Genomic DNA, 52,137 nt, shown 5'->3' with positions numbered 1-52,137 from the left:
GGGGTGGCAGTGATGATCACTCTCAAGGTAGAGGCAGAGGACGGGATCAGCAATCTGCCAAATCCAAAATAGAGTGTTTTCGATGTCATAAATTTAGTCATTATCGTTCTAAATGTTACACTAAGCTGCCTAATGACAAAGAAAAGGAAGAGACTTCAAATTTTATTAAGAAAAAGGAGGCAGAAACACTGATGATGGCTGTTCAAGACGAAAAGGAACCCGAGTCAGAAATCTGGTACGTGGATACAGGATGTAGTAGCCACATGAGTGGAAGTAAGTCTTCCTTTTCTTATTTAAATGAAGATTTTCATTCTACTGTAAGTTTTGGTGATAGTTCTACTGTGAAAGCGATGGGAAAAGGTGATATTAAGATAAGAACCAAGAATAGTCTTGTGGAAACAATCTCTAATGTGTTGTATGTTCCTGACCTGAAAAGTAACTTATTGGGTGTTGGTCAATTACAAGAAAAGGGAAATGTTATCACTATAAAAAGGGTCTTTGTGAAATTTATGATCCTGTTAGAGGTGCTATTGCAGTTGTTCAAATGAGTTCAAATAGATTGTTTCCATTAAAGATTGAAAGTATTCAATCTTGTTTGATGGGTGAAATAAAAGATCCTTCATGGTTGTGGCATTTTCGTTATGGTCACTTGAGCTTTGGTGGATTGAAGACCCTTCAACAGAAGAACATGGTCAAAGGCCTTCCAGAAATTACTGCCCCTTCCCAAGCCTGTGAAGAATTTGTTGTTAGAAAACAACATCGTTCTCAATTTCCCAGAGGAAAGTCATGGAGAGCAAAGGATGTTTTAGAGCAAGTACACTCGGACATTTGTGGACCAATAAACCCATCTTCTAATGGAGGTAAAAGATATTTTATTACCTTTATTGATGATTTTTCAAGAAAAACTTTGGTTTATTTTTTATAGGAAAAATCAGAAGCTTTATCTACATTTAAAAACTTCAAAGCTCATGTGGAAAATGAAGTAGGAATGACCATTAAGAGCCTTCATACAGATCGTGGTGGTGAATATTGCTCAAAAGAATTTGAAGTTTTTTGTTCAGAACATGGCATTCGAAGAGAGTTTACAACTGCGTATACACCACAATAAAATGGTGTATCGGAGAGGAAAAATAGAACCATTCTCAACATGGTGAGAAGCTTATTGGCAAGAGGAAGAGTTCCAAAGACTTTTTGGCCAGAAGCAGTAAACTGGAGCATTTATGTTTTGAACAGAAGTCCAACTTTTGCTATTTATGACACCAGAAGAGGCTTGGAGTAAGAGAAAATCAGCTGTGAATCACTTTAGAATCTTTGGATGCATCACTTATGCTCATGTCCTGGATGAGAAAAGGAAGAAACTTGATGACAAGGCTGAAAAATGTGTCTTTCTTGGTGTGAGTGAAGCATCCAAGGCATATAAATTATTCAATCCACTAACAAAGAAAATTGTGACCAGCCGGGATGTTATTTTTTATGAAACGAACACTTGGGATTGGAATAGGGAGCAACCTACCCAAGTCCTTTATGACAACAATGATGAGCAGGAAGAAATTTTGGTACCTTGTATGCATGAAAATTCATCAAGTACAACCCCAACAGCCACTGAAACTTCACAAATAGATACTGAAGTCAATGAAGAAGAAGCTCAAACTCTTCGTCGTGTTAGAAGAAGGCCTGCTTGGATGGAAGATTATGAGGTAACTGGAATTCAAGAACCAACTACTCACTTTGCTTTATTTTCAGATTGTGATCCTACAACTTTTGACAGTGCTGTTAAAAAAGCAAAATGGCGAAAAGCGATGGATGATGAAATTGATGCCATTGAAGGAAATGATACGTGGGAACTACCTGACCTTCCAAAAGGACACAAAACCATTGGTGTAAAGTGGGTCTACAAAACAAAACTGAAAGAAAATGGTAAAATTGACAAGTACAAGGCACGCTTGGTTGCTGAGGGATACAAGCAGCAATATGGGATTGACTATACAGAAGTTTTTTCTCCCGTTGCAAGACATGACACAATTAGATTGGTGGTTGCTTTGGCAGCACAAAATTCTTGGCCTATTTTTCAACTAGATATCAAATCAGCATTCTTGCATGGGTATTTGAAGGAGCATGCATTTATCAAACAACCCCCTGGTTATGTCAAGATTGGAAATGAGCATAAAGTTTACAAATTGAAGAAAGCTCTTTATGGGCTAAAACAAGCCCCACGGGCTTGGTATAGTCGCATTGAATCTTATTTTCTTAAAGTTGGTTTTAGAAAATGTCCTTACGAGCATACACTTTTTGTGAAGATTGAAGATAAAGGGAAAATGCTCATTATTTGTTTGTATGTTGATGACCTTATTTTTACTGGAAATTGTGATGCCATGTTTGAAGAATTTAAGAAATCTATGATGAACGAGTTTGAAATGTCTGATCTTGATATGACACATTACTTTCTTGGAATAGAAGTGGTGCAATCATGTGATGGGATATTTATTTCTCAGAAGAAATATGTGGGAGAAATTCTAGACAGGTTTGAGATGAAAGATTGTAATCCTGTAAAAACTCCATTTGAGGTTGGCTTGAAACTGCACCAAGATCATGAAGGGAAAAGGTTGGCAGGACACTTTACAAACAAATTGTGGGCTGTTTGATGTATCTAACTGCAACAAGACCAGACATAATGTATTCTGTAAGCATAATCAGTAGATATATGGAGAAACCTACAGAATTGCATTTGTTGGCAGCCAAAAGAATCCTTCGTTACTTGCAAGGAACTAGGGACTTTGGGTTGTTTTACAAAAGGGGTGCAAAGTCTAATTTGCTGGGATTTACTGACAGCGATTATGCAGGAGACCAAGATGATAGGAAGAGTATTTCGGGTTACATTTTTATGTTTGGGACATGTGCTATTTCATGGTCATCCAAGAAGCAATCGCTTGTCACCTTGTCAAGCACAGAAGTTGAATTTGTTGCTGCAACATCTTGTGCTTGTCAAGCGATTTGGTTATGTCCATCCTAATCTGATTGTAGCCGGAGTAGGCGTCCAAGAAGCTTAGCAACTCATGCCCTGAGGTCACGTCTACCAGGCGGTTTATTCTAGGCAAAGGGAAGCAATCCTTCGGGCAAGCTCTGTTCAAGTCAGTGTAATCGACGCACATGCGCCACTTGCCATTGGCCTTCTTCACCAGCAAGGGGTTGCTGATTCAGCTCGGGTAATGGACCTCCCCAATGAAGTCTACGGCAAGGAGCTTCTCGACCTCCTCGTCGACTAACCTCCACCGCTCCGGGCAAGGTTGCGATTTCTTTGTCTAACTAGCCTGACTAAAGGGTCCACATTAAGTTTATGAGTTATCACACTAGGGTCAATTCCAGGCATTTCTGTCATGGACCAGGAGAAAACATCTAAATTACTGAGTAAGAAACTTACTAGTTGTGTTTGGAGTGGTTCGCTTATCAGGGCACCGATCTAGAGAGTCTAGGTTGGCTCGGTCTAGAAAACGGGTATGTGGGTTGTCTCTTCCATCAGGGCAGCTCGCTCCTCGGTGTAGTCTGCTGGTTGCTCCAGTTCAACGTCTTCTGCCAACTTTGCTTTTCCCTTGAGGGTAGCCATGTAGCACCTATGGGATTCGAGCTGATCGCCACGTATGACCCCTATCCTGTAGTCTGTCGAAAACTTCATCGCAAGATTGTAAGTTGATACTATCGCACGTAAAGCATGCATAATGGGCCGACCTATAATCGCATTGTAGGGGGACGGAGTCGCAACCACCAGGAAAGTATATTCAAACTACACAATGTTCGGCGAACCCTATTAGGCCTGACTTCTTCTTTGTTGAACCCTATTAGGGGAGTATCCGCCAGTTTCAGATCGCTCTACTGTAGTTGTAACTTGTCAAAGGTCCCTTCGAAGAGGATATTGACCAAACTGCCTAAGTCCACCAAGATCCACTTCACCTCGAAGTCATTGATGATCAACTTTACGATAAGGGCATCGTCATGAGGGTACTGAATCCCACGAGTATCATCCTCAGTGAAATAAATGGGTTCTTCTATCCGAGATCGCTTTGGTGGATTCTCTTCCTCGTGCTCCGGTTCTAGGACCAAAGTCTTCCCCGCTGTTGTTGTACACCCCGCTACAATGGATCCATCGATGATCATATTGATCACCCCGTGGATCGATCTTTCTTCTAGTAGCGGGCAAGGTGGCTGTTCGTTCTACCTACTAGTTTCTAGGGCATCTTTCTTCTGATCTCCCTGTCAGTCCCCCTGCCCTTTCTCCTCGCGCAAAATGTAGTTTTTCAAGTAGTCGCGATGGATGAATTACTCGATCTCGTCACGGAGGTTTTTGTAATTCTCTATACTGTAACCATGGTCCCAGTGAAAGTGGCAATAAACATTTGGGTTCCTGGTCTTTGGGTCTCCCCGTAGCCTGGGTGGCCATCTGACAATGGACGAGTCCTTAATGGCCATTAAGATCTCTCTTCGCTTTGCGTTAAGGGGAGTGTAGTTGGTTCTCTCCATTGGCAGAGTCCTGGAACGCCAACCCGACCTGTAACTTCAAAAGGGGGACCTACTCCTCGAGCGCGACGACTTGCTTCTTCGCCTCGAGGACTTGCTCTTTTTCCTTTTCTATTTATTGTTGCTCATTCCTTCTTCTTCTCTCTTTCTCTTTTCACCTTGCTAGTTTTCTGTCTTCGCCTCGACCTGTAACTAATCAACTAGTCTAAGGAACTCGGTGATGCTCTTTGACTTACTTGCTACGACATGCCACTTGAGTTCCTTGTGAGTAATTCCCTTCCAAGCTACGGTAAGGCGTACCGTTGGATCAAGGTCTGGCAATCAGTTCACATTGAAGCACTTGATGTAGCTCTGAATTGATTCTCCTTCCCTCTGCACCACGTTCAGAAGGCTCTCTTGCGACTTCGGGCACTTCTTACTGGTAATGAAGTGGGTCATAAACATATCTATGAACTGCGCCCAGCTCCTGATCAGACCCAGCACGAGGTTCCTATACCAGGTCTGAACCATGCCCCTGAATGTGGTGGAAAAATCTATGCACATACAAGCCTCGTTGACACCTGCAAGTTGCATCTGGGACTGGAAGGCGTCTATGTGATCATTGGGGTCGAAAGACCCATCGTACTTGTCCAGTGGTGGTACCTTGAAATCTTTTGGCATTGGGGCCTCTAGAAGCTCAGGTGATAGGGGGGATGACCATCTCAACAGAGCAGGCGCCATTCTTGTGGCCACCAAGCTTACCTCTTCTATTTCTTTGCTTCGATCTACTAGGTGGTTGGGCTTTGTGTTGCCATCCTCAGTGTTGTCAGGTATCTCGATTTTACTCCGACTGATGGGGCGAGGTGGATAGGGGATCCTTCTCGCCGCTTACGTGACCAATGTTGGCTATTGCAAGGTGCCGAGGGGTCTCCTCTCGAGCCCATACCTCGGGCCCCGAGATGACGATCAACATTCTCCTGTTGCGAAAGCTACCGACTATGCCTCTCGGGTTGGCTGAGTTCGGGCCTATCCTTCAAGTTCCCCCTTTGTGAGACTAGGGGAGTACGCCATTCATCTACTCTACCCCATGGTGAGGTTCATCCCTAGGGAGGGACCGGTACCTGTAAAGTTCTCTCACCACAGAGAGGAGACTGACGGACACTCTAATGAGCCCAATGCTGGTTCTGGTTCAGAGTTTGTCCTTGATGTTGATTTGTTAGCTGGTTCGGCTACAGCGGTGGGAACTGCTGCTAGTACTGCTAGTAGAAGCAATATTGCTGAAACTGGTGAATTTGTTGCATCTAGATCTGCATCATCCGGACGCTCTGAACGAGGTCATTAAACTGGGATTGCCTGACCCTAGGGGGAATCACAGAGGGCTCTGAGAATGTGGTGTTCACTTAGGGGAGTGGAAGACTCACCTGTTGGGTGGTGTGCGGCACAAACAGTGATGGAACCCCCGAGACTATCAGGGGAATGATGAACTGGCCAATGGTCATCGAGGGACCTTAGGGGATGGTCATTTGCTACTCTTGTCCCCCAGTGATGTTCATGTCGCTCTTTCCGGTATTGCTGGAAGATGGCATTGAGATTGATATTGAAGTTGAGATCGAGACTAGGATTGGGATGACATTTTGATCGTTTTCCACAGACGACGCCAATTGATGGTGCGGGATCTAGATGCTCCTAGCTGTAGGACAGCTTGAACGCCTATCGCCAAGTAGGTCGCTCGAACTGCAAAGAAAATGAGGGATTAGAGAACCCGAGGTGGCTAACCCGACGAGGTCGCTCCGATGCTTAAGTCAATACTTAATAATATGTGAGCTGAGAGTTTGAGAACAAGGAGGGCTACAATGCACTTAATCGTGCGTACCTGGGTCCTAGGGGGTTGATTCCCTTATATAGTTTAGTTGTCGTGGGTCTCATGAAACAACTTCGAGATCCTCGGTCCGCGTAGATGAGATCCATTTCCACTTTAGAAGGAGAGTAACGTACCAGTCAATGAAGTCTAGCATTACTATCCAATCCGGGTGGGGAGAGGATAAGGCCTTCCATTATGCGGCATGATCCTGGGAGATTTGGAGTTGTGTCACTTCAATACTCGGGCTCTGAAGTGGCTTTTGGTGCCAAGGTGTCCGAACACCCAGGCTCCCGAACTACTGAATAGGCTCCCCTTGCTGAGTTGTCATCTTGCTGGCAGGTCGTGTCCACGTGTCCTTTACTTACTAAGTCGGGCAAATCACCCCTCATCACCTAGGAAATGTCTGAGTTCACCCAAGTCTTTGATCTCAAATTCAATGATACCTACTTCTTGGGTATCATCACTAGTAATCACAATGTCATCAACATAAACAATCAGAAAGGTCACCAAGGAATCTCTCATCTTAACAAATAAAGTATGATCAAACTAAGTCTATATGTAACCAAAAGTAACAAGGGCAGCCCTAAATCTCTCAAACCAAGCTCTAGGAGACTATTCAAGGCCATAAAGTGACTTCTTTAATTTATACACCTTCCCTTGCATTTCCTTCTCATACACCCCTAGAGGTAGAGACATATAAGCTTCTTCATGTAAATCTCCATTCAAAATGGCATTTTTAACATCAAATTGATGAAGTGGTCAATCAAAAGTAAAAGCCAGAGATAACAAAACTCAAATTGAAGTCACCTTATCCATAGGGGCAAAGGTCTCTAGGTAAAGGCAATGAGTTGGGGAATAACAAACCTAGATATTTTATATGTAGAAATAAAGGCAATAGAGGAATAATAAGTTGGGGAAAGAAGGTTATAGGTCATGTATTTGGAGATGCAATGAGTTGTACACTTCTGTTTGCCTTTTCAAAGGGCAATAGAAAAATCAAAGTTTGGAAAGATATTAGAAGGGGTAAAGGAGGGCTGACTTGTTACCACAATAGTAATGAGAAGTGGAAGAGGCTCATCTGAAAGAAGGAAAATAAACAACTTTCTCATACCTGAGTCTTTGTCTTTGGTAACACTTTTGGGGAATAGGAGAAGAGAACATGGGAGGATGAATAGGAGGAGGAGGAGGGGGAGCTAGAACACATGAAAGAGACCGAACAAAAGTATACCACTCAACAAAGGACTCAAGAGAAACTAGGAGAGGAATAACTGGGGACATAGAAAACAATTTCTCTGAATGCTCCCCTTCAATAAAAGTGTCAAAGAAAGGGAGACTCTACAAGTGTAACATCCCTAGAAACAAATCAAGTGCCACGAACTGGATCAAAATAATAATATCCCTTCTATGTGGAGGCATATCCTACGAATACACACTTGTGTGCTTTTTGCACAAATTTATGTCCTTGGTGACTGTGAACATGAACATAACAAGTGCACCCAACAACTCAAAGAGGAAGAGAAAAGAAATCATCATCAGGAAAGAGAATGTTAAATGGGGTTTCAAGACCTAAAACCCAAGAAGGCATAGGGTTTATCAAATGTGTAGTTGTAAGGATAACATCTCAACAAATCTTAATAAGAACATGAGAAAAAAAATTGAGGCTTCTAACAAACTCAACCACATGATGGTTCTTCCTTTTCGCCATTTCATTCTGTTGTAGAGTGTAGGAACAAGAACTTTGATGAATTACCCCAAAAGTATTAAATTAGGATGAAAGAGTCTTCTCAAAATATTCCTTAGCATTATTAGAGTGGAATATTTTGATCTAAGTACCAAATTGAGTAAGAACAAGTTCATGAAATTTATGCACAATTGTTGGTACTTCATGCAGGAATCTCATAAGGTAAATCCAAGTATAGCAAGAGAAATCATCAATGAAAATGATAAAATACTTATAACCCCCACATCAGATATATGATATGGCCCCACATATTAGAATGCACAATATGAAAAGAATAAAGTGATCTTTTATTACTCATTGAATAAGAATGTCTATAATGTTGTGCAAATTCACATGACTCAAATTGAAGATTAGACAAAGATATTCCCTTAAACATTTATGAAAACAAATAATTCAAAGTAAGAAAGACAAATGACCAAAATGTAAATGACATAACATGACTCTATCAATAAACTGAATAAATAAACTCTAAAGCTACTCCATGATGTGGTCTAAGACTTCCATCAGGTGTATCCAACAAGAATATTCCATTTGCCTCATGGTCACTCCCAATCATCCTCAAAGATTGTAAGTCCAGAAAAGCATAATGAGTAGGAAAGAAAGTTATGCTACAAATCATAGATTTAGTGAAGGTACTAATAGATAAAAGATTGGTGTTAAGTTTTGAGACATGAACAATAGAGGATAAAACAAGGGAGTTAGAGCTTTGATATCACCATTGCTAGAGATGATAACAAGAGACCCATCAGCATGGGATATCTTCTCTCTATTAGAAAGGAGTTGATATGAACGAAAAGGTTAGGTATGTTGGTCATATGGTCTAATGCACCATAACCAATAATCCAAGGGACTTTACGATTACCTAAAATAATAACATGATTTATAGAAGCGCGACTACTTGAGTGAGCAAACACGGATTAAGAGGTATTACTTGAGGTGTTGGATGCAACAACTGTAGTCTCCAAGTGATTAATTAGTCTCTCATACCTTTCAAATTCTACATTTAATTACTTCTGTTAGATGCTCCATAGCGAACTTTCGCTCATTGTCTCTATTTTCGCCTTTAGGTACAGTCACAACAATTACATTCTTAGGATTCCCAGTCTGACCATTCTTCTTAGAATTATTGTTGTTGTTATTGTTCCAAAACCTTTCTAGGAGAAGATTTGGATGTAGTTTCCAACAAGTGTTCTTGGTATGTTTTGGTTTCTTGTAGTATTCACATATCACCTTTTTCTATCAATAGTCTCCTTTGGCTTTATCCCAACATGTACAAAATGCCCTGGAGGTGGTTCCTATGAATGTACTTGCCGCCTACTCTCTTCACTACTCACCATAGAATATGCCTAGGAAAGGGTTACTTCATCTCTAGCTAGAATATTCGGCCTTATAATATCAAACTCAGGGTGGGGTCCCATAAGAAACTCAAACACCCTATTTCTTTCTACTAGTTTCTTGAATGTCTTTGCATCCTTGGTGCTCTTCCATACAATTGTCTCTTTTACATCAATCTCCTGCCATAGTGATTTTAATATAAAGTAGCATAACAACTACTCTTTTCTCCTGTCTTAAATTGTTAACATCATTCTTTAGCTTATAGGCTCTTACAACATTCAATTTCTAAGAATATGTTTCTGTAATACTGTCCAAAATCTCCTTAATATAAGTCATTCAAAAATAATGCTGACTTATATGAGGCTACATAGAGTTGACTAACCATCAAATCATTGTGCAATTCTCCTATATTTGTTTTTCATATGTAGGATTAGTCTCTGTCAGTTTTTTCTTACTACTTGTAAGAATACTCCAGTTTATCTCTACTCCAAACATAAATCCTTATGGGTTGTGCCCAACATAAGTAATTTGTTTCATATAGCTTAGTTGTTGTCACTCCAGCAAGAATGGAATCTACCAAACCAAGCCAAACACCTAGCTCTGCTTCATCTCACTTTCAGATTGCTCCATTGACAAAACAAAAATCCAAAAACAAGTTTTTTGCTTTTATGGACCTAATTGGGGTTAGTCCAATACCTATAGGTCCCAAAATTAGGGTTTCACTATACCTAACTAAATGAAAGAAAAGGGAGAAGAGTAATCGCACCTAATAGAGCTTCCCAAACTCTTTCCAACTTCAACCACCCACTTTTAGAGACCAAAACATACCCCCAAGCTCTAAGCGCCACACTTGAACTATTTCTTTAACCTTTAACTATGAACTTTCTAGTTGGCTAGGGTTTGGGGCAAAAAATTAGCAGCCTCACTTTCTTTGCAATCTACAATCAGCAATTCATCTCTCCATACACTCTTCTAATTGAAGGGTGTATAGGAAATAAAGGAAAAAAAAAAAGAAAATAAAGGAAGAGGTGCTTCGGTACCAAGATGTGATTCAATTCAACAAACTTGCAAATAATCTCATTTTTCAGTAAAGAAAAGAGAAGATAGAAGAGGAACAACAAGAAAATAAAAGATGGAGAAGGAGAAAGAAGTCCCATGTCTCCTCTCCTTTCTCTCTAAACTTTTATAAATCCTACTTGATTAGAGATAGTTACAATTCTGCCCTTAAGTGGGTGGCCAGCTCATAATGATACTTAAAAGAAACAAAAAAGGATTAGTATGCTCATAAGAATTAGACCCATTATCAGCCAAGCACAAGTAAGAAACAATAAAACAAAATATAAATCACTTGAGCCCATTCAGCCCAGTCTCTCTACAGAGAAGATCTCTTAATAGTTAAAAGGAGTGATTACCAAAAAGTCATTGGGCTACAAAGACCAGCTCCAAAAAGCCCAATGCATCTACTCGACTATTGGACTTTCAAAAGATCTTCTTGAAAAGACTTTCCAAACAACACCTAAACAGAAAAGCACTAGAAACAATCAAAAAAGCCCATCTAGCCTTCGGGGGTGGGGGGGAGTAAACCACCAAACAAAAGAGGACCCCTGTAGCCATTTTACTTTTTGAGCAATAATATGGGGTGGTTTAGTAACAGTTATAGCTTATATACAAAATTCAGTCACAAATGATTGCAAACTAATTCTATCTATATAGTTTGCATAAGACTAATGCACAACATCCTCTTTTCTCTTCACCACAACCAACACATCATGCGCATTTGAGACCAACACAATTTCTTTCCATCTTTGTTGAACATCAAAACCTAGAGCCGCCTCCACAGTACTAAATTCAGCTTCCACAACATCCTGCAAAATACTAGATTTGTCCCCTTTAGGGGGTGTTCTACAACATGAATGTTTTTGTTTTCATTTGTTTTTGAAATCACCATATGAGCAAAAAACAAATTGATTTTGTTTCGAAAAACAATACATGCCTTTCAAACCAACAAAATATTGACTTTTAAGACAAAAACATATTTTCTAGTATATAAATTATATGATTTATGAAACATGATGTTGAATAATCAAATGAAAATATGTTTTTAAAAACAGATTCAAAAACATGTTTTTTGTTTCAGTTTTGAAAACAAAAAACACACAACCAAGAGCACCTTTCTTATGTTTTTGTTTTAAGAAACAATCTATTTCCAAACAAGATGATTTTGATTTATTTTTGGAATCAGCAACAAGAAAAACAATTCATGATGTAGAATGCCCTTTCGTTATAACCATTTTTTTCCTTATAAAAGCAACAAATAGCAAAAACACATTGCTTACACTTGAATAGACAACCATCACAGACAATATAAGCACCCTCAAAGTTATCTATGCTTGCACTTTGATTACACGAAAAACCTAAGGAAGAGAAAAGGCTCATATTATCCAAGCAAATATTATTCAAAACACAATTGGATTTGTGCAAAATCTAGTCCACACTTCTATCTACGTTTGAGAAGATTTATCATTTCTAGTCATCCATAGGAAATACCATACTACCGCTAACCGAAATAACATTCATACTCAAATCTTGGAAATTTATTGTTTCAAACAACTCAGAAGCTCAAACATGTCACCGCAATCATTCTCATCTAACACGAGGGCCCAATGACCAACCACGGTTCATTTAGAAAATTTTAGGGAAAATGACATTAAAATTTTTAATCAATCACGGTAAAAATGCCACATTATTTATTTACTTTTCATTAATTCACATTTTATAGTGTGCTTTCATGTTTCACAAGGTATTTGTGTACTTATCATTGAATATTTTAATAACATTAAAGATATCGTTATGACATATAGCTTTATCACTAGTTTTTTTTTTTTTTATGATTATGTTATGTTGCAACAATTTCCACATAATGCACATTAGATTTTGTCTTGATACATTGGCAAGATTAATCAATGGTACCAATCTACCATGGTGTTTCAAGCTGGGGAGAGAAGAATGCTATGCCATAAAACAGGGAAATGTTGTCTTGAGATTGATAATAATGGTTTCCACAAAAAAAAAAAAAAAGAAAAAGAAAAAGAAAAAAAAGACTAACAATAATGGTGAGCCAATCCAGTCAATGTCAAATAGATTGTAAGGCATCCTTTCTATTGAGGAGATGTGGATTCAAATTTCCAATAACCAGATTCTTCACGTCATGTCAGTAGGCCTTATGTACTGACTTTCATTAATTCCACTAAAGGCTAACTAGGTCTAGTTCACAACACCTCACCTTTAAGGGTTAAAGCCACATCAAATGATTTAATCTATACTACTTATAAAAGAGTGAATGCCCCTTCTTTCTAGAATTTTCATTGGTTGCTTTTTACCCTTTTGTCTAAGAATACAACCGGTATAATGAAGGCATATGTCTTTTATTCTCACTTTAGAAACTGTCCACTTATAACCATTCAAAAACTGTCAGGGTGTTGGAACTATAAATTATAACTTTTCATAAACTGCCCACTTAATACCTTAATTAATTTTGGGATAAATGAATTATAGAAAGTGACTATAAATATAAATAGTTTTGTCCTAGAGATACTGCCATTTGCAAATGCACATACATGTTTACTAGTCCTAATAGGTTAGGGTTGAGTCAACTTTGATCAAGTTTCAAATCTGGTTTAGGTTGAGTTTTTTGTCATTTACTAAGGCACCCTACAGGTTTAATAAAACCTACCCTATAGTTTACAACTTACAAAAGTAGCCCTTATAGTTTGCAACCAATTTACTTAATGGATCTTCTGTTAAGAATCCTTTGTTTTTCTATCCAAAAATGGTAAGGTGATCATATAAACAAACTGGAAAAATGCTTAAGGGCCTGAGTCCACACTTTTTTATTCTAAAAGTACCCCTAAAACTTCATATCAAACATCTAGAAAGAAACAAGGTTTGATTTTCAGATCTATCAAAAAATGTTTGGCTTCAACAGAATGAAAAAGAGACAACAATGGCATTCAAGGTTCTTTGTCAACAATGGCATGTCTTCCTTCTTCAAACAAACAACAAACTTTACCAAATATAGTTGTTGTCCCATGTTTTACTCAGGACAAGAATGACATTTCAATTTTTTGTTTTCCAAGGGATGTTATAGTCAAAACTGTTATTTTCCACTTCCATAGTTTCATCTAATGGAAAATTGGTTGCAAAATATAGGGGTGTTATAGTAAATGACCTTTTTTATGAGGAGGTTTAGGCATACAAAAATCCTGCCCATTGAAATATATATATAAAGCGTAAATCGTTCTGGTTGAAACCAACTCGGACCTAATGATATAATTTATGCATCTTAAAAGATCCATGGCATGATTATACTACTAACCATACTTAGGACTGTCAATGAGACATTGAGACCTGAACATCCGCAGCCCAATCCGACATTTGATCCATTGGCTCAGCAAGATGGAGCTAATACACCAAGTGACCAAACCAATTTGAATTTTGGCGGAAGCCATTGGCTGATTGGCACAATTGGATCCATGTCATCATTTTTACGTTGCAGGTTAATCCTGACTCTCAAGGAACCGTTTGACCTAAAATTGGGAGATCCCCATTTTTCATAAAAAGTATCTTTAGCTCTCTGTAATAGTAAACCTCCTCCCCATGATCACGTTCTTTTGAGAGAGAGAGAGTAAAAGAAGAAAAAGATGATATCGAGACATCAAAGATCTCATTTAATTAATTAAAGAGTACAAAACCATCCCGATGAGTTAAAACTCAAGAACTCCCCAAAATTCTAATTTCCACATCCTAAAAAATCTCCCCTAATTCATTATAAAAATAAATAAATGGTCCAATTGCCTATAAGTTCCTAAGTTTCAATACAAGAGAAAAAAAAATATATCTAAAGATAAATAACCTCAGTACCCTTTCTAAAACCTGGAAGCAGTAATCAACTCTTACACGATTTGGATACACTTGTGGTTGTGGCAAACACTCCATTTACGCATTAGAGTTGGTCAACTCCTTGGACAGGGTAGATGATAAGATTATATTCTGAGGCTGCAAATACAAAAGAGAAAAATAAAGCATTGAAAAATATTAGTCACATCCTCTTATAAAAATAAAATGTTCTTTGCTTTGTGAGAGAGCAAATAAATGCATCACTGACAAATAGATAGCATTTCTCTAAAACAGTACCAGAAGAGGAAAACAAAGATACCGCCAAGGAAGTCAATTATCAGCTCACAGTGGAATATCCTACCATTTACCATCAAACAGGCTGCATTTGTTTTGAGTGCAAAGTGGAACAGGTCTAAAATTTGCATCTGGTTCACTTTTTACTTTGTTACATATGCACATTTACACCTCTAGAACTAGGGATGCAACTTTGGCAGGACCAACTCAACCAAAAATTTTACACGGGCTGGGATTGGGCCCAAAACCTCAGGCTTTATTTTTGGGGATGGGCCAGACCTAGCCCTTGGGTGGTGTAAGCCCAGACCAAGCCCAAACCAATCCCACCCTGACCTTGACCCAAGTCACCCGACATGAATCTAGCCCAACCACACACACACACACACACACACCATTTCAAAAAAGACCATACACAAACATATTCATATATGCATTCAATGCCTTGGGCCCAATAGGCCCATCTAACCAACCCTGAGCCCAGCTGGGGCAATAACCCAAACCTGCCTGAATCTATCAAGTTTTAGTTTGGGCTGGGTCTTGGTTGGGCAGATTGGGCATGGGTTGATCTTAAACTCGGCCCAACCCACCCAAGTTGCACCCGTAACTGGGGCAGCATCATTTACATCGTTATGGTTGCAAGTGAGTCAAAATATACATTACCTTCCACCAACCTATATTCTATCTCATATAGGGTGTAGACCACATCATTTTACTCCTCTCTGAACAAAACCGAGTAAAATCTAAACAAAAATGTGCTCTCCCCTCATTTGTGCTTCCATTCATTTTAATCATATAGGTCTGTTGGACTATTGCACATAGCCAGCATTTTCAGTATTTAATGTGACTTCTGAGAGTCCGGATTTGCTGACCACAACACATTGCTGGCCACGTTCATCCGGCCATGCATTGGCAATATCGGTGATATAAAGTACAAGAAATGTTCCCAATGTGCAGCTGGGTGAACATGGCCAGCAAGGTGTCATGGTCAGCAGATCTGAACTCAACTAAGTGCTCAATTCAAAGTTTGTTTAGCCCCCCATTCTTTGGTTGGCCAAACAAAAGGGGAAGGATAATGTGGAGATGTGTGAGGGCTGCTGTTTGCTGGACTCTTTGGGAGGAAAGGAACACCAGAATTTTCTCTGAAGTTGAAAAAATTAAAGAATGCCTTATTTGAAGTAGTAACAATGAGGGTGGTACATTGGCGGAAATCGTTAGACCTGTTTGTTGATATTTCTACGGATATGTTGCTGAATAGCTGGCTGTAGGTGGCTAATTCTGTTCCTGCTCGCTCTTTAGTTTGTCCTGCGTAGTCACCACCAGGAAGTGGACTTATAAAGCTTAAACCTTGATGAAAGTTGTGAGGGAAATCTAGGTCCATCAGGTGTAGGAGGGGTTTTCAGAGATGAGGATGGGAAGGTGCTCGCTTTGTATTCAGGTTCCATTGGGTTTGGAGACTCTCAAAGCTAAGGTCTATGCAGTACCAGAGGGTATAAGGAAGTCTAAGGAACTGAATATACAAAACTTGGTCATTGAAGGGGACTCAAAGCTGGTCTTAAGTTGGTTACAAGAAGATAATGGACTTTGGAAATATGCTAATGAGAGGAAAGAGATTAAGTGGTTAACTAGAGGACTGGAAATCAAGCTTCAGTGGGTCAAGAGAACAGAAAATGCATTTTCTGATGCTTTGGCAAAGCAGGGGGTGGGAAGGGATCAAATGTTTTGGGCTGTTCTGTAACTTTTTCTTTTTTGTTATCTTCCTGGAGAGAATTAAGCCTGTTTCTCTCTCTTTGGAGCACTGTAACTAAATTCTTTTAATCTAATGAATTCCAGTTATTGATAAAAAAAACTAAGTGCTCAATTTATGAAATGAACTGGATGATCCAGCTTGATGGATATATCACCTATGGTTGGTAAAAGAGAGAAGAAACAAGAGTGACTATAGGAATCTCCAATCTATATTTCATTTTTGGCAACCTTGCTAAGGTCATTTGGGATCTGGTGCTTGGTTCCAACTACTAATTTTTAAAGGAATTATTTATTTTAATTTAGAAAAAATAATTATTAAGATAATTCCATACCGCAGACAATTCCTCTTCATGCTTTGGTATGAATGCAGTGTCAACTTTGCCATTTCTGAAGTCCTGCAATACAAATGTAACACAAACGAGTCGGATGTAAACACAGCATTTCAGGCCCATCAAATAATACATGCACAGATGAAAAGCATTTTCAAACCTCAATATCAAGGATTAGTTTATGATAGTCAATGGTTGTAGGAACCCCTGCATGAGGAATTAAAATCACATCAAATTGTGGACAAACTGAAGAACAAACAAAGAAGGAGCGAGGTTGGCAGTGTTCAGATATTGAAGAAAAAACGATTGCAAGAAAACACTGGTACATAAAGCTCTTAATATCAATTTTGGCATATATAGATAGATAGATAGATAGATATAGATAAAGATATATACGGGAACAGGTATGCTAGTTGGACCATCTAGTGGAGTAAATAACACAGAATTCTTCTACATGGCAACTTATTTTGGGGCTCAAAAACAGAAATTAGAGTGGGTTTTCCAGTCAGGTTGTTCAGTTCATGATTCAAAGTATCGATAAACCTCTGTGTACCAACATAGTTGTATAGGTACTTTGACCAATACGATACGGTTATCGGGTCCCAAAGACAAATACTATGTGCCCTGTATCGGTCATATCATGTTGATACTTTGAACCCTGGTTCAGTGAGATTTCCTGAATGGCCCAATGATCTTCCACGTGGCAAATTAGTCACTCTGTTGGTCAAAAGCCAACATATACAATTTATTTTATGTGATTAGGTAGAGAGTGTGTGTTTCCATAAAAAAAAAAAAAGAAATATATGAAACATACTTCAAGCAACTTTGAGTTGCAACCCAAGAGTATATACTGCCCACAAGTTCTTGACAAATGTGTATTCCAAACTAAATTTTACCTCAAAAAGCCTTGTATTTCTTTCTGACCATGTAGTCCACACCACTGCCAAAGAAATTAATCACATACAATCCCCCCCCTCCTACCAAGTGCCTTCACCTGCCAACTCCACAAGAAATCTTCCAATTTTTCTGGGACACATCTATGTACTTGGAAGATACCCAACATATGTGCCCCACACCCCTCTTGCAAAATTACAACGCAAAAATAAATTTGAACACTTGTGCCCACAAAGTGTTAACCACCACCATGCCTCTCTTATATAGACTGTTGACAGTCAAACACATTCCTAACATTGCTGTCCGCACTAAGGACTTGTACGTGCAAGGTTCTATCAGCAGGAAAATTGATTACCCCAGAACAGGTTAGCTTGTTATAGAGGGATTTAACTATGAACTTGCCAGATTTTTCCCATAACCTTGAATGGCATGTAATAGAAGTATATACATTCATCTCCTAAACCTTTTATTCATGACATAGAATTTGACCCAAAAAACCACATCACATGTATGAAATAAACATTTTCTTATGAATAGATTTTAGTTCAAAAATCAAAAGTTTGGATGACAATTATTGGTTGGGTATATCTCCAACACGAGGTTGGTCATGTGGCTGTAATAGACTGTCATGAATGTGTTCAATCCAGTAGGTTGCCTATCTGATGGGTGGTTTTGACCAGCCACGTGAATACTCCACATGGCAGAAATAGGTGTGGAATCTTAATAAACATTTTTCTTATATACAAAACAATTGAATAGGAATGCATTAATGTAATCATTGTGATGCAAGGAGATAAAAATTGATACCAAGGGCACCGTGGTTCAACAAGTTGCTCCCCTATAAAATCTACACGAAAACCTATGGAGTATGAACAGAACAGAATACATATCTATGTCGAATTGCCAATCTATGTTGGAATACATCTGTCCATGTAAATGTTATGTTATACTGTAAAAATTGCATTTTGATGGATAAGGATACTAATTTGCTAAATGTAACCTCCAGACATACTCAACAAAAGAAGGGACAGATTTACTTGCACAAGTAGGGATTGTATTACTAACCTGTGATTACAGTATCATCAAGGGCCCTTTTCATGCGCTCAATTGCTCTCTCTCTTGTTGGAGCCCAAACAATAAGCTAAAATTCAATGCAAAAACACAAGTAACACAATGAAGACCAAAATTCAGTTTGGGCAAATAGTTCAATCCAATAAAGATGCAGTAGTATTCATCTTATTGAAAAAAGGGAAATCTTAGAGCTTCAACACCTTACAGTACTAGGAATTGAAAGTTTATAATTATATTGGCAGTTCATGCATGTAGACATTCCCAACCATGAACAAGGACATGAATGATCATGCATATGAACAAATGTAAGTACAGGTCATGTGTTGTGGATGCGTTCATAGGGAGGGCGTACAGCCGCCGACAGCAGCAGTGAGGAGGGGCCCACAAAGGCGGCAGCTTATCTCAGCTCATCTTATCTTATTCTTAGTAGTTTCCTTATCTTTTAGAGTTCGATTTACCTATTAGAAGTAGGAGTCTATTGATCCTAAAAGTGTGAATTATCCTTATCTGTGAGTATTCGAATTCTACTGGGAGTCTTCCCACACCTCTTGTAATCTCCTATTTAAGGAGCTGCATATTGAGAATAAAGCATTCAGTTTTCAGTCAAGAAAGAGTAGGAGAGTTAGGGTGATCTCTTGAACAAATCACCCTCAGTTCGCCACCATAGGGTCTGCGCGCAAAAGGAGGGGCAAGGGGAAGCTAGGAGTTCTCCCCGTGGACCGTGACGAGATCCTACGCCCGGGCCCATAACATTTTGGTATCAGAGCCAAACGTCATGGGCGACATGGAGCAGCTGTCCTCCAGGGTCCACGATTTGGAACACCGACTCGTGGAGAACCACGCGGAAGTAAGAGAAGTCAAGGAAGATGTCAGGGAGCTTCGTTGCCTACTCGAGTTATACTTCTCCACCAGGGAGAGGAGCCCTGAAGGGGCAACCACCAACAACAGCCACCGCCCAGAATTGGCGGAGGAATCCGGCGAACGACCAATCGCCGCCCCAACAGCACCAGTCATACCCAAGTACAGTCGACTGGAGTTTCCCTCATACAACGGCAGCAGCGACCCACTGGGATGGTTGTACTGCTACGAGCAATTTTTCCGGAATCAACAAACGGAGAAGGATAAAGTCAGCCTGGCCGCATTCCATCTGACAGACAAAGCACAGATCTGGTTCTACCGGGTAGAGCAGGAGGAACCAGGTCTCAGATGAGACCAGTTCAAGTCCTACTGCCTCCTTCGGTTCGGACCTCCAATAACAAGCAAATCCATTGGGAGAATTAATTAACCTCAAGCAGATCGAGATTGTAGCCGAGTACTAGCGACAATTTCAGACTCTTCTCACTAGAGCCTCTTCGGTGTGCCCAGATCAGCAGCTGGATATGTTCACCGCTGGGCTAGCCGAACCTCTGAGAGTCGATGTAGAGATGCAGAGCACTCCCAACCTGGTCACTGCAATGAACTTAGCCCGCGCCTTCAAGCGCAAGCTACAGATCAGCCGAGGGTCTTCCAGCATGGGGTGTTCAGCGACTTCTTGGGCAAACCCGAAATCAACTGGAGGAGGGTCTTCGTTGACAACCAACAGGGAACAACGACTCCACTCAGGTAACACTTCCAGACCGACACCCAGCATAGGAAGCAACACGATAGCAACCCCCATCAAACACTTATCTAGAGCTGAGATGGCGGAGCGATGGGCAAGAGGCCAATGCTTCAACTGCGACGAGCTATACTCAGCCGGGCACCGATGCAAGCGGCTGTTCTGCCTCCTGGTTGACGAACTGGAGGAAGACGAGGAGGAGCATACAACACTAGAACCAGAAATCTCCCTCCACGCCATCACTGGAATACAGAACTCCCAAACCATGCAGCTACAGGCACAAGTGGCAGGGAAACCAGTTCGCATTCTGGTAGACTCGGGAAGCACCCACAACTTTATCAGCAAGCAAGCGACACTTCAATTGAAACTGCCGGAGGAGGGCAAACCGCGACTTCAAGTAGCCATCGCGAATGGGGAGAGGGTTCACAATCCGGGAATTTGCCGGAACATCCAAATTCAGGTTGAATCAGAGCCCTTTTTCGCTGATCTATTTGTACTGCCCCTGGACGAGTTCGATATAGTGCTTGGAGTCAAGTGGCTCATCACTCTAGGCCCTATCCTATGGGACTTCAGTACCCTAACAAGTCACTTGGCAAGGAACCAAGGTAAGGGTGAAGAGACCGCAGGTACATACTCTCCATGGCGACACCATGCACACCGCAGAGATAGAGAGACTTCTCACCGACTTTCCAGACGTGTTTTCTGAACCCAAGGGACTCCCACCCGTCCGGTCGTGTGACCACCGGATTCCTTTAATCCCAGGTTCAGAACCCGTCGTCGTCCGGCCATACCGCTACCCGCACCTGCAAAAAGATGAGATAGAAAGACAATGTGCAGAGATGTTGAAACAAGGAATCATCCGCCCCAGCCACTCACCTTTTTCTTCGCCGGTCTTATTGGTACCGAAACAAGACAGCACCTGGAGGTTTTGTGTGGATTACAGGGAACTTAACAACAGAACCGTCAAGGACTAGTTTCCCGTGGTAGACGAACTACTAGATGAACTCCACAAATCTCAATACTTCTCAAAACTGGATCTCAGATCAGGGTACTTTCAGGTCCGGATGGCCCCTGAGGACGTGGAAAAAACAGCCTTCCAGACGCATCATGGCCACTTCGAATTTCTGGTCATGCCATTTGGCCTCACCAACGCTCCCTCCACATTTTAGTCTTTGATGAATGAGGTGTTTCGGCCCCACCTCCGCAGATTCGTCCTAGTATTTTTCGACGACATCCTAATTTACAGTACATCATGGGTGGAGCACATTCGTCACCTACGAACTATTCTGGAACTACTACGCCAACACAAACTTTTCCTAAAGCGGGCCAAATGTTCCTTTAGGGAGCGACAGGTACTTTATTTGGGACATGTGATCAGCGGAGAAGGTGTCTCGGTAGATGGCTCCAAGATCCAAGCAATTCAAGAGTGGCCCAAACCTCAGTCCACCAAGGCTCTCCGCGGGTTCTTAGGACTCACCGGATATTACCGCAAGTTCGGAAAGGGTTACGGACTCTTGGCTGCCCCATTGACCAAGATGCTGAAGAAGAACGCATTCCAGTGAGATGAAGCAGCAGACACCGCCTTCACAACCCTAAGGGATGCACTCTCCTCCACCCCATTGTTGCGGTTACCAAACTTTGACCTGGAATTTACAGTTGAATGTGATGCTTTCGGTGTGAGCATTGGAGCAGTACTACGACAGCAAGGGCACCCTGTAGCATTCTTTAGCCGCAAATTGGCTGACCGGCACCTAAAGCTATCGGCCTACGAGCGCGAGTTGATTGGACTAGCCAAGGACGTGCAACACTGGAGGCCATACTTGCGGGGTAGACCCTTCGTCGTCAAGACGGACCACTACAGTCTCAAGTACCTACTAGAGCAGAGGCTTACCACTCCACCCCAACAGCACTGGGCAAGTAAACTGCTTGGCTTTGACTTCCGAGTAGAACACAAGGCAGGAACCTTAAATCGGGCCGCAGATGCACTATCCAGGCGTGACGAAGATGCTATACACCTTTGTGCAATCTCCCGACCCCGTGTCACCCTCTTGGAAAGCATTAGAAGCGTGCTACCCCAATCACCGGAATGGAGGGGCCTGGTTCAAGAGATACAGTCTGGAGCGACCAACCCGAACTGGTCCCTCCACGACGAACTAGTACTATACAAGGGTCGGGTATACCTCCCGACAAATTGTCCATTAATCCCCGCCATCATCTCCAGCATTTTCATAACGCCACACATGAAGGGGTTCAGAAGACGTTGCACTACGTCCGCACCGATTTCCATTGGCATGGTATGCGGGCTTCGATTCGAGATTTTATCCAGAAATGCTCCATGTGTCAACAACAAAAATGGGAAAATTTGCACCCGACAGGCCTCCTCCAGCCGCTTGCACTCCCAACACAGATATGGGTTGATATCTCCATGGTCTTCATTGAGGGCCTGCCTAAGGTCGGGGGAAATCAGTTTTATTCGTGGTGGTGGATCGTTTCTCCAAGTATGCTCATTTCATTCCCTTATCCTGCCCATACAGCGCAGTTTCGGTTGCCCACGTCTTCTTCACAGATACTTTCCGCTTGCATGGGCTACCCGAATCCATCATCAGTGACAAGGACCCAGTCTTTACCAGCACCTTCTGGAAGGAGCTATTCTGATTGCAGGGTACGACACTAGCTTTTTCATCCGCCTACCATCCACAAACGGACAGGCAAACAGAGGTCGTAAACCGTACCATAGAGATGTACCTCCACTGTTTTGTGGGCGACCAGCCACGGCGTTGGGTGGATTGCCTTCCATGGGCCGAATACTGCTACAACACAACCTATCACTCCTCCCTTGGCATGACACCATTCCGGGTTGTCTATGGTCGGGATCCCCCCCGCCTACTGTCCTACGAGCCCGGTTCGACACGGCTGGAAGAAGTCGACCGTAGTCTACAGGATCGCGATGCCCTCCTGGCAGAAGTCACTCTCCGCTTACAGCAGGCTCAGACACGCATGAAGAATACCAACGATCAGCGCCACAGGGACCTAACCTTCGAACCGGGACAATTCGTGTGCTTGAAGCTCCAACCCTATCGGCAACATTCTCTCAAGGGCAGATCTCCCCCTAAATTGGCCCCCAAGTTTTACGGACCCTTCAAGGTGGTACGGCGAATCGGGAAAGTTGCATATCAGCTTGAGCTACCAGAGCACAGCAAACTCCATGATACCTTCCACGTGTCCTTGCTCAAGCCGTTTACAGGAACCCTGTTGGGACCCAAATACCTTCCCCTAACCCAACACAAGGAGTGGAACAGGCCACTACCCATCAGTAGTACTCAAGGAAGCAGAAAGGACAAGCAACAGAGCCTCAGGGACAGGCGATAGAGCCTCAGAATTAGTTACACACAGAGAGGGTGATTTTGTTGACAGAAGATATTCCCTCCATGATATTTCCCAGAGTTTGATATGAGTTAGTTATTCGGCCAATCAGAGGATATTCCCTCTATGATTACACATGTAGACCAAATATATAAGGCCATACTCTTTTAAAGAAGGAATGAATGAATATCCCCTGTTTTTCTCTTTCACTGAATCCCTCTTTTCCTACCTTCCCTTCTCTTCTTCCTCTCCATTTTCTGTTTCAAGAGGTTAAGCCACCCTCGAAGGGGCTTCCGAGGTGAGCGGTATCTCACCAAGTTGGTATCAGAGCAAGGTTGTAGACCAGATATGCCGCAGACAAGATCCTCTACCATGGAAGACAGAGTCGACCAACTTGAGATTGGGTTCCACCAAGTACTGAACGAACTCAGGGATCTCAAGGTGGTCATCTCTAACCTCACCTCCCAACAACAGTCCGGCGAGACCAGTCAACCAACAGGGGCCAACGCCTCTATTTCCGGAAGCCAGGGAACTGGGGGTTACCCCGTCGGAAAGGTTACTAAAATCAATTTTCCCAACTATTCCGGTGGAGATCCCATTCCTTGGATCTTCAGAGCAGAGAGATTCTTCGAGTACCATGAAGAAGACGCTATTCTCTGCACACCAGCGCGCTGCCATCGCCTTCATTCACCTTGAAGGAGACGCTATTCTCTAGCTTCAGTGTTATCGACAAACCCATCCTCAGGTAGCTTGGGCGAAGTTCACGGAAGCTCTGTGCATCCGTTTTGGGCCGACGACGTTCGTGGATTATGACGAACTCCTCACTCGATTAAAACAGACGGGGATAGTAGCAGACTACCAGCTCGAGTTCAAAAGAATGGTGACTAGAGTACATGGATGGCCAGAGAAGGCCTTGGTTGGGTGTTTTGTGGGAGGTCTCAGAGAAGACATCCGCCTGGAAGTGAGAGCTCTTCGACCAGCAACAGTCATGGCAGCGGTGGGCATGCGCAGGACTAGCAAGCCATCCTATCCGAATGTGAGGGCTCTCCAGCGGGCCGAACAGCAACACCAAAAACAAGTTGGGGATCCTCAGAAGCCCATTTTTCCTAGGCCCACTATACCTTTCAAGCGCCTCTCGTGGGCTGAGATGCAGGCCCGACGCGACGGGCCTCTGTTACAACTGTCATGATAAGTTTGGGTCGGGCCATAAGTGCCAGGTCCAGCGAGTATTTCTCCTTCAAACAGAGGGAGAACCGGAGGGGACAGAACCAGAGCACCTCGAAGACTGTGAGCTGATATCAGGCGAACCAGAACCGGTTGGAGCCAAGATCTCTCTACATGCTCTCATGGGCCTCAACCCTCTTTAGTCCATGCGAGTAGAAGGAAGATTGGGTGGCCGATCTGTGATGGTTTTGATTGACAGTGGCTCTACTTTGAATTTCATCACTTGCCGTTTGGCAAAGCAACTAGGTATGACTATACACCCCACTCCTCTCTTTTCAATCCATATGGCTAATGGGAATCAGATGTTATGTGATGGTGTATGTAAGAAGGAAAGGATCCTCGTACAGGGCCATAATTTCGTGATAGATCTCCACCCATTGGAATTCTCAGGGGCTGATATTATTTTGGGAATCCATTGGTTACGTGGCCTAGGTCCTGCACTGTGTGATTGGGCCAGAATGACAATGGATTTTTGCCAAAATGAATAGACCTGCCATTTGCAAGGGGTGCGGCCCCCTAGTCCCCAAGGTGATACCTTAGCCTCAATAATACGGGCCTCCAAGGATACTGGACAGCCCTTGTTTATGCATTTAGGCATTCGGCCCACTGTTGCAATTTTAAACAATCAGGACTGTGACCAACCTACTGAAGCCCAACACCAAAGCCTAAAATCAATCCTCGATCAATTTGGTGACATATTCAAGGAACCAAACCAGTTACCTCCACCCCGGGCCCATGACCATCAGATACCCCTCTTACCCGAATACAAACCAACCAATGTGAGGCCATATAGATACCCTTATTTCCAGAAGCTGGAAATTGAGAAGGCAGTAAAAGAGCTACTGGACAAGGGTCATATACAGACCAGCACCAGCCCGTTTTCATCCCCCGTACTCCTAGTGAAGAAGAAGGATAGTAGTTGGCGGTTTTGCATAGATTACCGGGCCCTGAATCAGATTACAGTGAATGACAAGTTCCCAACACCTCTCATTGACGAACTGCTGGACGAGTTAGGGGAAGCACAAGTGTTCTCCAAATTGGACCTGCGGTCTGGGTATCATCAGATCCGAGTTCACCAAGCTGATATCCACAAGACAACCTTTAGGACCCACGATGGCCATTATGAGTTTCCGGTTATGCTGTTTGGACTTACCAACGCCCCCTCCACCTTTCAGGCCCTCATGAATGACATCTTCAGGCCTTTCTTAAGGCAATTTATTCTGGTATTTTTCGATGACGACTTGGTTTACATCAAGGATTGGGGCACCCATATGAAACATCTTAAACTTACCCTCACAAATCTGAGAGAGCACCAGTTGCATGCCAAATTAGCAAAGTGCTCCTTTGGACAAAGACAGATTCGGTACTTAGGCCATGTGGTTGCTGCAGGCCAAGTCATGGCAGACCAGAAAAGATAGGTGCCATCCAAAATTGGCCCAAGCCCACCACTGTAAAGGCTCTCAGGGGTTTTCTTGGGCTTACCGGTTATTATAGGCGCTTCATTAAGGGGTATGGGCTTATGGCCGCCCCTCTAACACACCTGTTAAAGAAGGATTCGTTTGGGTGGGCTGATTATGCCCAATGGGCCTTTGAAGACTTGAAGACAGCAGTTTCTAGCCCTCCAGTCCTCACTCTTCCGGATTTCTCTCAACCCTTTGAGATAGAGTGTGATGCATCGGGTGTCGGAGTGCGGGCCATTCTGATGCAAAAGGGGCAACCCATTGCTTATTTCAGCAAAGCTCTCTCAACAGCCCACCAAAATCAGTCCATCTATGTCAAGGAAATGATGGTCGTGGTAATGGCAGTACAGAAATGGCATGCATACCTATTGGGACGCCAATTTATCATCAGGATAGACCAAAGAAGTTTGAAGTAGATAGCAAAACAAAGGGTGCACACCCCGGAGCAGCAAAAATGGCTTAGTAAACTAATGAGATTCGACTACCACATCGAGTATAAACCTGGGCCTGCCAACAAAGTAGCTGATGCCTTATCACGGGTAGAAGAGCTGACCCAACTAACCTGCTCTCAGCCCAGTTTTCCCTTATTTGAAGCTATACGGCAAGAAGCCAGATCTGATCCACAACTGCAAGACATCAAGGAAAGGTGGAAAAGTGACCCTTCTCAGGTTCCGGGTTACCAAATTGTGGGGCATGATCTTTCCTTCAAGGGTAGGTTTGTGGTTGCTCCAAATTCCACCCACAAAACTGAACTGCTAAGGTTATTTCATGATTCCGCGTTGGGAGGACATGCAGGGGTGATACGGACCCTAAAAAGACTCAGCAGCCACAACCATTGGGTAGGAATGCGCAAGGATGTGTTGCACCATGTTTCAGAATGCCCAACTTGCCAACAGCAGAAATACTCCTCACAGTCACCCGTGGGCCTTCTACAACCCCTCAAGATTCCAGAGCAAGTGTGGGAAGACCTCTCCATGGATTTCATCACAGGACTCCCTCGTTCTACAGGAAAAGAGGTCATCATGGTAGTGGTTGACCGCCTCACCAAGTATAGCCATTTCTCTGCTTTGCCTCACCCTTACACTGCAGCGATGGTGGCCGACATTTTCATACAGGACGTGGCGAAACTGCATGGAACACCAAGATCCATTGTCTCGGACCGTGACCCTGCCTTCCTAAGTCCATTTTGGAAGGAGTACTTCAGATTGCAAGGAACCCGACTACACCCATCCACCAGCTATCACCCGCAAACTGATGGACAGACTAAAGTCATTAATCGATGCTTAGAAGCCTACCTTAGATGCTTCATAGAGGAGAAGTCTAGACAATGGGCTCACTGGCTTCCGTGGGTAGAATATTGGTACAACTCAACTTATCAGTCAGCTATAGGGATGACACCTTTCAAGGCCCTATATGGCAGAGAACCCCCTCCCATATTACCCTATGAATATGGGTCGTCCAAGGTGGCAGAAGTAGAGACTCGCCTACTGGAAAGAGACGAGATTCTTAGACTGCTCAAGGCCAATTTGACAAAGGCCCAGCAACGAATGAAGATCAGCTATGACTCTCACCACCGTCCATTAGAGTTTCAGGTGGGTGATTTTGTCTACCTTAAGCTCCAACCTTACCGCCAGGTCTCAGTGGTAAGACAGGCTTGGCACAAGCTAGCTCCTAGGTATTATGGGCCCTACAAGGTGCTGGAAAGAGTGGGCCTTGTTGCTTACAGATTGGACCTCCCTACTACCTCGAAGCTTCATCCAGTGTTTCACATCTCTCTTCTCAAGAAGGTTGTGAGAAATCATACTCCTATCTCATCTAGCTTACCCCAATTCACTGAAGAAGGGGACATTTACACAGAGCCCATCAAAATTGTGGATTTTTTATGGGTCCGACGAGGTGGGCAGGTTGTACCAGAAGCCAAGGTAGAATGGGTCGAGCTGCCCCCAGAAGACGCCACTTGGGAACCTTATCTAAGGCTGAATGAGAGGTTCCCGAACCTAGACCTTGAGGGCAAGGTCAATGCTAAGGAGGGAGGAATTGTTGGGACCCAAATACCTTCCCCTAACCCAACACAGGGAGTGGAGTAGGCCACTACCCATCAACAGTACTCAAGGAAGCAGAAAGGACGGGCGACAGAGCCTCAGGGACAGGCGACAGAGCCTTAGAATTAGTTACACATAGAGAGGGTAATTCTGTCGACAGAAGATATTCCCTCCATGATATTTCCCAGAGTTTGTTATCAGTTAGTTATTCTGCCAATCAGAGGATATTCCCTCTATGATTACACCTATAGGCTAGATATATAAGGCCATACTCTTTTAAAGAAGGAATGAATGAATATCCCTTGTTTTTCTCTTTCACTGAATCCCTCTTTTCCTACCTTCCCTTCTCTTCTTCCTCTCCATTTTCTGTTTCAGGAGGTTAAGCCACCCTCGAAGGGGCTTCCAAGGTGAGCGGTATCTCACCAAACCCCTCCTGATGAAGTACCTTCCCTTCCACCCGTACGAGACGGCAGACCCATTCTACAACCTTGGGCTCTGGTTCGATCCCACATCAATCGAGGCACCCTCGAAGTCCTAGTGGAGTGGGACGATCTACCACCAACTGAGGCCACCTGGATTCCCTGGACCGTTCTGCAAGATGCCTACCCCGATCTCGAGCTTGGGGACAAGCTCGTCGTCCAGGAGGGGTGTAATGTTGTGGATGCGTTCATAGGGAGGACGTACAGCCGCCGACAACAACAGTGAGGAGGGGCCCACAAGGCGGCAGCTTATCTCAGCTCATCTTATCTTATTCTTAGTAGTTTCCTTATCTTCTAGAGTTTGATTTACCTATTAAAAGTAGGAGTCTGTTGATCCTAAAAGTGTGAATTATCCTTATCTATGAGTATTCGAATTCTACTGGGAGTCTTCCCACACCTCTTGTAATCTCCTATTTAAGGAGCTGCAAATTGATAATAAAGCATTCAGTTTTCAGTCAAGAAAGAGTAGGAGAGTTGGGGTGATCTCTTGAACAAATCACCCTCAGTTTGCCACCATAGGGTCTGCGCGCAAGGGAGGGGCAAAGGGAAGCTGGGAGTTCTCCCCGTAGACCGACCTGTGACGAGATCCTACGCCCGGGCCCATAACATCATGTTGATGAAAATAGTGGGTCCATGCACAAATGCATGCACAAGCAGACATCCACCCACACAGTAAGACCATGGTGTGCACATATGTATACAATTTGCAACCCGTGACGAGATCCTACACCCGGGCCCATAACATCATGTTGATGAAAATAGTGGGTCCATGCACAAATGCATGCACAAGCAGACATCCACCCACACAGTAAGACCATGGTGTGCACATATGTATACAATTTGCAAGCATGATAAGATAGTATTTCCCATTACTGAACCATCTACAGACAACCAAGTTCAATAAAAATGCAGTTCTATTCAACTCATCTAAAGAAAAAGAAGAAAGAATTCTTATAGCAACAAAAGAAAAATCTTAGAGCTGCAACCTTAAAACAGCATATGTGATGTTTTATAGGCCATTCATACAGATAAACACTCCCATATATGCAAAGGTACATGAATTATGTGCATATGTGCATATATATAAATATAAATTATGTGAATGAATTTAATAAGCAAACTTGTACATAAGTGCAACCACAGCATAAATTTATAGACAAGTGCATGTACACAAGAACCCACCTCTCCACACAGTTAAACCATGTATTTAAATTGCATACATCCATGTAGATGTGAAAAACTTGTATACCTTTCCGAGAAGGGAATCATAGCTTGGGGGGACCACATAATCAGGATAAACATGGCTATCCATTCTCACAAAAGGACCTCCAGGTGGCAAATATGATGTTATTCTTCCTGTGGTCACAACAAATAAGTGTTTGTTTTATGGGTAACAAGATAGATTATTAAGAACAAGGAAAAAGACAACTAGCAAAGCCAAAGTCATCAAGCCAAAACAGGTTGCCCAATGTTGGCCCCATCTACCTGGGGTCTTGGGACGGGTGGACTGGATATGGACCTAACTTTTGGCATCTTTTTGGCACAAAGTGGCTGCTTTCAGACTCAAACACGCATTGTAACACTTGTTAGCCTGGGTACCATTACACCAAGCAATGGCCCCTTTAATCTACCCGGTAAGAGACCAAAACCTCTAGGGGAAGCAAGCATGCTAGCAAGAAGATACAGCTATTCAAAGTAGGAAGACTATGAAGACTATGAAGTAATTCAAAGCAACAAACCAAAAAAAAATATTAGTATTACTATTCTCATTGTAGGGTCACCCAATATAACTAAGTCCTATCCCAGCCATATTGTCAACTAAAGAGGTGGCTAATAGACAAATAGTGGGGCCCATCTGAATAAGGTGATGGAGTAACCAAGGTCAAATATTCATTTGCAAATTATCATGAGAAAGTTTATAGCATAACTAATGAACTATTGCAACCTTTTTTTTTTTGATAAATGAACTATTGCAACCCTTTGTTGTAATTATTAATTAAAATATTAACTTAAGTAAAATATTTGGTCAAACCATTTACAGTAATAGTTGTAATTATAAATTATTTTTAACTGCTTTTTATCTATTAGTAGTATGTCTACATGCATGGGAAATATTAAATTGATTTACTTATTGAATTTCTAAATGCTAGTAAAAATAAGAAAATATATTTGACAGAGATCATAGCAACACTGGTTATTGGTATCAGGCATCCAGTTTAAAGCAGCTACAACTTGGTGATAACACAATACCATTTGTACCACTTATAATTCCTGTTGTCAAATCATACATTCGTGTTTTCAATTGTAGCTTTTCACCTTTCTGTTCATCATTCTTGCTGTGTAACCCACTGTGAAGGAAAGAGCTAGTGTATAGCATTATCATAGATTGTGTAACATAGAATACTTTTGGGTAAATTACATACGGACAAGGTTCAAAATATAGATACACCCGATACGCCAGTAGGGGCATATCGGGCGATACGATGCTGTTTTTTTTTTTACTTTTTTATTTTTTTCGAAACCGGTTCAGAGGGGCCCGGTTTAGGGCTCATCCACCCCTTGAACCGGTCAGAACCCCGATACACCCACTGTAGGGGCGTATCGGGGAGGTCCCGGAACGATACGCATCGGCCAATACAGGCCGATACGTGTCGATACTTTGAACCTTGCATACAGATAAAGTAAATTACATACAGATAGGGGCCCTGTACTTTGGGGGTAGCAACAGATAGGTACCCTGAACTTTCAATTGCAACATGTGAGTACCCTGAACTCTCAAACATAGACACTTGGGTCCATCCATTAGTATTCCATCAGTTAAACATTACATAATGTCAAAACTACCCTTCTGTCAGTTAAACTTATACGGTCTGATTAATACCGTATACGATATTAGTCATTGTGGGGAGAAGTAGCTAGTCCTTGACTAACTTAATAACCTATACAGTATTAGTCAGACCATATAAGTTTAACTGACGGAAGGGTGACAATAAGTAATGTTTAACTGACGGAATACTAACGGGTGGACCCAAGTGTCTATTTTTGAGAGTTTCAGGGTACTCAAGTGTGGCAATTGAAAGTTCAGGGTACCCATCTGTCACTACCCCAAAAGTACAAGGTACCTATCTGTAATTTACCCAATAGTTTTCTACTTTTCTTGCATATATTTGTAATTTAATTGTCCAAATGGGCTAAATATGTAATTGTACATATCAAATCATAATACAATTATGTTTCATGGGACTGGTCAACAATTAACCAAACCCCCAAACATAATAATCACCCCGTTGTTTTTTTTTTTTTTTGCGTGCTTAGCATACAATCAACCCCAAAGTAATATAGATAAGAGCCAAGTTCTATAAAAAGTAATTGGAATATGCACAGGGTCAGAAAATTGATGGTTAAGGGCTCACATGACTGGTTGTATATGGTTGTCTGCTGACTCTGCTCAGACTGTACAGAAGTAAGCAGACTAAACTGTCTGGGGAATTTAGTTGAAATATTAGGAATTGTGTGGGGACTTTTACCTCATGTTTTAGGATTGCATTGATCAGTCCAATGGCACTATGTTTTAGAAATTCATACAGGACAGATTTCTGCATCCACCATTGATCTTTCCTATCGATGATCAGTTTGCATTGAAACTTCAGGAAATTAGGCAGAAAGACTTTACCTGAGCTTTGATTTCAGATTCTTACCTCTGTTGCAATTGGTGCAGTTTTTTTTTTCTGCCGCTATTTGGGAAGTGTTGAGATATGTTTTCCTCTGGTTGTACATCTCATTTGAGATGGCTTTAAATAAAGGTAAAAAGGTAGTCCATGTCAGACAATCTATGATAATATCTTATACTACACTTGCTTTTTCCTTCACATCCACCACATAGAAGTGAATTAATTACTCAACATTTTTCCATCTTTTTGTATTTCGATTTGTATCCTCACCTTATTTTTATTGATAACAAGAACCATATTAGGAAAAAACAAGAAAACAGAGGATACACAAATCAGGGAATGGTGCATTGGCTGCATAGACTTCAAAGCATATGACATAGAGGTCAGCAGTATGTGGGTTCATCCTACACAGGAAGAGAAATTGTCCAGACATTTGGGTAGCCCCCCATCAGAATACCATTTAACCTAATTTCTACATTGCTGCCTTGGAAATCCATAAAAGGTCTGGTAAATGGATGGGTCTATAGGGACTATAATGGAGAGATATTGTTAATATTTACAGGCCCAATTGATACCAGTAATACAGTGTCACTCCTATAAGGATTAATGCTAGCTACTACTTAGGCATTGAGTGTTTGGAAAGAAACAATGTCTCATAAACTTTGATTTGGTTGATGAGGGAAGATGTATCTAGTCATTGCTATAACCATTTTTCCTTGCACCTATGCTACAGCTCTTTGAACATAATATATTAGAAGGTCAATCATATGGCAATTAAACAATCTGCTTTCATACAGAAATATAGTTCTGATAAGTAGGGTATTTTTTTTTTTATCAATTTCTGATAAGTAGGGTATTAGGGTTGTGAAAGTAAAGAATCTATGTTGGATTGGACAGCAAGGAGAAAAATGGAAAGTGGAACTAAAATACATGTCACAAGCACAATGCATGACAAAAAAACACATACCACCCCCCCTCAAAAAAAAAAAAAAGGTTCTCTATTCACATTTTACACAAGCATACACATACTAGGATTGCAATAAGGGATCAATTGAAGCCGAAACCAACCTGAAGTATATCATATTAAACACTAGAAACTACCCAAATCCAAGTAAGGTTCCCTTAGCACAGGCATGGGTTGAGTCACAAATTTGTCACATGATATAGATTTGTATGAAAATTGTACAACTCAGGAATCAGGAGGGTTCATATGGATTGCCAGTTTGCCACAGAATACAAGTCTTCAATCCACCATGTTAAATCACTTCTGTCTTTTCTCATATGAAATATGTCATATGCGCATGATTTACTAAGCTAGACAAGTTGCCCAGTAAAGAGATCTAGGTGATCTGGAACTCTTCCAGGGCGACAGCAGAAAAAGGACCCAAGTGTTCATCAGATCATGGCTTACTCGTATAGAAAATTTCTGGCACAGCCTCCTCCCTCCCATATGGTGAAAGAAAAACTACTTCTATGGACATGTTAAACAACTTCAGAATTCAGCTAATGAGTTACACAGTTTGGGTATAGTATTCACATGGACCATAGTTGTCAAGGCAACAGGGCGCCCTTGGAGGCTCGCCTGGCCCAGTTGCCAAGCAGTTTGGTATACTTCATTATAAAATACTTTTATATAATTAACTTTTTGAGATTATAATTATAAAATAGACATTATTTAACTAAAATATTCATTTTTTGTGTTTATAAACTAATTTCTTTTTATTATTTTCTTATTTGTTAGGGTTTAATAAACAAAAACAATGCTAACTTCTGTATTGAACCCTCAAAGACTTCAAAACCTGAACCTATTTTTGCATAAAACATCTGGATATGCCATGTCAACCTCCAGGCAACAGAAATTCTAGAAGTTGTACACAAAGACAACCCACCATAGTTAGGTTGAGGTCAGCCCAGTAAGCCTGACCAGATTGACATTGAACTATGGTTTTATAACTCAATGTATGCCCCCACCCCCTTAAGAAAAATGAAAAAGGAAAAGAGAAAAGAAAGAAATGAAGGAATTCCTGTAACACTTCAATGCATACCAGGTCCAGGTCGGAATCCTTTGAAGGCATCTTCAGCATTAATGCGGCATTCAATTGAATGCCCTCTAAGTACAATATCTTCCTGTAGATTAAATCATGAAAATATTCTTAATTTCCCACATTTTAGGCTCAAAAGGAAAGACATGGAATATCTCTTTCATCTTACCTGTTTGTATCGCAGCTTCTCTCCCCTTGCAACACGAATTTGTTCCTCAATCAAATCAACAGAAGAGATCATTTCAGTAACAGGATGCTCCACCTGAGGTTTTACCAAAATAAAAGGAACAACAAAATAGAAAATGTTATTATCACTGGCTGAACCTTTTACAAGCCACACTTACGTGTTCCAGAGCTTTTACTTTTTTTTGTTTTTTTTTTTCTTTTGTGGAAGGGGGATCTGATGGGTATGGAGAGAGATTGCTCCAGCTTCTGCACTTTACCTGAATCCGAGTGTTCATTTCCATAAAGTAGAATGAACCCCTTTCATCCAGAAGGAATTCAACAGTGCCTACACCAATATAACCTATAGAAGCTGCTGCTGAAACTGCTGCATCACCCATAGCTTTCCGCAACTCTGGTGTTAATGCAGGGGAAGGGGCTTCTTCTAGCAGCTTTTGATTCCTTCGCTGTAAAAGAAGGCACAGTAAAAAATTACTTTATACTCCAGTAACCGATGCCTTTCATGTAAACTTTTCATAACTGTCAGTAACTTTCATATTATATTCCTTTATTTAGTTCATTCAAGTACTATATGTTGATAGTTGAGTGAAATTGCATTACATGGTAGTGTGAACGCATTGCATATTTCTCTTTTTTTAGGAAGAAAAAATAAAGTATTTCATTGAAAAGGTATGAAGAGCATGTACAAGTATAAGCCCGTGTACAGTGACTATACATTAGAGAGGGCCCAAAAACTAACTATGAAGGCATTGCATATTTCAAGAAAACATCTCTAAAGATTAACTAATATTTTGTTACATAAAAAACATAACTAGAATAGCCAAGATTGCAACAATTCACTGAACCCATCTGTTCAGTCTCCAAGTTGAACTATTCTGAATTAACCAAACTCATCATCTCAACATACAATCAGTTTAGTTGACCCAGCTCATCCCCAAGCCTTGTAATAAGTGATATAGGATATCCTATACATCAGATAGCCGAGGGCTAAAACTTACAACACCAATTAAAGACTTTTACAGCCCAAGGTAAATTTCATGCTTGCAAGATTGTTCTTAAGCATTTGAAGCTTCAAGATCACCATCATCATCATCCAAGCCTTCTCCCAACTATATGGGGTCAGCTACATGTTCCTGTCTCACCATTCTGTTCCGTTTAATGCCATATCCATTGTTAAATTATTAGCACCTAAATCATTTCTTACTACTTCGACCTATGTCCTTTTTGGTCTACCCCTAACCCTTCTAGCTCCTTCAACTTGCAACAGATCACTTCAACTTATGGGTGCTGTCAAAGGTCTTCTATGCATGCGACCTAACCATCTTAATCTACTTTCTCTCATTCTATCACCTATTAGATATTTAGATCTACTCCTGTGTTCCTTCAAATGACGAGTTAAAGCTTCAAGATGGGCAATCAGATATTTGGGTGGGAAATCAGATCTCAAGGATATTTTCCCTTCTCTTTACTCCATTTCCCTGTATAAAAAAGAGCCTATTGCTAGATGTCTCTCCTCTCCCATCACCCCTTTGTTTCCAAACTGGGACTTTGGGTTCCATAGGGTTTTAAGGGATGATGAATTGGTATGATTTTTTTTTATGAGTGAAAATAATTTATTAATCCAGAAATAATAAGGCAATACAGGAAACCCAAAAAGAGGCACGAGCTGTTACCTCTTCTAATGAAGTATTACATCAAATTAAAACAGAAATAGGCTGAAGCAAAATTACAGAACAGCCCAAAATAAATGTTCCCTTGAAGCCCCCTGCTTAGCTAACCCATCCGCTAAGGTATTTGCTGATCTTCCCACCCAAAGAGTGGTACAGTCATGTTTCTTGTGAGCCAGTTGACTTTCCTCAATGAATCTGTATCGCCACATAGCTGAAGCTGGGTCTGTCAACCATCCCACAACATTCTTAGAGTCTCCTTCAACTACCAATCGCTGAACTCCTAGTTGTTCTGCAATCTGAATACCTTGTACCGCCGCTAAAATCTCAGCTCTATTAGAGTCTCCTATTCCCACGGGGCCTGAAAACAAGGCTAAGATGTTGCTCTCCGTATCTCTCAGCACCCCTCCTATCCCCAATGGGCCTGGGTTTCCTTGGCTTCTGCCATCAAAGTTCAGCTTTACCCATCCTTCAGGCAGAGGGATCCACACTGCAGATTCCCTGTCCTTCCTTGTATGGCTGTTAGCCACCTCTATCCAGTCGGTACACATTGCAGATCTCCTTCTTTCTCTTGATAATTTTTGCTTGAACCCACTTAAACCTGACAGAAGAATTTGGTCTCCCTCTCCAAAAGGTTACTTTTCTGTTGCTTCCACCTTTAAATCCCTTTGCTCCTCCTCTGCTCCTTTGGTTTTACCAGTAAAGGAAGTTTTGAATAGGCCTATTAATGTTTATGCATTTTGCTAGGAAGTATTTCATGGGAAAAGTAATACTTTTGATAAATTGCAAAAGAAAAGGCCTTACTTGTGCTTACCCCCATTTTGGTGTGTTCATTGCAAGTCTAATTGTGAGGATTGTTACCACTTACTTTTATCCTACCCTTTAGGTGTGGCAATATGAAATTGGATTTTTGCTATTTTTGAGTGCAGGTGGAATCTATCAACAGAAGTAACTCTGTTGTTTCAGTTCCCAGCCTTCACTTGGCCTACAAAAAGAGGGAGGGTGATGTGGAAGTGTACTAGAGTAGCTTGACTTTGGACAATTTGGGAGGAAAGAAATGCCAGAACTTTTCAAGAAAAGGAAAGAAGCCTTTCAGAAGTCAAGAATTGCATAATGACAGGGGTAATACATTGGCTGAGAACGACTACTATGTTCCAATCTTTTTCCTTTGATGATTTTTGGAGAGGTAGGTCAGCAGTAGCTAAAAGCTCTTCTTGTAAGGAGTATTGTTGCAGATTGGGTTTATCCTCTTGAAGGTTTCATCGAATTAAACTCTGATGGAAGTAGCCAAGGTAACCTTGGCCCTTTTAGTATAAGAGGGGTGGAGAGATAAGGACAGTAATATTTTATCCTTATTCTCAGGACCAGACTCAACTAGAGCAAAATTACTAGCTGCCTTTACAAGGGATTCAGCATGCAAATCAACTTGGTGTGGCAACTTTATTAATTGAAGGAGATTCTAAGGTAATTGTGGGGCGGTTGATGGATCCAGAATCGGTTGTTTGGTGCTCCAGGAATCTCCTTGAGAGAGTGTTTTGGTTATCAAGGAACATGACAGTGAGAGTCCAGTGGGTACGAAGGTCGGCAAACAAGCTGGCTGATTCTCTAGCTAAACAAGGGATTAACAGGGAATACCTGTTTTGGGCTGCTTTGTAATTTTTTTGTTATATTACCTTTCCTTTGTTGATTGGAGGTAATCTCTTTCAAGAGTGAGGCTACTACACCTCGCACCTCTCTATGGGATGCTTGTAATTGATCTATCTTGTTGATTAATGAATTGATATTTCAATTCTCAAAAATAAAATAAAATAAACAAAGATTCACATTGTAGGTTCATGTGCTTTAATGTTTTAGGCCATAATTCTCCCAGATCACATGATGCCTAATTGAACAAGCTTCCTAATCCGAACCAATGTTCAGATATCTTATATATAGACAGTTGGGCAAGTGTAAGACTCTTCAACCTGGGTTGGTTTAACACTCAATTACTCAACCCATGAAATAATCATAGTCTGTTTCATGTCCCACATCATCAAGTCTACTGGGTCTAACACAACAAAGCATTGAGATTTCAGAAACGGGGCAAGCGGCTGGTAACCAAGTACCTGAATACTGCAGTCGCGCTCTCCAAAGTGAACAACATTATTAAACATATCCGCAAGAACCTGAAAATGATGCAGACTCAAAATGTGAATCAAAAGTACATAATTCTAATGGATTTTTTTAATGACTCTTCAAGTAGTAAACTTCCCAACAAAGGAAACAAATTATAAATTGAAACTTCAAAATACTATATTGTTTAAGATAATTTAAAATGGAGGATAAATAGCTACCATAGACCATAACCAATGTCTATCAATACCATGTTCCATATGGTGCACTTGCAGAACATAGGACTTACACCTAACAGGTTCACTTATGATGGTCAAAATTACGGAAGCCTTAATATGTCATTTTGAAAAAAAATAATGCAACAAGTCAGATAATTAAGATCATCTAATTTGATCAGCGGTTAACATCAGCTATTTAAGAGAATCTACAACAATAAAAAATAAATAAAAACTCACTAACTGAATCCACTGAAATTTTGGTCATAGGCTTTCACATTTGCACCATGTGCAACCATCTAATTGACAGCCAGTGATTTTGAAATGACGAATCATAAATTAGATTTCCATGTACATAACTTACAGTTAACAGAAAAAATATGAGTAATTTAATGGAATTATGGAAAGATAGTGGAGGTCATGCTTATATACTATTAGATTAGGAAAGTAAGGTCATCAAGTTCTAGGAAGAACTCTTGTTCATGTGTGCTACTGATTTGACAGCTGACTAGTTTTAACTTTTAAGAGCTACTGCTTGGTAAAGTGGTAAAATCTCAGGGTAACAAGCATGAAAATGCAGGTTCAATATGAAAGCAGCCACTTCATGCAAGAAAATGTCAGATTAAATCCATCCAGTCCACCCCTCCCAAGACTCCAGAATGTTGGGACCAACATTGGTAATGGTCATTTTAGGCTTTGTAGAGTTATCTCTTCTATGGGCCATTGTTGCCATGATAGTTCTTGCACTTTTATGTTCTTTGATTAGCTGCCCCAGGTTATATTCTTTTTAATTTCTAAAGCATTGCACTTAGCATTGGAAATAAAACTTAGATAAAGTTACCTGGAATTCAATGTGCCTTGGATTTTGGATGTACTTTTCCAAATACACTCCATCATTTCCAAATGCAGCAGCAGCCTCACTCTTTGCTTGCTGTTGAAACAAAGATGCTAAATTAATGTTACTGAATGAGAACACAAGTTTCAGCTGTATATCATTATTTATAATAGCATTAATAGAAAAGGCAATATCTTGGTAAATGGCATTCCGGCCATAAAATTTTTCCTAGGGAATAGAATAAAATCAGTCATCTATGTCAGGAGTGTATGGGGAATAAAGGATAAAAATATGATTATAAAATCTACGATTAATGGACATCATTTCAGAAATAGAGCACATAAACTTAAAAGGGGTTCAGATGTGCAATTCAAAGGCTACACATATTTCAGAATTCAGAGTAAGGTCGCATTTGGTAGCACTAAGCATGCTGCTGAACACTGGCCATTTTGCTTTTGGGTGCTTAATGGTGTCTTTGGTCAAGGTGCCAAATGCACCTTCCAGTTGCAGAAACGTGCACCAAAAATCTCAAAAACCATTCAAGCTCCTAACACACTCTGATGTCATTTAATGAAATTTTCTGACAAAAGTACCCCCAGTCTCCACTTCTCTTGTAGTTTACAGCAGCGATTTTCACCAAGGTATACTCTATCTTCTTTCCTTGTTTGTCTTTTTTTCTTTTATTTTTTGGCTTTTTGTTTGTATACCAATGTAATCAATCTCCAATTTTTTGTTTTTAGGGCAACCTCAGGCAGATGCTTTGCCAGATTTGGTTTCTTCTCTGGTGATCACCGATCAGACTTCAGAGGAGTTTCAGGTGCACACCTCACTCCTATGCAGTTGATTTCCTTTTTCTCAAATGCCTGGATTACCTTTGATGTGTACTTCCTTTTTATGTCATATCTGCCCAAGTGGTGTAGCAAATGCATTTATTTGTGCTTGTGATTGTTCTTTTGGTAGCTATTTTGCAGCTTCATCCTAAAAGTGAAAGCCTTTTTTGGCAATTATCTAACTTGTATTACTTGCATATTTTTCATGTCATTTTTAATTAATTTAATAATCTCAACTGTTTTAACATTAAGTTCTTTACTTTATATATTTTTATTAATTTTGTATTGGCTGCTTTATTATTTTAGAATTAGTTGATCGATTTATTGTTTTTATAATTAATCATTTTTATTGTTTCAAATAATGATTAATAATTTTTAAATATCTTTGTTGTCACTTAACGTGTAATATTTCTTTGATGTTATATTTTTATCTTTTTATATAATTTTAATGTATTTATTTGTTATTATTGAATACTTAAATTTATTATTGATTTTACGTTTTTATTATTTTACATAAAAAAAAATATTTCATTGTACATATGTTTTGTAAATATTTATTATTAATTTTTAATTAACTAGTTATTGTTAATAATGGTTAATTTATAAATTATGTAAATATTAATACTTTTGTGAAAAAGAAAATCATATAATATTTAGTGCTAACAGTTTCAGGAAAAAAAGCAGGTTCATCCACGGGTGGAATTGTAAAATAGCCATTTCTCAGAGGTTACAAAATTCAAATTATGAAACAGCTTCACTACATTCAGAGATCCAGAAAAGCAGAAAAGCAAATTTTCACAGTTCAACTTACCAAAAAAATGCAGTCAGTGCTCAGAACTTTTTTGCTTTCTAGATATCAGAGTTCAGATTTACCAAACACCACCTAACCATAATTAAAAGTGCAATTTTGCACTGACCAGTAATGAACTGCCATTGAATGGCAAATATTGTTTGGAAACAAAAGAGGGTAAATGTAACACAGAAAATATATTACCAAAAAAAAAATAACACTTAGCAAATAAATGGCCCATTACAAGAACAGATAACTGCATACTCTTCCATGTTTCCTTAAAATAATTTTTTTATTCACATATTTTTTATTGGTATTTGGTAATAGTAAAATATTTTTGTTCAAATGTCAAGAAAAACATTATTAAGAGTATAAAGAAATTAGGGAAAAAAATAAAACAAGGGTCCCACAACCTTTGGAGTTACTAAGAAAAAGTATAAGTTTGGTTAAGGGCATACCTGTAACAACTTAACAAACTCATCAGGTTCTTTAGCAAGGCGCATTCCACGTCCCCCACCACCAGCAGTTGCCTTCAAAACATAAAAGACATAATATCTCTACTTAATATTCATGGTAGACTTGGGATATAGTTGATGTTGCATATTACATTAACAAAAAAAAAATGAAAATAGCTTTCCTCCAAACACTGGAGAAGCAATTTTTCTTTTTTGATGAATAATTAGAGTTTTATTAAAATACTTAGTGTAAAGACTTTACAATCATCCCTTAGAGAGGCACGAGCTGTTACCTCTCATACAAGTAATGAACATATTACAACTGTGCCCTGAAAAAAAATAGACCTGTTCACCCCTTGTTTAGCCAAGGCATCTGACATCCCAATTGTTGATCTTCTCACCCATTGTATCCTTAAATTCATATTCCTGGTTAGTCAAATAATTTTTTTTCATTTCACTCCTGTAGCACCAAATTATAGACTCAGGATTTCTTATCCATTCTACCACCAATTTCGAGTCCCCTTCTATCACCGCATTTGTCAAATTTAGCTCACCAACTATCTGCACCCCTTGAATTGCAGCAAGCAGTTCAGCTTTGAGAGAGTCCCCCATACCCACAGGGCCAGAAAACAGTGCTATAATTTTGCCTTCTCTATCTCTCACCACCCCTCCAATTCCACATGGGCCTGGATTACCTTGGCTACTCCCATCAAAAGCCTTCAGTTAGTGGTGTCCAAACCACCTCCACTCTGTCCCTTCTCTTAGAGCTTTTAGCAACTACCTCCCAATTCCTCCAAATATCATCAAAGGAGAACTCCAGAGTCTTGATCCAGTGGATCACCCTAACCATCACACAAATCCTGATTTCTTCCTTGCTTGTCTCCTTCTCTGAGAAAAATCTTGCATTTCTCTCTTCCCAAATGGTCCAAATCAAGGCTTCTCTGACACATACTCTCTTCTTAGGCCAAGAGAAACCTCTGTAGGTAGCGTCCTCCTGTAGGTAGCGTCCACCTACAGGTAGTAACCTCTGTAGGTAGCGTCCACCTGCACCCAAATAAAGAAGAAAACCAATGCTAAAATTCTGCAACAAAGGGGCAGGAAATCAGTAAATGACAACAACTCTCATTACTGGATTTGCATAAGAAACACCAGTTTGGGGGGAGGTAGGAGTTAGGTCTTCTCTTCTGAAGCAAGTCCATAGTATTTATCTTCTCGCGAACTACTTCCCATCAGAAAGCTCTTACCATGGTTGGAATGGGTCTACACCAAAACTCTTTGACGGGAAAGGAAGAAACTAAGGAATCACAAAAGGTCTTGAACAAAGAAGCACAAGAGAACAATCCCTTAGGATTGGGGGCCCAAATCCGCTTATCGTGTTTACCAGGTTCCAAGCAAACATAAAGGAGTTGTAGAAGGTCCGAACAAGCCAAAATTCGTTATCCCTAAGACCTCTACGGAAACCAAAGTCCCAACTGACCTCGACAAGATTTGAAGGGGAAACAACAAAACTTGACACAAACTCATTTTTGTACAAAGAAACCGAGTATGAAGTGGGGAAAAGTTCCATTAACGGACGAGAACCAAAGTCCCAACCCAAGTTGATTCCTGCTATGCAACTCTTATCCAGATTGACTTTCAGATTAGAGATGAGCTCAAAACTCTTCACCAGCTTCTCCAAATTCCTTACCAAATTTTGCTTTCCACCCTCATAGAAGATTATGATATCATCAGCAAACTGCAAGTGAGTAATTGAGACCCTATTTCTTCCAACCTTCGACCCTTATATTAAAGTCTCCCTATCAGCCTTTAAGATCATTCTACTAAACACTGGAGAAGAAAATTAGAACCCATGACTTTTTTTTGATGAACTATATAATATTGACAATGTTACCAAAGACTTTTGGCCCATGCAGGTCTCGAGCCTGCGACCAATATCATAAGAAGATTAATGTTTTAGAAAAAAAAATACCCAACAAGCAGGACCCAAGGTCACTTAATATCCTCCAACTCCTGTATTAAGAAAATGAGCTTGAGATTCTATTGTTATGTGCTAAGAAATTGAGCTTGAGCTTCACAATTGTGAGATATTCATTAAAAGAGCTCTTGACATGTAAAACTTTATGAAGAGAAGTACATTTTTCCAAGAAGTTTCATATATAACTAGCATGCCCTAGAAAATTTGAAGACTATTGCCAAAAAGTACCTCCAAGGATGAGGTGTTCATTTCCAATGGGCTGAATGTCTCCAGGCTTGGATTAGGTAGCACAGGAATATTGAGCAAGTTGGATATGGAGATGTAACTGGCACTTCAATGATTATATACTGGCAGAACAAATTTTAGCAGGAAATGAAAATTTTGGATGAGGATTTGTGTATCTACAACATCTTTCTCTATTCTACTAAATGGCGTTTCCACTGGATTCTCTAAGAGTCAAAGGGGATAGAGGCAGGGAGACCCCTTGTACCTGACATTATTTATTTGTATGATAGAAGTCTCATACACACTGACCCTTAAAACACTGGAGAGGTTTCATGGAAGGTTTTTTCCACCAGAGAGGGTACTGAAAAAGTTATTTTGCTTCAATTTGCAAATGACACAGTGTTCTTGAATGCTGATCAGAATCAGGTGTTGCATCTTTAGGACTGTTGCAGTGGTTTAAAGTTATATCAGATCTTAGCATCAATCGTAAGAAGAGTTCTATAATTCCTGCAGGAAGGCTGGACACCATACTGAAACTTGCAGCCATTTTGTAGTGTAAGGTGTCTTACGTCTTACCTCCCGGATAATTACCTTGGTTTGCCTCCTGGTACCAAATACAACCCAAGGCAATCTGGAATCCTTTATTGAATAGCTAGAGAGGAAGCGGCTACTTGGAAGTCCAAGCATCTTTTAAATGAAACCTTCCCTTAAAGTTTTTGTCAAACTGAACCTTGATGGAAGTAGTCAGGGCAATCTGAGACCTTCTGGAGTAAGGGAAGTCTTGATAAATAAGGACATGTCATAGCCTTACTCTGAGGCCCAATAGGAGTGGGAGACTTTATTAGAGCTAAGTGGCTTGCAGTTCTACATGGGGGAGATGAATAGAAGAAATGTTTTACAACAGAACAAGCCATGGAGGTTGTACTATAGAAATATGGTATTGTTTATTCTTTGAAATAAGGAGTTCTGGGGAGTAAACTAGAGTCATTATTATATTTTGTTTCTTGCACATAAATTGTAGATAACAACTTTTACTGTTTATAGGCACCTATTGTTATGATTAATCATGTAGCACCTTGTTATACAGGGGCAATTCTTCCATTTCTTCTGGGCCGCTGAAGTACGTAGGTCTTCCCCTAGGCACCAATCCAAGGGAGAGCAGGATTTGGGATCCAGTGGTCAAGAAATTTGAAAAGAGATCGGCATTGTGGAAAAAGAATTACATTTCACTAGGGGTAGGGTTACTTTGATAGTAGCTACTTTAGCCAACCTGCCTATTTACCATCTGTCAGTGTTTAGAATTCCCTCTAGGGAAGCCAAGAAAGTACAGAAACTAATGAGGGACTTTCTGTGGGAACTAGGGGAGGAAAAAGTGCACCATCTAGTTGCTGGGAGATAGTGAGTTGGAGTGAGGAAGGTGGTTTGGGTTTAGGGAACTTATGGGTTAGGAACTCAGCTTTGCTGGGACAAGTAGTTGTGGAGATGGCTGTTGGAGAGAGAACGGTTGTGGCATAATGTTGTGGCAAGTATTCATGGTGTTTTGGAAAATGGCTGGAATGCTGGTGTTTCTCATCAAACATCTTTGGCAACACCCTAGAAAGCAATTCATAGTATCCTTCCTCTTTTTCTCAATTTTGCCAGGTATGATGATTGTTCTGGACCTTCTGGTGATTTTGTGCTTTTTTGGGAGGATATCTGGGTGGGTAACCAGTCTCTAAAGGATCGTTTCCCCTCTCTTTACTCCATTTCTTTGTCTAGGGAAGAGGTTGTTTCCAACTTTCTCGCTTCACCTCTTCTTCCTTTGTCCCTGACATGGGATGTTGGCTTCAGGAGAGGGTTGAGGATGTTGAGGCTTCTTGTGTTTCCACACTTCTGCTTCTCCCTGACAGTGTTTGTTTGGACCCTTCTAAACCTAATAGAAGGATTTGGCCATCAAGCCCTAAAGGATCCTTCTCTTGTGCCTCCTTTTTCAAGTCCCTTTGCTCCCACACTGGTCATAGAGTTTTCCCAGTTAAGGAACTTAGGTTTAAGCCAGTGCCACCCAAATTTGTTGTTTTTTGTCGGGAAGTGTTCCATGGAAAGATTAACACTTTGGACAACCTGAAATAACCTTTCTTGTGTCTGTCCCCTAACCGGTGCTTCTTGTATAAAGCTAATGGGGAAACTTGTTCTCACTTCTTACTTATTATTATCTTATCCTTTGGTTGCAGCTATTTGGAATTGGATATTTGCTTTGTTTGGGCGCAGATGGAACCTGCCAACAGAAGTCTACTTTTTTATCCAGCTTTTTCTTTGTTTGGCGTTTGGCCCACAAAAGGGAGAGAGAGTTATGTGCAAAAGTATCAGAGCAACCACCTTATGGACAATTTGGGAAGAAAGGAATAGCAGAATTTTCTGTGAGAAAGAAAGAAGTTTATCAAAATTGAAGGAGTGCATTTTAACAGGGGCAATACATTGGCTGAGAACCCTCAACTCCTTCCGTTATTATCTTTGATGATCTATGTAGAAATTGGTTGGCAGTGGCTAGTAGTTCTACTGGAAGCACTAGAAGTATTGCAGCTTGGCCTCCACCTTTGGAAGGGTTTATAAAATTGAGCTTTGATGGAAGCAATCAAGGAAACCCAAGGTGTTCAGGTGTGGATGGATTTTGAGAAATGAGGAACGCAATATATTATCTCTTTTTCTCAGACCCAGTGGGAAAAGGAGATTCTACTAGAGCTGAACTGCTAGCTGTTGTACAAGGAATTTAGACCGCAAGTCAACTTGGGGTGGACAGTTTAATTGTTGAGGGAGATTTGGAAATGATGGTAGGGTGGGTATTGGATCCAGATTCTGTTACTTGGAAATACAGGGATATACTAAGGAAAGTTAAGTGTCAGACAAGAAACATGACAACCAGAATGCAATGAGTGAGCAGGTCAGCCAATGCCATGGCTGATGTCTTAGCCAAACAAAGGGCTTCTAGGGACTTTCTCTTTGTAGCTGAGCTGTAATTCCTTCTCTTTGAGATTTTTGGGCTCAAGGGTGTGCCAGCATCTCGTGCCCCCTAGGGAAGAATGTAACAGTTTTAATCTTTTGTTAATATATTATTTCATTTATCAGAAAAAAAAAAAATGTGCACACTCATACATACTTTGCAGTGATACAAAACACTTAGTTTTTACATTGTTTTTTAGAAGCATATACTAAGACCACCAGTCTGTCTTCTATTTCTGGTCTCCAGTTTCTTGGTAGTACTCTTATTTCTAATCTTTTATTCTTGGAACAGGAGTATTCTTCTTGCTGTTGTTTTATAACTAAACAGGGGCATTTCTATAATAGATAACTTTTAATGGATAATTATATAGATATAGATATAGATATAGATATATAATGACCAAGTGAGAGAGAATACTTTTCTCTCTTCTCCACTTTGGCTGGCTTTCTCTCTTACTCAGATCTGGTCATTTTTGCTCTTCAACCTTTCTTTATATGCACAAAAGAGAAACTTACAGTTTCAATGTTTCATAAACCACAATACAAAGGTCAAATTTAGTGGAAAAAATAAAGACAGCATACCTTGATCATCACTGGAAAACCAATCTCATTTGCAAGTTTGACAGCTTCTTCTGTGCTCTGTAATAACAATAGATATTAATATCTAACACTGAATAAACAGAAGCCCAATTTGATGTTAACTTTGTTAAATCAAGATGTTTATAGATATGATTCATGTCAATGATAAAGCACTTTAAAAAAAAAAAAAGGTAACTAGTCAATGATAAAGTGAATTAATGACAATAAAAAAGAAAAAAAAAGACTCCCCTTCTTTACTTTTCCAATATACAAATACCTATATATAGAGAAAAGGATATTGCAATTGCACAGACAAGGATGCTACAATTGCAAGAGAAACATTTAACTTGGTACCTGCAACAACCCATCACTTCCTGGTACTGTTGGAACACCAGCTTTCTTCATTGTGTCTCTAGCAGTAGATTTGTCACCCATAACACGAATGCTATCAGGCTGCAAGGATGTGAAGTCAATGATTTTAAATTCACCCAAAACTAGATGATAATAAATGTAAATAAGGTGAAAAGAGAAAACAATTTCCCATGTGTTTATAGGAAGTTCCCTTTTTTATAAGCAACATCAAAACCATCACTGGTTGATAAAACAATTTCCTATGTGTTTACAGGATGCTCCATTATAATTGAGAATCTTGATGTCCATTAGTAGAAGGGTATTATTGAATTATGAATAATAACAGATCCTCAACATTCAGAAATTACAAGGTAAGAGAAAGTGCTTCATCTAATTTATTTATCACTACATCCATATTAATATTTAGATTGAGACATCAAATGTTGCACCATACTGCACAATATGCATGCTGTCTTAGTGGACTTTCTTTACAGTCTGCAAGAAAGAGAAGTTATATTTCCTCTTAACATTAACCTCATTATAAATTCAAAAATATCCACTGGCACAACTTATCATTATGATGTGAATTCATTTATTTGTTCAGGGCAGTGAAAAATGATTTAAGGGTCTATAGTTTAACAACAGATGGCACTGATTAGAACAGAATGGCAGCACAGGATTCATGTAGTCAATCCCACACAGTTGGGACAAGGCTTATATGGTGGTGGCGATGATGATGATGACGACAACAATGATTTATTTGTTAAAGGTACTTACATTGGGCCCAATGAAATTGATTCCATGATCTCTGCACATTTCAACAAAAAGTGCATTCTCAGCAAGGAAGCCATATCCAGGATGCAGCATTGTACATCCACGGGTAATAGCAGCAGATAGAATATTTGGGATCACCAGATACCTGTAAGAATATAAAGAGTGAAATTCAAAGTTAACCAATACAAGCATGTGCAGGAGGGAGGGGGGCAGCTTTTGCAAGTGAGAGGCAGAAGAAAAGAACAAGACAAGGCACCCAAACAAAGCAAGGCAGAAATTTAAAAAATAAATAAATAAAGTAAATAAAAACATTAATATATAAAAATACAGAAACCTGAAATTTTAAAAGAAATTATATATTTTAAAAAGTTTATCATCTCAAATCAAAATGCATAACCAAAATACATAAAACAAATTGAAAGCCAAAAAAGTTCATTGTAGCAAATAGCCAAATACTTCAAGCACTAGTCAATTTAAGCATGTGAAACTCTCAACATGTCTGTCAATCTCCTAGTTGCATTACATCAGGTAGTTAGTGTGATGTTAGATGACTTGTATTCCTAATCTTAGGAGCTTGGGGCCCTTACATTAGTATTTCTTCAAGGCCCCTCAACGCAAGTCAAAAGAAGTCCATGTAGGGGGTTCAAAGACAGTGCGACCGACCTGAAATTTTTTGGCCATATATTTGGTTTCATGATTTTTGTTGCAATTCATTCCATTTTAGGGTTAAGGATCAATATCAGTTGTAATGTTCTTGCTTTTTAGTGGAAATTTTGCTATCTAATACCCTACCCACAAAACTAGGGCTTAAAAAACTGAAATGGTCTTTGTTTTAATTCTTTTAAAAGTTAATTAGCCATTAACTTTTAAAGCAAACTTACAAAAGTTAATAGACCATTGCAAAAGTTGTAAAATACACAAGAATGTATAAAAATTAACAAAAAAGCAAACTTATAAAAGGTATGTGCTTGGCCAATGTGCAAAGCGCACCAGGCACCTGGCTCTTTAAACAGGGTTGCAGCTCAGTTGAAGTGAAATGCATGCCTTGAAATGTGACTTGTGCCTAGTCACACCTGAGGCACTCATTTTAAAACACTGTTTTGAGGAGGAAGAAGAAGAAGAAATAGAAGAGGAATTCCACACTTACGATTGGTTACTAGGTGCTTCACCTATGCAAACTGCCTCATCTGCAAGCTTCACATGAAGGGCATCTTTGTCTATGGTTGAATAAACAGCAACACATGGTATTCCCATCTCGTGAGCAGTTCGAATCACACGAACTGCAATTTCTCCTCTATTTGCCACAAGAATCTTATCATCCTGGCACGTTGCAGTCAGTGCTCCCCCACGTTTCTTAGACTTCCTGCTAAATTTAGCAGCTTGAGCTCTCTGACAAGGAAAACTGACCGCGCTTCCCACCATAAAGCTACACTGTGAGCTCCTTATACCTCTAGCTTGCCCCACAAATAATCCCTTTTATAAGAAGCTAAAAATTAGATATTGTTGGCTAAATCATACACCACCACTTTTCTTACGAAATAAGAAATCCCCATAAGAAAGTATATATAATCAAGGTTGATAGAGCATGTCTATATATGGACAACAGAGCAACTGGTGGAAACCAGATGAATTTTCAAATATACATAAAACATGTCAAGGGTACTAGCATTTTAACATAAGGAATTTATACAAATCAGTAATTGAAGCATCAACTCTTTGGCATTAACATCTCTAAGAAGAATCCAAATGTCTTAGTCAAAATATGTATCCATTCCAATTTAATTTAAGCAGTATGTTTAATTCAGAAATGGTCACTTTGCATGCATCAATCATACAAGAATGGTTAACATTTAGTTGGGCCCAATTTTGTGGATGGTTCGTTGATTTGTTCTACAACTATAAAGCCACACAATGAATGAAATATTAGGAACAGGTTAAGGAAACTTTTTCTTGGTAAATCCCTTTTAGGAGCAATGTCCATTAAATAGAACGGAAAATCTAACTCAAGTCTCAAGTCCAGAACCCATTGTTCACGTTAATGTTCATCAAAGCACAACTATTTCAATAGTATTAGAAAGCAACAAAAAAAAAAATCTTCTTATTAAAAAAAAAAAACGTTACTTGCAAGCAACAAAGTCCTAGAGAATACCCCGGTCAAATCCCCACAATCTAGCAATGCTAACCTTATATACCTTTCAATGAGTCTAAGTTCAACTAATACGTATGATCAAACTAGCATGGTAGCCATATTGAAACCCTTAGGCCAATCCTATAGATTTTTCCTTATAGATAACTAAACCAGTTTATATACACACTATCAATCAAATTACAATCCTCCCATATCAAGATTCTAGAAAGATTCAACTTCTAAGTTGCGTGCATAATCAAGATCAGACGCACTTCTAGTTATCCCATAAGCTTAATTACATTTTCAGCTAACTACTTGGAATGCACACGAGGATTCAATGCAAGCAGGACCCTTTTCACTTCAAAGAGACAATGAAACGACCATCCTAAGGGGAAAAAACAACTAAGTGGAAGTTGGTAACTTACAGGGGGCGAGCAGAGAGATTTGCAAACAGTCATGGCATCCATTCTCGAACTAGAAGCCTCAATCCGTGAAAATGAGAGGGAACCTATTTCAGTTTACTAGACAAGCAACTCTCACTTCATCAGAACTAACAAAATACAGATGTAGAGAAAGAAAAGTTAGATCTGATGTCGACTATACAAATACCTTAGAATGTGAAGCAAAGAAAAAGGCTTCCGCTGAAATTTCTGAAAGAAATCAAGATGAGTTGCGAAGAGGGCACGAAGAACATGAATTTGGGTAGACGAAAGAGAGAAGCGAAGAAATTGAATAGAGGCGTCGATATATTCGAGGTGAGTTGCAGGTTGGAGGCTCCGCAGTAGATGCGACTAATTAAGGGCAAATTTTTATAACTAGCAAAGTATCCTCAAGTTTTCTGACAATTTCACATTCTATCCTACGTGACATCACGTGACTCATATACTCTTCAAAATTTTCTAAAATACCCTTTTATCATCTTTTGCAATGATTTTTGAGAGACTTCCCCAATCACCTCTGGTTCCGCTCATTTCCCCATTCCCCTCCTCTTTCTCTCTAATGTGAAATAGCTCATGATTTCTTCCCGCTCCCCTCTCTCTTTCTACAACTAGGTAGGAATACTTGTACAACTATTGCCAGTGCACCTGCAACCTAGGTGGTGGATGGTTTGTGGAATGGGAAGATAGGGAATGGAAAGTTGTGGTCAAATAATAGTTGGATTTATAGCCAAGATTGGCTCAATAACAGTATAAATACTTTTGCAACTATACACCTACAAACCGGGTGGTGGACCTTTTCTCTTATCAAACTTCTTACCTTTTTCTCTTGTTTTTTAACATATTTCTTTTTTTATTAGGTATTTTAATGTTGTTAACAAGAGATCTCTCCTTGTCACGCTCTTGAGTTTAAATTTGAAATGGTATAAGGATGTAAAGGACTGAAATAATAAGCTATAGTTAGATTGAGTGAATTAGAACTGGAATAATAATATGAGGTGTTCACTTGATGCATGCTCAAGCAGTGGTGAAAACCGTTGAGAATAGGAACCCTGTCTCCCATGTATCAATT

The 52,137-nt window shown here is 40.2% G+C and overlaps 1 protein-coding gene across 1 annotated transcript; it reads right to left on the bottom strand.

Annotated features, from left to right (window-relative positions):
• Nucleotides 1-14,126: 14,126 nt before the first annotated feature.
• Nucleotides 14,127-51,753, bottom strand: CAC2 (acetyl Co-enzyme a carboxylase biotin carboxylase subunit). The gene is made up of 17 exons (XM_088971544.1): nucleotides 51,238-51,753; nucleotides 51,054-51,149; nucleotides 49,648-49,973; nucleotides 48,504-48,645; nucleotides 47,730-47,828; nucleotides 47,379-47,435; nucleotides 41,624-41,695; nucleotides 39,552-39,641; nucleotides 38,489-38,548; nucleotides 34,977-35,162; nucleotides 34,703-34,795; nucleotides 34,537-34,618; nucleotides 30,070-30,176; nucleotides 18,650-18,725; nucleotides 16,851-16,897; nucleotides 16,694-16,756; nucleotides 14,127-14,480 (listed from the first exon to the last, which is right to left on the bottom strand). The coding sequence occupies exons 2-17, from the start codon at nucleotides 51,093-51,095 to the stop codon at nucleotides 14,421-14,423; spliced, it is 1,602 nt and encodes a 533-aa protein (XP_088827670.1). The 5' UTR covers nucleotides 51,096-51,149; nucleotides 51,238-51,753; the 3' UTR covers nucleotides 14,127-14,420.
• Between the last annotated feature and the right edge of the window lie 384 nt (nucleotides 51,754-52,137).

The sequence above is a fragment of the Nelumbo lutea genome, chromosome 2 (assembly GCF_056320005.1).
Source record: "Nelumbo lutea isolate HS-2025 chromosome 2, American lotus-T2T, whole genome shotgun sequence".
In the NCBI taxonomy this organism is placed as follows: Eukaryota; Viridiplantae; Streptophyta; class Magnoliopsida; order Proteales; family Nelumbonaceae; genus Nelumbo; species Nelumbo lutea.
The sequence above is the reverse complement of the archived record's forward strand: the minus strand, read 5'-3'. Positions and strand labels throughout refer to the sequence as shown.

Excerpts from the sequence above, each read along its gene's own strand:
- CAC2 (XM_088971544.1), bottom strand. The coding sequence starts at position 51,095 with ATGGATGCCATGACTGTTTGCAAATCTCTCTGCTCGCCCCCT. Across the intron at positions 34,796-34,976 it reads AAATGAACACTCGGATTCAG|GTGGAGCATCCTGTTACTGA; the intron begins GTAAAGTGCAGA and ends GTAAAACCTCAG. Across the intron at positions 18,726-30,069 it reads ATGATTCCCTTCTCGGAAAG|CTTATTGTTTGGGCTCCAAC; the intron begins GTATACAAGTTT and ends ATTGAATTTTAG.